The sequence below is a fragment of the Petromyzon marinus genome, chromosome 5 (assembly GCF_048934315.1).
Source record: "Petromyzon marinus isolate PM22_M1 ecotype Great Lakes invasive population chromosome 5, UKy_Petmar_22M1.pri1.0, whole genome shotgun sequence".
Classification (NCBI taxonomy): Eukaryota; Metazoa; Chordata; class Hyperoartia; order Petromyzontiformes; family Petromyzontidae; genus Petromyzon; species Petromyzon marinus.
Genome location: NC_133671.1, coordinates 280,793 through 352,881, shown reverse-complemented (window position 1 = coordinate 352,881; position 72,089 = coordinate 280,793).

Here is a 72,089-nt window from a genome sequence, read left to right as displayed (position 1 = left end):
CCTGATTAAGTGAGGAAGCAAGGTAGTTAAGAGAAAAAAGGAAACAGTAAAAAAAGTGGTAAGCAACGTATTTGTAAATGTGTGGTCACAAACTGGCCTTAACTTTACAATGATTGTTAATTCTTTGTTAAATATCAATTCAATGTGTGCGTGTGTTTGTGCATTAGTAGTGTAACGGTTAGCGCGTTGCCCTACAAACCCGGCGAACCGATTTCGTTTTTCTGAACCGTTCCTGGTCCTCCTCCCCTTGGTCGACTCAGCCTTAAATGAGTGCCCGGTGCTCTGTGTAATACATCGCCACTCGAGGTACAAAGGCGGTGCTCGTGCCGTTCCGCCCTTCATCGGTACTGCTGCTACTCGCTTCGAACAGCACTTACCCATACGGTGTAATTAAGGGTACACTGGGGAACTTTGTCTATGTATACTTCCAATTACTTTGGCTATGACTGTCGCCGTTATGATTTGATTTGTCTGGCTTGCCTTACACAAAGACAAAGATCCCCCGTACAACCTGTAATAGACTGTTGGGACAAGTGCTGTTAGTGAGCACCTATGAAGGCCGGCACTGTTGTGGTAAATGAGGGGCGGTGGGTGATCAGCAACCACCACGCCTGGCCGCTTTTGTATCCCCAGTTGTTCTTGGGAGGTTATATTGAAACGTAGCATACTTAATTGACAAGCTTCTTCTAGACATGTAGCAAGCTATACCGATTAATTGCTTTGACCCAACATATCCTGCTACGATTAAAGCTCCTTTAAAAAAAATATCTCATTATTGTATCTCATTTTAAAACTGTAACCCATTTAAACTGTATTATGTATATGTAACAACTGAATCGGTATTAAAATACACTATATAACATCACCGTACAGCAATTAATGTGCTGCTTCCATGACTTAACTATGCTTGGTCGGCATTTGAAATGTAAATGAATAGTGCTCGCTACGATGGCTAGGAGATGTTAACTACCTCGCCTAGTATACAGGAAGATCTTGGGTTCGATCCCGGCCCTGACGCCTGCTGTATATTTGGAGTTTGCGTCTTTCTTCTCGTGGTGAGATTTGAACTACCTCGCCTGGTATGCAAAAGGTCGTGGTGGGTTCGATTCCGGACTCTGACGATGCCTACTGCTGTATATTTAGAGTCTGCGTCTCTCCTCTCTCATCATCATAACAGTGGCTATGATATGTGTTCTGCCTCGCGGCAGATGTGGGGGTATGCGTACATGGAAATTTCTTGATATGATGTTGAGTTTGGTCACGTGACCAGGAAGTGATGATTTAAGATTCTCTAAGCCATGAGGCAGGGTATCAGCCATTACACAGAGTACAAAATAGAGGCACAAATAGTGTCAATGTGAAGACAGGTGCATCTATTCATTGTGGGACTTTAAGAAACATTGTAAGTTCGTTTATTTTCCTATAATACTGGGAATGCTGTTATAATGTTAGGATTGTCGTTATAATGCTGTAAATGACTTTATAATGTTGTTAAATTGTTGATAAATATGAAGTCTAGTAAACAACGAAGCCTGCCACTTGCATTATTGTGAATGTTACTTGTAATTGAATAAGTTGAGTCAGACTTGTACCCATGTAACTTTAATGCGATCTTGAGAGCAAGGATGAAGAAGTATCTCATCCACAGTTCAGTGTTATGTGCAGTGCCGTACATTTAGTAGCTTATTCTCTTGTATAGCTATTCAGTGCTAATGTAGGTGTCTGGTCCATCGAGGACCTATTTTGGAGTTTCATATTATCTAAGAATATGTTACATTGCTGCAGTGTTCATTGTGTAGTGAGTCCAACTGAGTCGCAGACATTGTCTTGGGAGTAACACAATTTATTCAATAAATCAACATAACGTAACACAATCTACACTTGGGTGTTGAATGCTCATCTAGCCATGCTACGGCAGAACTAGACACGGTTCGCTATCCCAGCCCGGACAACAAGCTGGGTCCCGGACCGCGTGGCTAGAGGCTTTTTTTACCCAACGTGGATCTTCATCACTAGCAACACTAAGAACCCCGAGCCCCTCACGGGGCCCCCATTATATTGGCCTGGGCTGGGGCTGGCTCTGCTCCTCGCCCTGCCCACCTTCTAGATCTATTTCCCGATGGCTCCCCGAGAGCTATTTTAGACCACGTGACTGCCCAGCGGCCCTCGTCCACCAGTGACCCCCCTCCAACATCATCCGGTCATGTGTCGGCATATTAAACTGGCGTATCATGCCCCAACATAACCCTGGCTGGTTGACGCTCCCTTTTGCTTCCTCACCGAGAGCCCTCACCGCACACTCTACGTGGTGCCTCAGCGCTGATCAGCACTCACCCAAGCCTCACTAGGGCTGGCACTATGCCCAGTGAGCGGGCTACACGTAATGCCAACACATCTGCCGTGGCTTCATAAGCCCGGCACCACACAGTGACAATCACTACAATTGTATTGACATTCCAAGTATTAACAGCTGCTGTATTTTGTGCTGTTTTTCCATCAGTTTTACCTCGTTCCATTCATGAAATACGTCGGAGTCGGATGTTCATCCTGGCTCTGAAAGTTTATTGAATACTAGGTTAACTACTCGGATAGTGGTGCAACGCAGCGCACAGCGAGGCTGAGACAATATGCTATCTCCCTCGCCTAGTATGCAAGAGGTCGGGGGTTCAATTCTGACTCTACCAATGCCTACTGCTGTATATTTGGAGTCTGCGTGTCTTTCCCTGTGGTCGCGTGGATTTTTCTCTGGGTCCTCTGGTTTTTCACTCCACATTTAGAACCAATGACACGGATTTAGAGTATTTGCCTGCTATACATTTCTATATGATAAGTAATTTAGTTGAGCTATCATTAGTGATGGCCAGGTCGCTTCTCAAAAAGAGCTGCATATCTCAGTTGGCCTTACCTGGTCAAATAAAATAAATGTTTTTAGTTTAATTAACCGCATGACGATGATGATCTGGAATAACCGGGACCTGCCTTCCTTCAGCAGCAGAGCCGCGTTGCAGCAACTGCGGATGGTTGATGGTCGTGTGACTGAGACATGGTGCAGTCAACAAGAAGCACGACGGCACTGTCAGTGGTGGTGGCGATGGCGCTGACGATGAGCAATGGAGAGAACGGTGAGATAAGCAAGAAAAGGATAGACCCAGAGACAGAGAGACGTCATCACTATGTCGCTCTGTGTGTGTGTACGCCCAAGTGTGTGTATGTACTCGTGGGGAGCGGTAGTGTAGTGGTTAGTGCGCTGCGCTATGAATCCGGCGACCCGAGTTTGATTCCCCCCAGGGCCTATACCAGTGACGATTATTTGAACTGGCCTCAAATGAGTACCTAGTATGGTGTGTAAACATTGCCACTGGGGAGACAAAGGCGGCCGGGCGTTTTGTTAGCCTTCATAGGTGCTCACTAACAGCACTTGCCCCGTTAAAATTATCTTCGGTCTGTTACAGGCTATACGGGTTATCTTTGTCTTTGTTGGCTTGTACTCTGAAGTGGCGCGACGGTGGCTAGGAGATATTGACTACCTCGCATGGTATACACATGCGCAACGACCTATTTAAATAGGTCGTTGGGGGGATGGTTTGTCTTTAACCCCGGATACAATGATATGCAGGACTATAACTATATTATTTTTGTTGCACCATGTATTGGGGGGTTGAGAGGAAGGATGGTCTCACAATGAGTATTAACACAAAAATTAGATTTAAAGGTAGAATTACTCAATTTATCGTACATTTTTGCTTTCATGCCGGCCCCATCAGGTTCGAGGATTTCTTCAAAGTGGGCTGATCGCGGTACCTTGTTGCTGCTCTATTGATATGGAAGCCAGATTCGCGTTAATCGGGCATAGTTCATGGTTGACCGAAAGATATATTTTTTATTAATGCATTTAAAAAAAAATATTTTCTTAACACGTTGTAACTTGTTTATCTTGTTGATTCGGTGTCACTTTTTAGCCGATGTTAACTATCTTGCCTTGTATGGAGGAGGTCGTGGGTTCGATCCCAACCCTAATGCCAGCTGTATATTTGGAGTCCGCTTCTTCTCCCCATGGTGGTCGCGTGGATTTTCTCCGGGACCTCCTCTGGGTTTTCCCTTTACATTTAGAATCAACATCACGTGAAAAGTATTTGGCTGATATACATTTCCACGCGATGATGATGATGATGATGATAGGCCACTTCTTTGAGCTATCATCTGTGATAGTGAGGTCGCTTTTGAAGCAAAAGCTATATAGCTCAGTGGGCCTTATCTGATAAAATAAAACTAGCTTTTAATTTATATTTTAGTAATAATGACAACAGTAATATTTAGTATCATTTTATCATCGGTTATGCAACTAGGCATCTCCACAATTGCCATGAAACCAGTCAGGCTGGATGGAGCACTCGTAGATAGGGTTGTGCATGTGTAGTGAGTTCAACTGAGTCACAGACGTACTCTTTGGAGGCAACACATTTATTAACACCAACACATGGGGTAACTGCCCCTTTACAGGATAACAACCTATGGTGGTGGACCACCAGGCTAACGACACTAATTTTATTGTTTTATATTTTTATTATTTTATTGTTTCCCTTCTACGTGACTCTACCGAAAGAACCAAGAATATGAATCCCTGCAGTCACGAAAGCTTTAAATCAAAATTTACACTAATTACACCGTAACTAGCTACAACGGACAAGACCACAGCTTGGGTCCAGGTCCACGTGTTGGAGACTCTGTAGGACGTAGAACGTAGGACATAGATTTAATCAGGATGAACTTATATCCTCGTGGCGTGGCTGGCTCCGCCCTTAGCCACGAACACCTTCTATAAGCCTCGAGTAGGATCTCGACACTGACACGTGACCACCCCTAGCCCCCACTTGGGACCCTGTGTGTCCTCTAGGGTCAACTAGAGTGCCATGGCGCTCTGTAACCCAATTTTCATGGATGGCACTCCCGCACCCTATCATGTAGGGGCCGGCACTGCACACAGAGCGTGGTGCCATCCAGCACTGTCAGTCAGCGCTCACCGAGCCCCTCTAGGGCCGGTACTGCACCCACAGCCAAGTGGTATCCGCGATGTCAATACATCGCACGCCATGCCTCTCTAGGGCTGGCATCACACAGTGACATCCCGCGATGTCACTACACATGTGTAAAGACAGTATGGGGCCATAGAGGGACAGCATGGCACCCCGGGACCATGGCTACTAATTGACGGGCTTATGATGATTGATGGGACAGGGGTTGGCAGGGTCACGTGAGGGGATACATGGGACCCAACGGCAGTAAAGGGTAATAAGGGCGGAGATTGACAGAGCCAGGTGCAGTGATCGAGAGTTCGGGAATAGGGGCGTGGCCGGGTCGTGTGAGGGATAAGAGCTGGCGCGAACCAGACCTGGGGGCTGTTGTTGTGGGGAATCGCCGTCGCCATCGTCGTCTTAGAACAAGTCGTCTCCATCGTCTTCGAGTAGTCTTGAGGCTAGAGTTACATTATCTAAAAATAGAGTAATCTAATTACCCAAGTGTATATAGTCACTCGCGGTTACGCGTTACGTTGTCAGCGGACTTGATTCATAATAAATATACATAAAGGAAGACGGTGTCTCTGAGAACTACATTACACATGTGTAATGACGACTTGACACACTTCTCTTGAGATGGCACTTAATTGAAGACACGTTCACTTGACATCAGGTGGAGACCCCACTGAAACAGCCCTAAGTCTCCCGCGCATCTTCCTTACATACCAACTGAGGCCATGCCCCCCTTCCCAAACCTTCTCGCTGATTATGAATGCTCGCCCCACTAGCAGACTCAACCATCCTCTTCCATCACCTGACCACGCTCCCTTCCCAATCATTCCTGTAGCTACCAGTCCCTTCGCATTCACAACTGATACCCCTGTCATTACCTCCCGTGGCCACTAGTGTATTCGCACTGTAGGCTTACTTCCCTGTGATTTTCTCCCGTGGCCACTAGTCCACTCACACCGCATGCAGGCTCTATTGTCATTACACATGTGTGGTGGCCTCAAGGGGGCCTCAAGGGGGCCACCACGGTGCAGAGACAGTGCCATGTGTGGGGTGGTACTGTAGGGGCAGAGCACGGGTGTCGCTATGAAGGGGGTCGTGAGGTGAACCCAGAGGGACACGTGACTGGACGAGAGGGGGCAGTGAGCCCCCAGTCGGGGGTGAGAGGATCACGTGATGGGGATCCAGAGTCCCCACAAGGGTTCTGGAATGGAGGCTTGGCCAGGAGCAGAGCCAGCCAGGCCAGGGGAGATATAAGCCGGGTCCCGAGAGGGACCGGGGTTCAGCCCTGGGAATGAAGTTGCCATCCTCGAACCCCGATCCTCGGTCTCCACGTGTCGACCATGCAGCCCGTTAGCTGTCTGGGTCCGGTTATAGAATAATCCACGAGTATTGGTGTAGTTAGCCATGGTGGTCACCACCCTATGTTGTTATCCTGTTAGAGTTACCCATAATGTTAAATAAACCTGTTGCCTCCAAGTGCAAGTCTGTGCACTACAGATGTGTAGAGTAATAGTGCTGGCTGCTAACGAAAAGTGGTACTGACAGCATATGGCAGTATATATGTCAGCAGGCGACCGTATATACGGGGGGAAAGACAACTAAGGGAAAGCTTAGGAAGGGGTCCATCTGGAAGCCCCGGGAACCTGCTAGTAGGTTCCAGAAGAGGGGCGTGGCCAGGGCGGAGCAAGGCCATGCCTGGAGAATAAGAGAGAGACCTGAGCGAAAGCTTGGGGCTGTTGTTGAAAGTGGATCGCCTCGCCGTGCTACTGTTCGTCACCATCGTCGCTGCCATCTTCACCATCACTAGGCACCGCTAGCTAGACAGCCTACAAACTGCACTAGCTAGATAGTGCCGCCGACAGTAGACAGTTGTGTGTAATATATATGAATAGTGTGCACCGACTTAGGGTGCTTGTAGTCCCCTTTGTGTGCAAGAATAATGGAGGTGGAAAAGGATGGCAAGTTACCATTCATGAATGTTTTAATCGAAAAGAGACCAGATGGCTCAATGGGACACTCTGTCTACAGGAAAGCCACCCATACGGATGCCTACCTAAAACATGACACCCACCACCATCCATCCCAAAAAAATTCCCTCATCAAAACTCTACACCATAGAGCTCAATATCTTTCCGACCATCACCACCTAGCCAGTGAACTGGAACACGTACACCAAGCCCTCAAGATGAATGGATATTCAGACTACACAATCCGTAAAGCTATCACCCCAACCGTTGGGAAAGAACCATCTAAGGACCCAATCAAAATCATCACCTTGCCATTCATAGCAGGGGTCACAAAAAAATATTTCCAAAATCATGAGCAAACACAAGATCCAGGTTCGATTTAACACAGTACATAAAAATCGTGATCTGATCTCATCTGTGAAGGATGTGATTCCTGACATGCAATACCCCAGCGTCTACAAACTAAGCTGTGTCTGCAGCAGTAGTTACATTGGGGAAACTAAGTGACATGTCTCGGACCGCGTTCGTGAACACAAGGTAGATCTGAAACATGGTAGGACCAATATCTCAGCCGTGGCTGATCATTGTTTTAATGTGGTGGGCTCATGCGAAATTGATTTCTCCAAGACGAAGGTACTGTGCAAACCCACTAGCTATCAGCAAAGATTCGTTCATGAAGCCATCCAGATATATAGACTGAGACACAATTTCAACCGAGAAGATGGGTACAAACTGAGCAATCATTGGAAGGACGTTATTAACCAGTTTAAGTCATAACTGGCAGTGGTTTTCGAACAGGTTAAATGTCTCGTGTCCTCGATGTGGCGGCGGTGATGCAATCCTACATTGACATGCTAATCTCTAATTTTACATTAACAGGCTAAATGTCTCATACTTACACAGCTGCCATTGGTCGTGTCCTCGATGTGACGGCGGTATTATGAGCTTATACTGACATGCTAATCACACTTACACAGCCGCCGTTTTTTACATTGACTTGCTAATCTCTCCGATCTTACATTTACATGAAAATTTCTCACTTTAACATCACTCGCCTCACTCACTTCGTTTATGACCCTTGGTCTACACCCATTTCAAACCTTTAAAACAGCCGGCCTCAGCAGCTTTCCCCCTCTTTTTTTCTCCTGATGATGATTGCTTGTGTTGTGATCGAAACGTCGTGATATATTTTTTTTCTATCTACGTGACTTTACCGAAAGACCCAAGAATATGAATAATAATATTAATAAAGAAGGTGCCTCAAATTATTCCTGTCTCCGAACTGCGATGTAAAATGGATCACTATGGCACGTAGTGCTAAGTGCTGTAAAACAAGGGAATGTGGGTGCAGAGGTGAGCACACTGTGCAGTACTATACAGTGGGTCACTAGGGGCGTGATACTGGGTGCTAGCAGAGAAAGGCAAATTAGTCCTACCGACAGAATAGGGCATAACAGCCACTCCGCCATCGCAGCGAGTAATTGCCACATACTTGGTCATGGGGGAGCGTGGTGAGGGCTGCTGGCGGAGGGGGGCATGTGAGGACGAGTCACCCCAGCATCGGGTGAAGCACGTGATGGGCCGGGGTGAGGAGTAGAGGGAAAAGATGCCCGAGGGGACACAGAAAGTGTCGCCGGGCATCTTCTGGAGTGAGCTGGGCAGGTGGCACTTGCGAGGTAGTCTGAAACCTTTGGGAATGTTCCAGAGGAAGGCGCGGCCGAGGGTGGGGCCCGGGCCACGCTGAGATGGATAAACGGGGAGCCCCGATCGAATATCGGGGCTGTCTGCAGGTGAAGTGGAACCCAGTTCTATGTCTTCGTCTCCATCTCCGACGTCATGGGTCAGACAGCACGTTGGCTGCTCAGACCTGTTTATCTTTATCCCGTATGTGCAAGAAATAGGCGTGTTATAGTCCCGCGTGTAACGAGTGTAAGAGACAGGTGTATTGTTGTTCCGTGTGTAATGGTGTTATGTAATCTAACCTATAAAAGGCATTTGTTGTCTGTCCGTCTGTGTACGCTCGCTTGCCTCGTTACGGCAATCTGTCAGGTGAGTTCTTTGTGCTATATAGTCGATATATACTGCTACTAGGGGGAAAAATATATTTTAAAACGTCTGAAAACTTAAAAACATAACATACGAATGAAAAGATAACTCATTCATTTAAATTAAAATAAAACCCGATCGCGCGAAGAATCGATTCTTTAAATTGCGCAAATGAATCGAATGTTGTAGATTACTTTAGAATCGGCCTATTCCCGTTTAATATACAGTAAGCTTTGATTTAAAGCTTTCGTGACTGCAAGGATTCATATTCTTGGTTCTTTCGGTAAAGTCACCACGTAGAAGGGAACCAATAAAATAATGAAAATAGAAAACAATACATTATAATTTTATTGTTTCCCTTCTACGTGACTTTACCGAAAGAACCAAGAATATACAGTAAGTTGGTTGCATGTCGGCAAGTATGCTAAAAATTTCGAACATACATTTCCCTTTCATATGTAAGGTAGATAGAGTCAGCATGTTCTACTGTAGTGAAAGCTGTGATCATAGCAGGATACCACCACAGTCAGCATGCAATGCTGTAGTGAAAGCAGGATACCACCACAGTCAGCATACAATGCTGTAGTCATAGCAGGACACTACCATAGCATGCAATGCTGTAGTCATAGCAGGATACCACCACAGTCAGCATGCAATGCTGTAGTGAAAGCAGGATACCACCACAGTCAGCATGCAATGCTCTAGTCATAGCAGGATAGCACCATAGTCAACATGCAATGCTGTAGTCATAGCAGGATACCACCACAGTCAGCAGGCAATGCTGTAGTCATACCAGGAAACCACCACAGTCAGCATGCAATGCTGTAGTCATAGCAGGATAGCACCACAGTCAGCATGCAATGCTGTAGTCATAGCAGGATACCACCACAGTCAGCATGCAATTCTGTAGTGATAGCAGGAACTATCACAGTCGGTATGCACTGCTGTAGTTAAAGCAGGGTCCCACCACAATCAGTGTGCACTGCTGTAGTCATTGCAGGTACCACCACAGTCAGTATGCACTGCTGTAATAATAGCAGGTCCATCCATCACAGTCAGTATGCACTGCTGCAGTGATAGCAGGTGCCACCACAGTCAGTATGCACTGCTGTCATCATATCAGGTACCACCACAGTCAATATGCATTAGTCTATGGAAAGCAGGTCCCACCAAAAGTAGGTATGCACTGCTGTAATCATAGGACGAACCACCACAGCAGTATGCACTGCTGTAGTCATAGCAGGATACCACCATAGTCAGCATGCAATGCTGTAATCATAGCAGGATACCACCATAGTCAGCATGCAATGCTGTAATCATAGCAGGAAACCACCATAGTCAGCATGCAATGCTGCAGTCATAGCAGGATACAGCCACAGTCAGCATGCAATGCGGTAGTCATAGCAGGATACCGCCACAGTCAGCATGCAATGCTGTAGTCATAGCAGGATACCACCACAGTCAGCATGCAATGCTTTAGTCATAGCAGGAGACCACCACAGTCAGCATGCAATGCTGTAGTCATAGCAGGATACCACCACAGTCAGCATGCCATGCTGTAGTGAAAGCAGGATACCACCACAGTCAGCATGCAATGCTGTAGTCATAGCAGGATACCACCACAGTCAGCATGCAATAATGTAGTCATAGGAGAATACCACCACAGTCAGTATGCACCTCTGTCGTGAAAGCAGGAACCATCAGAGTCAGTATGCACTGCTGTCGTGAAAGCAGGAACCACCAGAGTCAGTATGCACTGCTGAAATCATAGCAGGAACCACCACAGTCAGTATGCACTGCTGTAATCATAGCAGGTACCACCACAGCAGTATGCACTGCTGTAATCATAGCAGGTACCACCACAGTCAGTATGCACAGCTGTAATCATAGCAGGTACCACCACAGCAGTATGCACTGTTGTAATCATAGCAGGAACCACCACAGTCAGTATGCACTGCTGTAATCATAGCAGGTACCACCACAGTCAGTATACACTGCTGTAATCATAGCAGGTACCACCACAGTCAGTATGCACTTGCTGTAATCATAGCAGCTACCACCACAGTCAGTATATACTGCTGTAGTGATAGCAGGTACCACCACAGTCGGTATACACTGCTGCAGTTATAGCAGGTTCCACCAAAGAATGCACTGCTGTAATCATAGCAGCTACCACCACAGTCAGTATGCACTGCTGTAGTGATAGCAGGTACCACCACAGTCGGTATACACTGCTGCAGTTATAGCAGGTTCCACCAACGAATGCACTGCTGTAATCATAGCAGGTGCCACCACAGTCAGTATGAGCTGCTGTAATCATAGCAGGTACCACCACAGTCAGTATGCACTGCTGTTATAGCAGGTACCACCACAATATGCACTGCTGTCATCATAGCAGGTACCACCACAGTATGCACTGCTGTTATCATAGCAGGTTCCACCACAATATGTACTGTTATAATCATAGCAGGTACCACCACAGTCAGTTTGCACTTCTGTAATCATAGCAGGTCCCACCACAGTCGGTATGCACTGCTGTAATCATAGCAGGTGTCACCACAATATGCACTGCTGTAATCATAGCAGGTACCACCACAGCAGTATGCACTGTTGTAATCATAGCAGGTACCACCAGTCAATATGCACTACTGTATTCATAGCACGTACCACCACAGTATGCACTTTTGTAATCATAGCAGGTACCACCACAGGAGTATACACTGGTGTAATAGCAGGTACCACCACAGTATGCACAGATGTAATCATAGTAGGTACCACCACTGTCATAATGCACTGCTGTCGTGAAAGGAGGAACCACCAGAGTCTTTATGCACTGCTGTCGTGAAAGCAGGTACCACCACAGTCAGTATGCACTGTTTTAATCATAGCAGCTACCACCACAGTGAGTATACACTGTTGTAGTGATAGCAGGTACCACCACAGTATGCACTGCTGTAATCATAGCAGGTCCCACCACAGTCCTTATGTACTGCTGTTATCATAGCAGGTACCACTACAGTCAGTATGTGCTGCTGTAATCATAGCAGGTACCACCACAGTCAGAATGCACTGCTGTTATCATATCAGGTACCACCATAATATGCACTGCTGTAATCATAGCAGGTACCACCATAGCAGTATGCCCTGCTGTAATTATAGCAGGTACCACCACAGTCAGTATGCACTGCTGTTATCACAGCAGGTTCCACCACAACATGCACTGCTATAATCATAGCAGGTACCACCACAGTCAGTATGCACTGCTGTAATCATATCAGGTACCACCACAGTCAGTATACACTGCTGTAATCATAGCAGGTGCCACCACAATGTGCACTGCTGTAATCAAAGCAGGTACCACCAGTCAGTATGCACTGCTGTATTCATAGCACGTACCACCACATTATGCACTGCTGTAAAGATAGCAGGTACCACCACTCTCATAATGTACTGCTGTCGTGAAAGGAGGAACCACCACAGTCAGTATGCACTGCTGTATTCATAGCATGTACGACAACAGTCAGTATGCACTGCTGTAATCATAGCAGGTACCACCACAGTATGCACTGTAGTGAAAGCAGGTACCACCACAATATGTACTGCTGTAATCATAGAAGGTACCACCACAGTCAGTATACACTGCTGTAGTGAAAGCAGGTACCACCAAAATATGCAATGCTGTAGTCATAGCAGGATACCACCACAGTCAGCATGCAATGCTGTATTGAAAGCAGGATACCACCACAGTCAGCATGCAATGCTGTAGTCATAGCAGGATACCACCACAGTCAGCATGCAATGCTGTAGTCATAGCAGGATACCACAACAGTCAGTGTGCACCTCTGTCGTGAAAGCAGGAACCATCAGAGTCAGTATGCACTGCTGTCGTGAAAGCAGGAACCACCACAGTCAGTATGCACTGCTGTAATCATAGATACCACCACAGTCAGTATGCAATGCTGTAGTGATAGCAGGTACCACCACAGTCGGTATACACTGCTGTAGTGATAGCAGGTACCACCACAGTATGCACTGGTGTAACCATAGCAGATCCCACCACAGTCCTTATGCACTGCTATTATGATAGCAGGTACCACCATTGTCAGTATGCGCTGCTGTAATCATAGCAGGTACCACCACAGCAGTATGCACTGCTGTAATCATAGCAGGTGCCACCACAGTCAGTATGCACTGCGGTTATCATAGCAGGTTCCACCACAATATGCACTGCTATAATCATAGCAGGTACCACCACAGTCAGTATGCACTGCTGTAATCATAGCAGGTACCACCACAGTCGGTATGCACTGCTGTAATCATAGCAGGAACCACCACAGTCAGTATGCACTGCTGTAATCATAGCAAGTCCCACCACAGTCCTTATGTACTGCTGTTATCATAGCAGGTACCACTACAGTCATTATGTGCTGCTGTAATCATAGCAGGTACCACCACAGTCAGAATGCACTGCTGTTATCATATCAGGTACCACCATAATATGCACTGCTGTAATCATAGCAGGTACCACCATAGCAGTATGCCCTGCTGTAATTATAGCAGGTACCACCACAGTCAGTATGCACTGCTGTTATCACAGCAGGTTCCACCACAACATGCACTGCTATAATCATAGCAGGTACCACCACAGTCAGTATGCACTGCTGTAATCATAGCAGGTACCACCACAGTCAGTATACACTGCTGTAATCATAGCAGGTGCCACCACAATATGCACTGCTGTAATCAAAGCAGGTACCACCAGTCAGTATGCACTGCTGTATTCATAGCACGTACCACCACATTATGCACTGCTGTAAAGATAGCAGGTACCACCACTCTCATAATGCACTGCTGTCGTGAAAGGAGGAACCACCACAGTCAGTATGCACTGCTGTATTCATAGCATGTACGACAACAGTCAGTATGCACTGCTGTAATCATAGCAGGTACCAACACAGTATGCACTGTAGTGAAAGCAGGTTACACCACAATATGTACTGCTGTAATCATAGAAGGTACCACCACAGTCAGTATACACTGCTGTAGTGAAAGCAGGTACCACCAAAATATGCAATGCTGTAGTCATAGCAGGATACCACCACAGTCAGCATGCAATGCTGTATTGAAAGCAGGATACCACCACAGTCAGCATGCAATGCTGTAGTCATAGCAGGATACCACCAGTCAGCATGCAATGCTGTAGTCATAGCAGGATACCACAACAGTCAGTGTGCACCTCTGTCGTGAAAGCAGGAACCATCAGAGTCAGTATGCACTGCTGTCGTGAAAGCAGGAACCACCACAGTCAGTATGCACTGCTGTAATCATAGATACCACCACAGTCAGTATGCAATGCTGTAGTGATAGCAGGTACCACCACAGTCGGTATACACTGCTGTAGTGATAGCAGGTACCACCACAGTATGCACTGGTGTAACCATAGCAGATCCCACCACAGTCCTTATGCACTGCTATTATGATAGCAGGTACCACCATTGTCAGTATGCGCTGCTGTAATCATAGCAGGTACCACCACAGCAGTATGCACTGCTGTAATCATAGCAGGTGCCACCACAGTCAGTATGAACTGCGGTTATCATAGCAGGTTCCACCATAATATGCACTGCTATAATCATAGCAGGTACCACCACAGTCAGTATGCACTGCTGTAATCATAGCAGGTACCACCACAGTCGGTATGCACTGCTGTAATCATAGCACGTACCACCACAGTATGCACTGCTGTAATCATAGCAGGTACCACCACAGCAGTATGCACTGCTGTAATAGCAGGTACCACCACAATCTGCCCTGCTGTAATAGCAGGTACCACCACAGTATGCACTGATGTAATCATAGCAGGTTCCACCACAGTCAGTATGCACTGCTGTAGTGAAAGCAGGTACCACCACAATATGGCCTGCTGTAATCATAGCAGGTACCACCACAGTATGCACTGCTGTAGTGAAAGCAGGTACCACCACAATATGGCCTGCTGTAATCATAGCAGGTTCCACCATAGCAGTATGCAATGCTGTAGTGAAAGCAGGTACCACCTCTGTCGGTATGCACTGCTGTAGTGATAGTAGATACTGCTATCGAGTTGTTAGATACTGCTATATAGAGTTAGAAGATGCTTAAACAGTCAGTATATACCACTATAGTCAGACAATACTATTACAGTCAGTATATACTACTATACCGTCAGTACATGCTACTACTGTGAGTAGCTACTGGAGTCAGTTGATACTACTATAGAGTGAGTAGATACTGATATCGAGTTGGTAGATACTACTTTAGTCAGTCGATACTACTATAGAGTCAGCAGATACTACTATACAATTAGTCGTTACTATTATAGAGTCGGTAGATACTACTGTTTGCCCGGTAAATATAACTACGGTCAGTAGTTACTGTTACAATCAGCAAATACTACTACACAGTCAGTAGCTACAACGGCTCAGTAGTTACTACTGTACAGTCAGTAGATACAACTACAGAGTCAAGATATACTACTTACTCTGTTGTATGTAGGGTGTGTAGGTATAGATACCTACGCGGGGGTAAATATATTTTTTGAGGGGGGGGGGGGGGCGTCCACAATTTTCAGAAACCTTTGAGATCAACTATTTACCCCACACTTTCTATTACTTATTGGACTTTTGCAAGCCTCATAATTTTGTTGGTGGTGAAATGGACAAACGACCCACCGGGCTTTCATAATATCTTAGTATCTGTGTATGTATATGCAAGATATTTAAGAGTATAGGAATAGGTTTAACCCTTTTAACTGGCACAAAAAAACTGACACCTTTATTCAAGGCATCATGTTTGCAATAACCACAACACAAGCAGTCAAAATGCAAACAAAAAAGACAACTCTGATAATAATATGCACTGTCCTTGAATTTGATTGGTCCACACTCGAGACGGCTTTTCTTCGAGCCTAGTCTCCATTGGTGTTGGACCAGAAGACGCCAAAAGGCGTACAACTCAAAAACAGCGCACTATCAGAGTATTGAGGGCTCGGGGTGAGCATTTACATTATGAGACCTCCTTTGCCAGTAACAAGATATAGGAATACGTTTTACCCTTTTAACTGGCACAAAAAAACTGACACCTTTATTCAAGGCATCATGTTTGCAATAACCACAACACAAGCAGTCAAGATGCAAACAAAAAAGACAACTCTAATAATATGCACTGTCCTTGAATTTGATTGGTCCACACCCGAGACGGCTTTTCTTAGAGCCTAGTCTCCACTGGTGTTGGACCAGAAGACGCCAAAAGGCGTACAACTCATAAACAGCGCACTATCAGAGTATTGAGGGCTCTGGGTCCAACACCAATGGAGACTAGGCTCTAAGAAAAGCCGTCTCGGGTGTGCACCAATCAAATTCAAGGACAGTGCATATTATTATCAGAGTTGTCTCTTTTGTATGCATTTTGACTGCTTGTGTTGTGGTTATTGCAAACATGCCTTGAATAAAGGTGTCAGTTTTTTTGTGCCAGTTAAAAGGGTAAAACCTATTCCTATATCTTGTTACTGGCAAAGGAGGTCTCATAAAATATTTAAGAGTAGTAGATACTAAAATAATTGCGATTAATAGGATTATTGTAGCGCGGGGGGGGGGGGGGGGGGGGGTGGCCGGGCAATCTAGGCAAGGCCGGACCCTTTGCACGGGACTAGGCCTCGTCACGGCAATCTGTCAGGTGAGTACTTTGTGCTATATAGTCGATATATACTGCTACTAGCGGGGAAAAATATATTTTAAAACGTCAGAAAGCTTAAAAACATAACATACAAATGAAAAGATAACTAATTAATTTAAGCTCTTTCGGTAAAATCACGTTGAAGGGAAACAATAAAATAATAAAATATATATAAAACAATAAAAATTCTCACGACGTTTCGACCATAACACAAACGGTCGTCATCAGGTGTGTCGGTTTGCATTTATTTATTTTTAAACGGTGTATTTATTTATAAAAACGTCAGCGCCACGCGCAGCGATTTGGCAGTTTATTTAGAAGGACTAGTCCATCTATGTTCTGAAAAGAGGAGGGGGGAGACGAAAAATTAATGTATGCTGTCTGAAAGCCACTGTAAGCATGAACAATCAATTAAGACCTGAAATGGTTAATCAAATCTTTCCAATGATTGCTAAGCCAGAATCCATCTTCTCGGTTGAAATTGTCTCTATGCTTGTGTAGTGATTGTGTAGTGATTGTAGAATCACTACTGTGTACACACGCACAAGCGTGACGTCACTATGCGGGGGAGCGTCATGACCACGCGGGTCTACACACACGCATGACGTCATCCCAGCTGGAGGCGGGAATGACGTCAGGGCCGGTTCTGGGCTCCGAGAGGCCACGAGGGTGGTGTGAGGCCGTGGCACTCTCTGTGACCCCGGCTGGACACGTGACTGGACCCCAGTGGGGGGCTGGGGGCCTAGGGGGCACGTCGGAGGGCACGTGGACAGCAGGGGGGCTTCGAGAGGGTTCTCGAAGAGAGGCGTGGCCGGGGTGGGGCCCGGGCACGCCGAAGCCCATATAAGCAGCCTCCTCACGAGGTTCGAGGCTGCCCGTATCAAGAACGAAGATGCATCGTGAAGACGCCAAGAAGAGTCAAGCCTCCAGTCAGCGGACCTGGCAGTAGGCCACCTGGCTGGGTCACGCTAGAGTATTTGAGAAGTATGTGTTAGCTAGAGTAGGTTGGTGGTCACCACCTTATGTGCAGTGTTATATTACTTACCGTTCTAATAAATCAGCGTTGCCTCCCAAGGAGTCGTGTGTGCACCTAATTCGAACCCACTACACTTGTATATGTGGATAGCCTCATGAACGAATCTCTCATGGTAGCCAGATGGCTTACAAAGAACCTCTGTCTTGGAAAAGTCAATGTCATGTGAGCCTACTGAATTATAACAATGATCTGCCACGGCCGAGGTGTTGGTCCTACCGTGTTTAAGGTCTGCTTTGAGTTCACGAATGCGGTCCAAGACATGGCGTTTGGTTTCTCCAATGTAACTACTACCACAGAGGCAACTTAGTTTGTAGACACCAGGGTATTGTATGTCCGGAATCACATCTTTTACAGACGGAACCAGATCACGGATTTTATGTAATGTGTTGAAACGGACCTGGATCTTGTGTTTATTCAAGATTTTGGAGATCTTTTTTGTGATCCCCGCAATGTAGGGTAAGGTGATGGTTTTGAAAGGCTCCTCAAGAGGGTCCTTCTTAATGGTTTGAGTGATAGCTTTGCGGATTGTATAGTCGGAGTAACCATTAGCCTTAAGAGCTTGGTGTACGTGCTTGAGTTCACTGCCTAAGTGTTCCTGGTCGGATATGCATTGGGCTCTATGATACAGAGTCTTGATGAGAGAATTCTTCTGTGATGGATGGTGGTGGGAATCTGGTTTCAGATAAGCATCCGTATGGGTAGCTTTCCTGTAGACAGAGTGGCTCATTGAACCATCAGGTCTCTTTTTAATTAGGACATCCAAAAAAGGTAGCTTGCCATCTTTTTTGACTTCCATGGTAAATCTGATGGCTGGGTGTATGGAATTGATGTGGTCGAAGAATTGGTCTAGAGCAGGCCGGCCATGTGGCCAGATGACAAAAGTGTCATCCACGTACCTCTTCCATAAGGTTGGGCGCAGAGTGGCAGTCTGGATGGCGTCAGTCTCAAATTTCTCCATGAAAATGTTAGCTATAACCGGAGATGGGGGGAGCCCATTGGGGTGCCCTCAGTTTGTTTGTAGAAAGTTCCATTCCAAGTGAAGTATGTATTGGTTAAACAGTGTCTCACCAGGGGGGTACCTCATTGTTTAGTCCTTGATGAACCAAGTCTTCATTGATTGCGATGGTGTCAGGTACAGGAACCTTGGTGAATAAGGAAATGACATCAAAACTGCAAGCAGGTCGTCTGGGGACAGGGAAATACCCTTGATTGTCGATACCAGGTGAGTAGAATTTTGTACCGCAGAGGTGGTTTTTCCAGTGAAAGGACGCAGGATTTCAGACAAAAAACGAGCCAGTTTGTAGGTGGGGGAGTTGATAGTAGAGACGATGGGATGAAGGGGTGTATCTACTTTATGTATTTTTGGTAAGCCGTATAATCTTGGTGGCCTAGCAGCAGAAGGTTTCAACGAAAACTGTTTAGATTGATCAATTAATGCGGTTGAATCAGAAATTATTTTGTTGGTTTGTGTGACGAGGCTGTTGGTGGGATCTCTTTTTATTTTTGTATAACTACCATCGTCGAGTAATTCTTTAATTTTATTGTTGTATTCTATTTTATCCATGATGACAGTAGCATTGCCCTTGTCAGCTGAGAGGACTACAATATCATCCCTCTTTTTTAATTTATATAATTCAAACCGCTCATCTTTGCTGAGGTTGCTAGCTGGCATCTTCGCGTTTTTGAGGGTTGCAGTGATTTCAGATCTTGCTACGTCTGCAGCGATGTGACCCAGGCCCCTGAGAGCAACGTCTACTTGGGCAATTATATCATTAACTGGTATGTGTTTAGATGTGACTGCAAAGTTTAGACCTTTAGCTAAAACGGATTTCAGACCATGGGAAATAGAATGGAACTTTCTACAAACAAACTGAGGGCACCCCAATGGGCTCCCACCTATCTCCGGTTATAGCTAACATTTTCATGGATAAATTTGAGAATGACGCCATCCAGACTGCCACTCTGCGCCCAACCTTATGGAAGAGGTACGTGGATGACGCTTTTGTCATCTGGCCACATAGCCGGCCTGCTCTAGACCAATTCTTCGATCACATCAATTCCATACACCCAGCCATCAGATTTACCATGGAAGTCGAAAAAGATGGCAAGCTACCTTTTTTGGATCTCCTAATTAAAAAGAGACCTGATGGTTCAATGAGCCACTCTGTCTACAGGAAAGCTACCCATACGGATGCTTATCTTAAACCGGATTCCCACCACCATCCATCACAGAAGAATTATCTCATCAAGACTCTGTATCATAGAGCCCAATGCATATCCGACCAGGAACACTTAGGCAGTGAACTCAAGCACGTACACCAAGCTCTTAAGGCTAATGGTTACTCCAACTATACAATCCGCAAAGCTATCACTCAAACCATTAAGAAGGACCCTCTTGAGGAGCCTTTCAAAACCATCACTTTACCCTACATTGCAGGGATCACAAAAAAGATCTCAAAAATCTTGAATAAACACAAGATCCAGGTCCGTTTCAACACATTACATAAAATCCGTGATCTGGTTCTGTCTGTAAAAGATGTGATTCCGGACATACAGTACCCTGGTGTCTACAAACTAAGTTGCCTCTGTGGTAGTAGTTACATTGGAGAAACCAAACGCCATGTCTCGGACCGCATTCGTGAACACAAAGCAGACCTTAAACACGGTAGGACCAACACCTCGGCTGTGGCAGAGAATTGTTATAATTCAGTAGGCTCACATGACATTGACTTTTCCAAGACAGAGGTTCTTTGTAAGCCATCTGGCTACCATGAGAGCTTCGTTCATGAGAGCTTCGTTCATGAGGCTATCCACATATACAAGCATAGAGACAATTTCAACCAAGAAGATGGATTCTGGCTTAGCAATCATTGGAAATATTTGATTAACCATTTCAGGTCTTCATTAATTGTTCATGCTTACAGTGGCTTTCAGACAGCATACATTAATTTTTCGTCTCCCCCCTCTTCTTTTCAGAACATAGATGGACTAGTCCTTCTAAATAAACTGCCAAATCGCTGCACGTGGTGCTGACGTTTTTATAAATAAATACACCGTTTAAAAGTAAATAAATTAATGCAAACCGACACACCTGATGACGACCGTTTGTGTTATGGTCGAAACGTCGTGAGAATTGTTATTGTTTTATATATATTTTATTATTTTATTGTTTCCCTTCAACGTGACTTTACCGAAAGAGCTAAGAATATGAATTACTGCAGTCACGAAAGCTTTAAATCAAAATTTAACCGCCTCTACGGGGAGGGTTTCCACATAACTTGACGATCTTTCAACAAACTCCGGGATAAGAAGGCTCAGCTGATCGAGTCTCTCACCTTTCTGAAGAGATGCCGCGAATCTGGGGTAATACCAATCGCATTTACACTGATCTCTGCTGCTGTAACTTCTTCTAATGCAAAACGAATTCTTTTCAATACTAGCTTAGCTCTTATCTCAGAAAAAATCTGACTTATACGCACCGAACTAGATCAGTTAGACAAGACACTCTACAAATCACACTAATCATTGACGGCAACAATGTCCACATCGGATTGGGAACATGTAGACAATATGACTGCCTCTTCAGCTGCTACTATGTCGACCAAATGTAAGGACAACCTGATTTCCAAATTTAACCTCTTCAACAAAAGACCGGACCCACACACCAAAAAGTTAGACGTTAACAAAGTCGTAATTAATCGCAGTAACAGTTCTATTTCCCATGGTCTGAAATCCGTTTTAGCTAAAGGTCTAAACTTTGCAGTCACACCTAAACACATACCAGTTAATGATATAATTGCCCAAGTAGACGTTGCTCTCAGGGGCCTGGGTCACATCGCTGCAGACGTAGCAAGATCTGAAATCGCTGCAACCCTCAAAAACGCGAAGATGCCAGCTAGCAACCTCAGCAAAGATGAGCGTTTTGAATTAGATAAATTAAAAAAGAGGGATGATATTGTAGTCCTCTCAGCTGACAAGGGCAATGCTACTGTCATCATGGATAAAATAGAATACAACAATAAAATTAAAGAATTACTCGACGATGGTAGTTATACAAAAATAAAAAGAGATCCCACCAACAGCCTCGTCACACAAACCAACAAAATAATTTCTGATTCAACCGCATTAATTGATCAATCTAAACAGTTTTCGTTGAAACCTTCTGCTGCTAGGCCACCAAGATTATACGGCTTACCAAAAATACATAAAGTATATACACACCTTCGTCCCATCGTCTCTACTATCAACTCCCCCACCTACAAACTGGCTCGTTTTTTGTCTGAAAATCCTCTCCTAGAAGATGCGCGAACGCGCTCGTGCTGGTTCGCTAACAGCAGTTTCTCTCCACTGCTGGCTGGAAGAGTCGGTACGACGCTCGCCGTCGTCGCGCCGATGGGTGTTGAGTGCGGGCACGCTACCCTCTCCTGGTACTGCTCGAGCGCTCTCAGCGCTGGTGGCGTGCAGTGGCGCGAAGTGGCGCTGGTGGCGCGAACAGTGGCACGCTGTAGTGCGCGCTGGTAGCGCGCTCTGAAGTGGGCGCGCAGTGGTGGCTCTGGCACTCTTGCTGGTCAGCTCTTTCCGCTGCTGGATGAGCCAAGTCACACGCGCTCTCTGTGGAGATGCTGACACTTTGTTGGCAGCTGGCCAAGCTTTTCCGCTGCTGGATGGCTGGTACTTGATGTAGGAATAAAGTTTCGAGTGATACTTTGCCTTTCTTGCCCTGAAGTCACTTTCGTTGATACATCGCGACTCAGCGATCCTCGCTACTCAACGAGGCTCGCGCTCCTTGGAGCCAGCCATTCGCTGCGACTGCTCATGTCTTGTCGAACTTCTTGAACTGTTGATCTGTCTTGACTGAACTTTTGAAAAGATGGTTGGACCATTATATTAAAAAAAATATCCGCTCTGCGCAGTGAAAGGGGGGGGGGGGCGTGGCCTGTGTGTGTGTGTGTATGTGCGTGTGTGGCATTCCACAAGCCATCGGCGTTATACGATCCTGGGGGGCGGAGGGGGCGACCCTCTTTGTAACAAGCCATTCCTCACTAGGGTGTAAAAAAAATTATCGTGCTGCGGGGAGAGACAAAGGTGGCCAGGATCTCTTTCTCTCTCTCTCCAACCCTTGAGTGAGGGAAAACAGATACCCCTTTTACACCGTCCTTCCGTGGCAGTCTGGAGATTTCGCAGATAACCTCTCTGCCCTCTCTTGGAATTTATCATTCTATACATTTATGGCGATTTTACGATTTCCATCTGTGTTTGCGTGTTTTTGGGTTTGTGTGTTTTATGCATTATTTTTCTTAATTATTAAAAAAATATATATATGATATATAACGGCAAATATTATTGTTTATCTCAAATACCACCACAATCAGCATGCAATGCTGTAGTCATACCAGGAAAACCACCACAGTCAGCATGCAATGCTGTAGTCATAGCAGGATACCACCACAGTCAGCATGCAATGCTGTAGTCATAACAGGATACCACCACAGTCAGCATGCAATGCTGTAGTGATAGCAGGAACTATCACAGTCGGTATGCACTGCTGTAGTTATTGTAGGTCCCACCACAGTCAGTGTGCACTGCTGTAGTCATTGCAGGTACCACCACAGTCAGTATGCACTGCTTTAATCATAGCAGGTACCATCACAGTCAGTATGCACTGCTGTAATAGCAGGTACCACCACAGCAGTATGCACTGCTGTTATCATATCAGGGACCACCACAGTCAGTATGCACTGGTCTAGAGAAAGCAGGTTCTACCAAAAGTAGGTATGCACTGCTGTAATCATCGCAGGTACCACCACAGTTGTATGCACTGCTGTAATAGCAGGCACCACCACAGCAGTATGCACTGCTGTAGTCATAGCAGGATTACACACTATAGTCAGCATGCAATGCTGTAATCATAGCAGGTACCACCATAGTCGTATGCACTGCTATAATAGCAGGTACCACCACAGCAGTATGCACTGCTGTAATCATAGCAAGATACCACCATAGTCAGCATGCACTGCTGTAGTCGTAGCAGGATACCACCACAGTCAGCATGCAATGCTGTAGTGAAAGCAGGATACCACAACAGTCAGCATGCAATGCTGTAGTGAAAGCAGGATACCACCAGTCAGCATGCAATGCTGTAGTCATAGCAGCATACCACCACAGTTAGCATGCCATGCTGTAGTCATAGCAGGATACCACCACAGTCAGTATACACCTCTGTCGTGAAAGCAGGAACCATCAGAGTCAGTAAGCACTGCTGTAATCATAGCAGGTACCACCACAGTTAGTATACACTGCTGTAATCATAGCAGGTACCACCACAGTCAGTCTGCACTTCTGTAATCATAGCAGGTACCAACACAGTCAGTATGCACTGCTGTAGTGATAGCAGGTACCACCACAGTCGGTATACTCTGCTGTAGTGATAGCAGTTACCAACAAAGTATGCACTGCTGTAATCATAGCAGGTACCACCACAGTCGGTATGCACAGATGTAATCATAGCAGGTACCACCACAGCAGTATGCACTGCTGTAATAATAGCAGGTACCACCACAGTCAGTGTTCACTGCTGTTATCATAGCAGGTTCCACCACAATATGCACTGCTATAATCATAGCAGGTACCACCACAGTCAGTATGCACTGCTGTAATCATAGCATGTACCACCACAGTCGGTATGTACTGCTGTAATCAGCAGGTGCCACTGCAATATGCACTGCTGTAATCAAAGCAGGTACCACCACAGCAGTATGCACTGCTGTAATCATAGCAGTTACCACCACAGTATGCACTGCTGTAATCATAGCAGGTACCACCACAGCAGTATGCACTGCTGTAATAGCAGGTACCACCACAATATGCACTGCTGTAATCATAGCAGGTACCACCACAGTATGCACTGATGTAATCATAGCAGGAACCACCACAGTCAGTATGCACTGCTGTAATCATAGCAGGTACCACCACAGTCAGTATACACTGCTGTAATCATAGCAGGTACCACCACAGTCAGTATGCACTGCTGTAGTGATAGCAGGTACCACCACAGTTGGTATACACTGCTGTAGTGATAGCAGGTACCACCACAGTATGCACTGCTGTAATCATAGCAGGTCCCACCACAGTCCTTATGCACTGCTGTTATCATAGCAGGTACCACCACAGTCAGTATGCGCTGCTGTATTCATAAAAGGTACCACCAGTAAGTATGCACTGCTGTAATCATAGCACGTACCACCACAGTATGCACTGCTGTAATCATAGCAGGTACCACCACAGCAGTATGCACTGCTGTAATAGCAGGTACCACCACAATATGCACTGCTGTAATCATAGCAGGTACCACCACTGTCAGTATGCACTGCTGTCTTGAAAGCAGGAACCACCAGAGTCTTTATGCACTGCTGTCGTGAAAGCACGTACCACCACAATCAGTATGCACTGTTATCATAGCAGGTTCCACCACAGTCAGTATGCACTGCTGTAATCATAACATGTACGACCACAGTCAGTATGCACTGCTGTAATCATAGCAGGAACCACCACAGTCAGTATGCACTGCTGTAGTGAAAGCAGGTACCACCACAATATGTACTGCTGTAATCATAGCAGGTACCTCCACAGTCGGTATGCACTGCTGTAATAGCAGGTTCCACCACAGCAGTATCTAATGCTGTAGTGAAAGCAGGTCCCACCACAATATGTACTGCTGTAATCATAGCAGGTACCACCACTGTCAGCATGCACTGCTGTAGTGATAGCAGGTACCACCTCTGTCGGTATGCACTGCTGTAGTGAAAGTAGATATTGCTATCGAGTTGGTAGATACTGCTATATAGAGTTAGAAGATGCTACAACAGTATATACCACTACAGTCAGACAATACTCCTACAGTCAGTATTTACTTCTATACAGTCAGTACATGCTTCTACGGTGAGTAGCTACTGGAGTCAGTAGATACTACTATTGAGTAGATACTGCTATTGAGTTGATAGATACTACTATAGTCAGTGGATACTACTATAGAGTTAGCAGACACTACTGTACAGTTAGTCGTTACTACTATAGAGTCGGTAGATACTACTGTAGGCCCAGTAAATACCACTACGGTCAGTAGTTACTGCTACAATCAGCAAATACTACTACACAGTCAGTAGCTACTACTGGCTCAGTAGATACTACTGTACAGTCAGTAGATACAACTACAGAGTCAATAGATACTACTTACTCTGTTGTATGTAGGGTGAGTAGGTATAGATACCTACGCGGGGGTAAATATATTTTTTGAGGGGGGGTGGTGTCCACAATTTTCAGAAACCTTTTAGATCAACTATTTACCCCACACTTTCTATTACTTTTTGGACTTTTGCAAGCCTCTTATAATTTTGTTGGTGGTGAAATGGACAAATGGTCCACCGGGCTTTCACAATATCTTAGAATCTGTGTACGTATATGTAAGGTTTTTAAGAGTAGTTCTAAAATAATTCTTTGACCCGGGCAATGCCGGCTACTTACCGCTAGTCTAACCTATAAAAGGCATTTTTTGTCTGTCTGTCTGTCTGTCCGTCTGTCTGTCTGTGTACGCTCGCTTGCGAGGGATTTGGCTCTCGGACCGCGGGGTTCGTGTGGAAAAAATTTTGCCGGGCGGCACGCCCCGGGCCCCCCGCTTGGTATAGGCTATTTCGTTTTCCTGTCCGTCACCATGTAAGTGGTTAAATGTACGTTTTGGTGCGATTTATCTTTATTTATTTACTTACTTTTGCCGACCAGCTCGCTGCTGCGCATGCGCGAAACGTTGACGCGAGTTGTTGCCCCTGGCAACGCACAGACGCCGTTGCCGCAGGGGGGACGCCATTGCTCATTCAAAATGCAAAAAATTTACACGCTACGCTGAGGTAAATTCATCAAAGTGTCACGTCCTGTTCTCTCCCCCTCCACCCCAATGTGTGCACTTACTATTATAGGGTCGGTAGATACTAAAATTATAACGATTGCATAGGATTATTGTAGCGCGGAGGGGGGGGGGGGCTAGCGGCCCAGGCCCTAGCCACGGCCGTCCGGGCAATCTAGGCGAGGCCGGAGGCTCTGCACGGGACTAGGCCTCGTCACGGCAATCTGTCAGGTGAGTACTTTGTGCTATATAGTCGATATATACTGCTACTAGCGGCAAAATATATATTTTAAAATGTCTGAAAACTTAAAAACAAAACATACAAATGAAAAGATAACTCATTCATTTAATAACATATATATAAAACAATACAAATTATCACGACGTTTCGACCATAACACAAACGGTCGTCATCAGGTGTTATGGTCGAAACGTCGTGAGAATTTTTATTGTTTTATATATATTATTATTTTATTGTTTCCCTTCAACGTGACTTTACCGAAAGAGCTAAGAATATGAAATACTGCAATCACGAAAGCTTTAAATCAAAAATGCATTCATTTAAATTAAAATAAAACCCGATCGCGCCAAGAATCGATTCTTTAAATCGCGCAAAGGAATCGAAGGTTGTAGATTACTTTAGAATCGGCCTATTTTCGTTTAATATACAGTAAGTTTTGATTTAAAGCTTTCGTGACAGCAGGGATTCATATTCTTGGTTCTTTCGTAAAGTCACCACGTACAAGGGAACCAATAAAATAATAAAAATATAAAAAATACATTTTTATTATTTTACTAGCGGTTAGTACCCGGCATTGCCCGGGCAAAAAAGGCAGACACACACATGGACTTGCAAACAGACATGGACCCATACACATAGAAACCCACTGACTTACATGCACGCAAACACATATGGACTCACACACACAGACATCGACTTGAGAGACATGTAGTTACACACACAAATCGACTCAAACACACAGAGTTACACACACATATCGACTCACACATACATACATAGACTGAACAACAACAACTGCCATTCGCCACTAAGTGGCAGTGACATCACCACAACGCTTGTGGCAGGCTTTGTGCACCTTGAGGCCACATGAAGTGTCGAACACCTGCTGGCAGGAGGTCACGGGGCAGACCCAGATGGCAGGTCGACTGAGATGACTGGCAGATTCACCACCTGTGCCCTGTACCCTGGTAACTTGCTGTGCTTTAGCCACATGGTGCACCGCTCGTTCTTGTGAGAGTCGCTCCTCCGCCCTCCGTTGTTGTTGGAGGCCAACTTCCTCCAACTGGCCTGTAGCGTCCTTCACGAGGCTCCTCCACAGCTACCGACCTTGACACCACTGGTACCAGTCATCGACAAGTCCACTCAGCTGCACAACGTCCTGTAGCACATCACTCCATCTTTTCTCTAGCCTGTGCCGTGCCCGTTTAGAGACCTCGATCCGGCAGAACAATGTTTAGGCATGCGGTGGCTGGGCATGCAGGCTACATGGCCCAGCCAACGCAGCCTTGCCTGGCCATGCAGGCTACATGGGCCAGCCAACGCAGCCTTGCCTGGCGTAGGAGGTCACCAATGGGACTTTGTCCAGATCTTTCAAGTATCTGTGAGCTCATAATAGGGTTTGTCCCTTTTTTCTGGCAACAAAACTGAAACCTTTTTACGAGGATTCATGTCTGCATTAACCACAATACCTGCAGTCAAAATGCAAACAAAAAACATACTATGATAATATATGCATTGTCCTTGAAACTGATTGGTCCACACCAAGGGACGGCTTTCTTTTGAGCCTCGACCCAATTGGTGCTCGACCGGATGGCGCCAAAAGGCGTACAGCTCAAAGACAATGCACTATCAAAGTAATGAGGGCTCGGGGTGAGCATCTACATCATTAGACCTCCTTTGCCAGTACCAAATATAATAATAGGGTTCATCCCCTTTTTTCTCGCAACAAAACTGAAACCTTTTTACTAGGATTCATGTCTGCATTAACCACAATACCTGCAGTCAAAATGCAAACAAAAAACATACACAGTGTTACACAGCTGATGAAAAGATAATGCCGCTCAACTGATTCAGAGTGAGACCTCTGGTGTTAAACCAGAGCCGGTCATGAGTACCCTGGGCAGGTAAGGGAAACACTGCACTCTCCACAATTGGCCCATCACCAATTGTGAGTTATGGGGGTGGATTGTCCGATGGTACAAAATACCCAGGCAGGTGCTTAGTTTTGGTGGGGCTGATGGTAAGGCCCCACCTCTTAGTGGCCAGCTCCAGGTTGAGCAGCAGCGCGTCCAACTCCTCTTCTGAGTGAGCATTAATTACCAGATCATGGGCATACATAACGTGGTTGACCAATAGGGAGCCATCCATTTACCGCACCCGGGCATCGATGAGCCTCCCATTGTATCTGTACCAGATGTGAATTCTTCCGGTAGAGGCATTGAAGGCTTAACGAAGTACGTGGTCCAAATATATGTAAAAGAATGTGGGAGACAGTGGACATCGCTCTCGCACCCCAAGATGTACAGGGAATGGCTCTGATTCACGGTCACGTAGTTTGATGTGGGGCCACTCACCATCATGAAGGTCATTAAGGATCGTGAGCAGAGGGTCAGGGACTCGAAAAGTACGAGGAGCAACCCAGAGCCCAGGCCTAATGATGGTATCATAGGCCCGGAGCAAGTGAATAAAGCACACATGGACTAACATGCACACATGGACCTACAGGCACGCAACGAAATGGACTAACACTAACTAACATGGAGCCACGCACACACAATGATGAACACACATGCACATGGACTGACATACACACACACATATCAAGTCACACACACACACATTGACTTACACACACACATCGAGTGACACACACATGTACATAGACTTACAGACACATTGACATACACACACATATGGACTTACAGACACACAAACAGGGTCTTACACACACACATGGACCCACGCACACACATTGACTGACAGACACACATCGACTGACACATACATAGACTCACACACACAGACATGAACTTACACACATACATATCGACGCACACACACACATGGACTGTCACACATAGACACAATGGCAAACACACATCGACTGACACACATAGACTCCTACACAAACATACATGGACTGACACACGCACATAGAGGCACACAAACTTGGACTGAGACACACACATGGACGTACGCACACACATGGACGTACGCACACACACACATGTACGTACAGACACACACACATGGACTCACACGCACACATAGACCAAAAAACACACACATAGAAAGAAATCTACTTACACTGACTGACATGGAGCGACGCACACACACACATTAACTCACACACACACACATGGCCGCAGACATGCACATCGACCCACACACACATGGACTTAGACGCAGGCATTATTACTGTGAAAGAAGTAACTTAATTAAAAAAGAGTAGTTTTCTACACACACACACCACGCACACACATACATGGACTTACGCACACACACCACGACGGTATGCACTATGACTACAGCAGTGCACACGGCCAGTGGTGGTACCTGCTTGAACTAGAGCAGTGCAAACCGACTGTGGTGGTTTGTGGTATCACTACAGCAGTGCCCAGTGACTGTGGTGGAACCTGCTATCACAAAGGCAGTGTATACTGACAGTGGTGGTAGCGGCTATTACAAAAGCAGTGCATACTAACTGTGGTGGTAGCTGCTATGATAACAGTAGTGCCTACTGTGGTGGTACATGGTTTAACAACAGCAGTGCATACTGAATGTGCTGGTACCTGGTATGATTACAGCAGTGCATATTGTGGTGGTACCTACTTTCCCTGCAGCAGTGCATGCATACTGTTGTGGTAGCTGGCATGATTACAGCAGTGCATATTGTGGTGGTACCTGCTTTCCCTGCAGCAGTGCATGTATACTGTGGTGTAAGCTATGATTACAGCAAGGCAAGCGACAGTGGTGGTACCTGCTATGAGTAGAGTAGTACATGCTGACTGTATAGCAGTATTTATGGACTGTACAGTAGTACATGCTGACTCTATAGCAGTAGATATCAACTCTGCAGTAGTACATGCTGACTCTATAGCAGTATTAATCGACGGTACAGTAGTAGATGCTGACTGTATAGCAGTATTTATGGACTGTACAGTAGTACAGGCTGACTTTATAGCAGTATTTATGGACTGTACAGTAGTACATGCTGACTCTATAGCAGTATTTATGGACTCTACAGTACTACATGCTGACTCTATAGCAGTAGATATCGACTCTACAGTAGTACTTGCTGACTCTATAGCAGTATTTATGGACCCGTACAGTAGTACATGCTGACTTCATAGCAGTATTAATGGACTGTACAGTAGTACATGCTGACTCTATAGCAGTAGATATCGACTCTACATTAGTACATGCTGACTCTATAGCAGTTTTAATCGATGGTACAGTAGTAGATGCTGACTGTCTAGCAGTATTTATGGACTGTACAGTAGTACAGGCTGACTCTATAGCAGTATTTATGGACTCTACAGTAGTAGTTGCTGACTGTATAGCAGTATTTATAGACTCTAGAGGAGTAGATGCTGACTGTATATCAGTATATTTAGTGAGTCTATAGCACAAAATACTCACGTGACAGAGTGCCGTGGTGTGGCCGTGAGTTCGACTGAACGCGCATCACGTGACGAGGTCCCCCCCTCCCACGCAATTGTCGTCTGTTGGTCCGGTCGAGCTCGTGCAGTAAGTAAATAATTAAAATAAGAATGGCACAAAATCGCTAATTAAACTAATTTAAAGTTGACGGATGGGAAAACGGAATAGCCTATACCAAGCAGGGGACTTTTATATATAAGAAGATTAATTAATGTAGTGTATAATAGTGCAGTGCATAGTATTGTAGCGTATAGTGTTGTATATCAACGTTTAGTGTATAATAGTGTAGTGTACAGTAGTGTATAGTGTAGTGTATATTAGTGTAGTGTATATTAGTGTAGTGTATAGTAGTGTAGTGTATACTAGTGTAGTGTATAGTGAAGTGTAAAGGAACTCCAGTGGTCCGCGTACCACCCAGTTGAGAACCACCGCTCTATCCCGTACAGAAAAAAAACAGCTGGAGATTAATCTACATTTATACCGTAAGCCTTCCGGCAAAACCAGGGTGACGAACCTTGTGCTGTGAGAATGACAGCGCCGTGCCCACAAAAATTCCCACGACTTGATGTGATTCGCAGGCCTGGTCGTTCGCAGCCCCGATGAGGTGAATGCAACCGAAGGAGGCACGGCGCTGCTGCCCTGCACGTATTCCTGTGGCATTGAGGGAAATGTTAAAACTATGGTGGAGTGGTACCGGACCATTCAGGAAGAAGACGAGAAGGTAAACTAAAAACTATTGTATTTTACCAGGTAAGGCCCCACTGAGCTGTGTAGATCTTTTTCAGAAGCGAAGTGGCCATCACAAATGACCCAAAGAGACCCATAGAGACCAACAGAGACCATACTCATAGAAACCCATACTTATAGACATCCATACTCATAGCCACCCATACTTTTAGACACCCATACCCATAGAGACCAACAGAGACCCATACTCACAGAGACCCATACCCAAAGAGACCCATACCCAAAGAGACCCATACTCATAGAGACCCTCCGAGACCCATACAGACCCACAGAGACCCACATGAAAACTAAACTATTTATATTTTATTATGTAACGCCCACTGAGCTATGTAGCTATTTTATAAGCGACCTGGCTATCACAAATGATAGCTCAACCAAGTGGCTTATAATCACGCGGAAATTTCTAGCAGTAGCCAAATACCTCTAAACACATGATGATGTGGATTCTCAATGTGGAGGGAAAAACGTGAGGACCTGGGAAAAATCCACGCAACCATCACAGGAAGAGAGAGAGAGAGTGAGACGGAAACTCCAAATATACAGGAGTTAGCATCGGGATCGAACCCAGGACCTCCTGTACACCAGGTGAGATAGTTTATTTTAGTTTGTTTTTGTCCACTCCAGATTTACAGCAGCCACTTGAGAAAGAGAAGCCTAAGCCCGTCACAGGTGACTCGGACTGGCGACAAGTACAAGTGTGACGCCTCCATCACCATCAGTGCTGTGCGGACCGGGGATTCTGGGCAGTATCGCTGTGCGGTTTTGCTCTTCCCCTCTCTTGCGTTCATCAGCAAGCCTCTGCGGCTGAACGTTCGGCGAGAACGGACAGGTTTGTATCGCTCTAGGTTGTATAGTGTATAGTGTAATGTATAGTGTAGAGTAATGGAGTGTATAGTAGTGTAGCGTTTAGGAGTGTAGTGTATAGTAGTGTTAGTGGGTCCAAGGAGAGTGGAGACGGATCACTTGAGGCAAAACGTTTAATCAAGATAACTGCGGGATACACGGGTCCCTAACACAGAGGGGTAGCGGCCCCTCTACCCAATACCTGGGAGGTATAGCCTCCGGCTTGCGTGTCCTATCTCTGGGGCTAGTACTCTCAACCCTCCGGCTAAGGGGACCTAAGGGGAGGCTATCTGACCCGACCCAGCCAAGGTCCTCGGGTCCCGACCACTGGCCCACTCGGTCCCGGCCCTTAGATGGACGTCAGATCTGGGGGTTCCCAGGGTCTTAGCCTATCTGGTCTCCTTTCTTCAGCATGACGAAGACTGCCGGACTCGTCCCGAGGTCCGGCTTTTATACTCGTGCCAGGGTCTCTCCGCTCCTGCCCACGCCCTCCTTCTGGAACTCTCTAGGGGGCTCTGGAATATTCCCCCAACCCCTCTTGGGGCTGGGAGAACCGATACACAATGCCTTTCAACGACGCTACAGTGATATAATGTATAGTAGTGTATTATATGGTGTAATGTTTAGTAGTGAAGTGTATACTAGTGTAGTGCATAGTGTAGTATTCAGTAGTGTAGTGTATAGTAGTGTAGTGTATAGTAATGTAGTGTATAGTGTAGGGCATAGTGTAGTGTACATTGTAGTGAAGTCTATAGTGTAGTATTTAGTGTATAGTGTAGTGTATAGTGTAATTTATAGTAGTATATAGTAGTGTAGGGTGTGGTGTATAGTAGTGCAGTATATAGTAGTGTGGTGTATAGTGCCGTGTATAGTAGTGTATTGTATAGTAGTGTAGTGTTTAGAGTGTAGTGTATAGTGTTGTAATAGCTCCCCGATGTGTGTCCCGATTTTTACCGTGTAATGATGTTTAATATTTCTAAACAAAACTAAACTATTTTTTATTTTAACCATGTAAGGCCCACTGACCTATAGAGCTCTTTTCAGAAGTGTACCTGGCTATGGCAAATGATAGCTCATCAAAATGGCTTAACATCACGTTGAAATGTATAACAGTAGCCAAATACTTTAAACTGAAATATAAACTAAACTATACACAATTTTTATTTTACCGGATAAGGCCCACTAAACTCTAAAGCTCTTTTTCAAAAGCGACCTGGCTATCACAAATGAAAGCTCACCCAAGTGGCTTGTTGGGTGGATATTTATAGCAGCCAAATATTAAACTAAACTATTAACTAAAACGTATTTAAATTTTACCAGGTAAGGCCCACTCAGCTAAGTAGATATTTTTCAGAAGCAACCTGGCTATCACAAATGATAGCAGCGCAACCGAGTGGCTGATAGGATCACCATCACGTTCAAGTTCATAGCAGCAGACAAATAATTCTAAACATGCACATTTTGCTGCGTGCACTGGGAGCTTCTTTATAAACTGAAGGAATTTTGGACAGCATGTAACCAAAAAAAATAGCATGGCACAATCCAAAACATACATCGCAAGAGATAATTTATGAAGTTCAATATATATAAACGTGGGAAGAGGGCTGCTTTGTTGGTCTGACAATGTCGTAAACAGGGTAAACGCATACAAATCATTGTGTTGTTGAACCTGCCACCACCACCCGACACAGCCAACTAGTGAGGTTTGTCACATATGGTCACGTTGCCTAATCAGGAGGGCTGGTGGTTGGGGTGTATCGAGTTGGTGTTCGACCACTCAGAGCCCTGGCTGTTAGGGATGTCAGCTTTTTATTGCTCCCCAAGCTGACACCGACCACCCCAGGCAGAGTAGTAACAGCCGTGGAGCAGGCTACTACAACGAACATTAACCGAATACGAATCAATACAGATCACCCACACACATCCACTCACAGCTAAGGACCCTAACTTCGCTCTCGGCCAGTGTCAGGCTGCAGTTCGCTTGCTTCCCTGCGCCTGACACTCCTGGCATGCCTCGTGGTCTGAGACGTCCCACCGGCCCTGGTTCACTCCCCAAGTCGGTCGAGTGACGATCCCCTGGTCCTCATTCGTGTCGCTCCTTGAGGGTGGTAGCTCGCACAGCCACTCCTGCTGCTGCCACCGCTGTTGCTACTTCTGAGTTGCGCGCCCCCACTGCCAATTTGGGCTCTCCTTTTATAGGGCTGCACAGCCCGTTGTTCGGTCCCTGGGCCAATCCCGTGAGAGGTCCGTCTATAAGTAGCCTACGTTTCCCTAGACCTGGTTGGCGTGTTCTCCCCCAAAACCCGTTCCCACACTGGTCTGACCACACTCTCTCCAGCTCACGGGGTAGGCTTCATGCACTACACCACAACATAAATCAAACGTGGCCTATTAGTTGCTAGTTCAGTACTAACCGGTGTGTTGGAGAGTAAATCCACTGCAACATTTACAATTCAGGTAATCACAAATTAGCTAGGTTTTGTTTGTGACACAAACCTTACTATTTGGCTGTATCGGGTGGTGGTGCCGGGATAATGATACATTCATATTTTGCACGATCTAATGCCCCCCCAAAAAACCTCTTATGGATAATATTGGGCGTGAACATACTACTACGTGTTTAACTGAGGAGAAGGTGTGTCTGGAAGTCTAGAACATACGCCGCTAGTGAGTGGTAGCCGGGCCTGCCCTGTCCCTCCCCTCCCGTGAATTCTAAATTTAAACTAAACTATACACTTTTTATTTTACCAGGTAAGGCCAACTGAGCTATGTAGCTCTTTTTCAGAAGCAATCTCGCTATCACAAATGATAGCTCAACTTATTGGTTTATCATGTGGAAATGTATAGCAACAGCCAAATACTCTAACTGCATGTTGATTACACTGTGTAATATTTTTTTTTCCTGGGTAGTGTTATTTCCTAATTGCTTATGCCTCAAAAGTAAGAAAATGGCTATTATTCCCCACAAACTTTGTTTTTGTGACCAGGACAGTGATATTTTGAAATTTACCTATTTTCCAGAACATTCCAGAAAGATTCAGTGCTGAGTAAACTTAGAACATTCTAGAACTTTCCAGTATAAATGCAGGGGCCTTAAGCCCACCTGTTCAGTTTAGTTCCAGCTGCCTAAGTGGATACATATCTGCATTTTATGAGATGACATCAAGAGGCTGCAAGAATCTGGCAGACGAATTTTGCTATGTCTGCGGCCAATTTGTCAAGACAAGAGCGAAAAAGTACTCTGTGGAAGCATCTGCTAAGATGTGTGAGGCCTACAAGGCATATTTTGGCATGCCTGTTGGGGATGAAGACAAACCTTGGGCACCTCATTTCACCTGCGAGCAATTTGTAAGAAAAAGTAAGTTTTATCTAAAAATGTTTTACAATTTTTTCATGTTATTGAAAAATATATCATTAATGAAAAATGTTGCGAGAATCTCTTACACGTTAGTCATGGGTGAAATAAATGTATTTTTGTAGGATGGTACAGAGGGGATAAGAGAGCAATAAAGTTCGCTATCCCAAGTATTTGGCGATAACCCACTGACCACTCAAGCAATTGCTACTTCTGCATGGTGGACCCTTCCAAACGTCGGACTTGCAAGAATGTACCTGCTATCATGTAACCGGACCTTCCTTCATCCATTGCCCCAGTGCCACACTGCCATAAGCTCCCCATACCCACGCCTCCGGAGAGAGAGCAGCCGTCTTTAGAAGAGAGCAGCAAGTCAGAGAGCAAGGAAGACGTAGATCCAGATTACAATTTCAGAGGTAGAGCTGAGGAGAGAAACCCACACTACCCCGACCAAAATTACCTCAACGACTTTATCAGAGATCTTGGTCTCACCAAGTCCAATGCCGAGCTTTTGACGTCTAGCCTCATGCCGTGGAACTTGTTGGATGAAAGTATGCAAGTTGCAGATCAGAGGAAGCGTCACCAACTTTTTTGCAGCTTCTTCACCCGTCAAGATGGGTTCTGCTTCTGCCACAATGTGACCAGTCTGTTCGAGGCAATCAGAATTGCCTGTAACCAGAATGAGTGGCGCCTCTTCACTGACAGCTCATCCAGGAGCCTCAAAGCCGTGCTGCTCTATAATGGTAACAAGTACCTGTCTCTTCCCCTGGCTCACTTGGTGCATTTCAAAGATGATTACAACAGCATCAATATCTTGCTGGACGCTTTGAAGTATGATGAGTATGGCTGGGAGGTCATCGGAGACTTCAAAATGGTGGCATTCCTTATGGGTCTCCAAGGCGGTTTTACCAAGTTTCCCTGCTATCTTTGCCTTTGGGACAGCAGGGACACCAAGGCGCACTACTACAGGCAGAACTGGCCACAGCAGACCGAGTTCTCTGTAGGGAGGAACAACGTCAAGTGGGAGCCACTGGTGGACCCCCGGAAGGTGCTGATGCCACCACTGCACATCAGATTGGGCCATATGAAACAATGTGTCAGAGCTGTAGATAAAGAGTCGGCAGCCTTCAATTACCTTCAAGACTTCTTCCCTAAGCTGTCTGAGGCAAAGCTCAAAGCCAGTGTCTTCGTCGGACCACAAATAAATAAGATCCTGGAGTGCAATGAATTCCCCAAGAAGCTCACTAGTAAGGAGAAAGCGGCTTGGAACAGCTTTGTCGCAGTGGTTCGTGGCTTCCTGGGCAATTACAAGGTCAAAAACTATGTGGAGCTGTTTGAGACTGATGATGAACTACGGCACAATGGGTTGTAGGATGTTCCTCAAAGTCCATATCCTTGATGCTCATCCAGATAAATTCAAGGAGAACATGGGAGCGTACTCGGAGGAGCAAGGCGAGTGCTTCCACCAGGATATACTGGACTTTGAACGCCGCTACCAAGGACAACATAACGAGAACATGATTGGAAACTACATTTGGGGCTGATTCGTGAAAGTGGTTTACAGTATAATCATAAATCTCGACAAACTGCTCACTTCTAAATCTTTTGTAGTATTTTTTTTATTATTTTAGTATAAATACGTGTTCATTTTTATTCATATGTTTTTTTCTGACTTATGTGAACGAAAAGACACAAATTCGCCCGTTTTCTCATTGAAAATAGGTACATTTCTAAATATCACTGTTAATATTAATTTTGGAAAAAGGCGCATATCCAACATTCCGCCCTTTTAAAAATGAATCGTGGTCAAATGGCCACGGGTTATTTTTAAAAAGAAGATATGTCTTTTTCCATCTTGAACCATCGACAGTCCTCAAGCTTGGAATTATTTCCTTACAACGCGTACGTACGTGTCACAACTTAGCATGATTACATTTGGAATAAAAAAAAGAAGAAACATATTAAAAGGAAGGTAAAACAATAGGGAAAGGAGAACTTATTCTACTACTTATAGGGGATGTTGTTACCAATATTTTTTGTTGTCCTTGGGGGGAATCGTCAGGCCTTGACTCTACTTTGATTTCTGGGCTCGAATGGTATGTGGCTTGTGCCTGCGATCAGTCTTTTAAGTTCAGCATTCATTTTGGCCATATGGTATGCTAGGGTTAGGATAGCCATGGCTAGTATGATCATTCCTGTTGCCCCTGTGATTCCCAGTCCGATCTGTTGATTCCGCTGATATCCAGCCTCTTCGGTCGCCCAAGTGAGATCTGTTACGTTAATCTTTGACTCGCTGATGGCTAATTTCATCATATGAAATTCTTCACTGTTAACAGGTTAGACAGAGTGGCTTCGGAATGTGTTTACTATTTCTATCTCCGCTTGATCTAGGCTTTTGTCTAGATTATACAATACCTTGTCCCCTATGCGTACGAAAGTTCCTCTTGGTACTGTGACCAGTGCGACGTGGCTTGGAATTGGAACTTTCATGGTTACGGAGTGTTGATCAGTGGAAACGGTTGCCGTATCTAGAGGTTTACTTATTAACCACTGGGCATCAGCTATCATGGCCACTGTTTCGGTTCTTTCTTTGGGTTTACTTAGCTTGAACTTGCAAGTCTCCCTGGAGCTTAGGGTTGACAGGCCACACATTATCTCGGCTGTATCGATTAGGAATGGTTCCCCTGGGCAGAGCCAATGAACCTCTTTCATTATTTGGCACATGTCTAGGTCAGGCACTAGGTACTTAAGGGGGCCCTCTTCCTGGTAGGCCACCACTAAGGGTGTTTTCATTTTGGAGTAAATGTCGTTATTCCACATACCCACGTTTAATACAGTCCGCAACTGAAATACATTTTCAGGTTTGACCAGTGGTAAGTTTAACAAAAATGCCAACTGTCTGGTTTGGGGGTCCACATGTATGGGTGTGGCTGTACCCATGTTAAAGGCAACTTGTACTTGTGTTGGACTGATTGTTTCTGGGGATGCTGCTTGTAGCACATTTTTTATCAGTGTTGGAGTCACCAGATACGAAGGAATTTGTCCTTGGATAAGATCAATGATGCTGCCGCTGGTGCTACGCAACAAGTCTTGGATCAACCATTGGATAGGCTGTCGAGTACTCTCTTCTTCGTATAGACCCTGGATTGCGAAACCCAATTCTTGGATTGTTAAGTTAATCATGTCGGAATGCAGGTTCACGAGAACCACGGTGTCTCTAAGGGTGGATCCTATTTTGATCAGGTTCTTTTGTTGGTGTCGGATTTGCTGACTGATCTGATGCATATCGAGCTGTAAATTCTCGACGCCTTGCGTAAGGTGTCCAATTTTCACGGCGTTGGATATGGATACTCCTAGTGTGATTAAGGAGCTAAAGCCGGATATCATTCCGAAGGCTCCTCCCAGGCTGATTGATCTCTTGGGACATGTTGTGTTGACCGTGGTGGGGGGAAGTATCATGGTTCTTTGTAATAGCTTCAGGATCATTCCGACATTCTGTTCACTGTATCTTAGGAAGTCATACTACCAGTTTCGGGTTGCTCTGGTAGTTGAGGGTGGTATCTTCCCGAAGTGTTTCTCTTACCACGGCAGGTTCTAAGGAAACATAGACTTGTTGAGTTACTATTTTCGTTTCGGTCACTAGGAAGCTGGAAGAGTCTCTTAGCATCACCCCGGATTCTGGTCCTGGCTTGATCAGGTCGTGGCTTCCCTCTAGCTCGGCAAGGCGAATTAGCAGGAGCGTGAGCAGGAGGGCTGCCATTTCCTGGAAAACATTTATACATTATTTTATTGTGACATGCCCAATTTAGTTCCCCCCCCCTTTCTGTCCTCTTATTCCTTCTCTTGCTCCACCAGCACAGGGTACGGTTTGATTTTTTTAAAATATCATTTTATTGTATTTCTACATACATGACTTTACTGAAAAAACCAATGAGTAATGTGCACCCACTTGTACTGCTGCTCTCTTCCTGTCTTTGTGATTTTTATCTGATATACGACTGGGGACATTTTGTCGACAACCTCATGTGGTCCCGTCCAGGAAGGGAGGAATTTCCTGCACTTCTGCTTCCTTTTCTCGTAATTGAGGTACAACACCTGGTCTCCTAGCTGGTATTCTGCGTGGCTGGTTTTTTGGTCATAGTATGCTTTGCTCCCCTGAGCCTCTGCTTGCAACTGGTCTCTGACCATAGCGAATGTGCTCTGTAGGTGCCTTTTCAGTCCCGTTGGCGTCATTGCCATCGGGGTCTCGTCCTCTGCTGGGACGTATAGCAGGTGCACTGGGAGGGTCATTATTCTCCCTGTCATGATCTCGAAGGGTGTCCTACCTGTAGCTCGGTTGGGTGTGGCTCGCATGGCCATCAAGACTAGGGGCAGTTTCGTATCCCAGTCGCGTCCCATGGTGGGCACATATTTCTTTAGGAGGCTCACGATGGTCCGGTTGGCTCTTTCCACCTGTTCTGAAGATTGTGGATGTTATGCGACATGTAGTTGTCTTTTTACTCCCAGCATCTTCCACACTTCTGTGATAACTTCGGCTGTGAAGTGGCTTCCTTTGTCTGAATCGATTGTTGACGGTAGGCCCCACCTACTGAATATTTGGTTAATCAGTAGGACTGCTGTTGTCTTCCTCAAGGTCCTTTCCTAGTCCGTTGGTCGGTAGTAGAGTGGTCCGTATCCCTGCTGGATGCTTTGTTTCATTCTTGATAGTCTGTGACAGGTCGCTGAGTTCTTGTGCTATCATTTGAATTCACGTAGTGTCTTGTCCGACTTTTTCATCTTCTGGATCCTCATGTTGCTCCGGCATTGACTGTGTCCATATTTGTCAGGATTCAAGGTTCATAATGGGATTGAGGTGATTCAGTCGTTCGATCCCAATGATCAGCTCTTTTCCTGGGTTCTGTACGACATATAGTGGGTGGCTCATGTTGATTTCGTTGAACGTGAGCTTCATCATGACCTTACCCAATGGCCGCATGTGGGTCCCTTCGCATCCTGAGTAGGTGAGCCCACTTGGCATCATCTGTAACGTTTCATTCTTCCTCTGGAGGGCAGTCTGGAGTTCCTCAAATAGGTCTCTGGATATCATGGATATTTCTGCTCTTGTATCGCAAGGCCCTGGCTGGTCAGGGTGTCTTGCAGTATTACTTCCACGTGGACTCATCCGACCGGTCCTACGGGAATTAATTTCCCCAAATGGTACCCTCTATTCTCTGGTATCACTTCGGTGACTGCTTTGGGGTTTCTTGAGTTTCTTATGATCACTGTGGCTATCTTCGCGTTGGATGCGTCCTCTTTCTGTGTGTGTTCTGTTGGTATTCTTGCCTTCGCTGTCTGCACGGGAGTCTTCAGGCTCTCTTGGTGTTCTCTTTCCATCTGAATGTGGTGAGCGTATCGACTCCTGTTGGCTGACTGTGGTTTATGGCCTATTGCTAGTAGAGGCGTCGGTGGGAGACGATATGGTGGTTGGTTCAGTGGGCGTCGGCCTCCGCGGGGTAGGTACGACCCGTCACTCGCTCTCCCTCCATAGTTCACAGATCCGCCCTCTTCTGTATTCCCGGGCTGCGGCGGCCGTGAGTGCCAGGTTCCTCTGGCCTCGCTTCTCTCCCCACGTGGAGAGTTATTCAGCGTGTTGCTGATGAGTGTTGATTCTAGTGGATCCGGCGCCCTCCCCTGGGGGTTTTCACGTCCGTCCCATGTGATTCTGTTGTTATTCCTTGGAAATTCGCTTCCTTCCAGATCGAGGCATTCTTTGTCTTTGGTGACGATGTGTGTTTTGGCTATGCTAGTGGTTTTCCGTCCGTTAACCCAGGCCGTGTGGGCCTTGCCTTAAATCTGGCGTAAGGAGGCAATCTCGGGGTCTAGCATCATTCCTACTATTCTCATTATTTCAGGTCTTAGTGATTGGAAGAACATAACTTTTCATATTTCCCTTCTTCCTGGGCGTTGTCCACGTCCCCTGCGTAGTATACTCTCTTGAGGCATAGGAGATAATCTCGTGGGTCTTCGTCTGCACGCTGAGTCATAAATTTTGCCACGTTCAATCCTTCCGATTGTGTGGAGTATTCCCCAAATCTTTTAACTATTGCTCGGCTTAATTGCTTGAAATCACTCTTGACCCTATTTTGCAGGGAAGTTACCCATGGTCTGGCGGTTTCATGTAAGCTCCTTGATAGTAACCATGCTTTTTCTGCTAACTTACCCAGACCCCGGATCTTAGCCTCCTGTCCTACTGTAGCTATGTGAGTGTGTACATCCCTGTTCTTGTTGTGTGGATCGAAGTAGGGAATTCTCACGAGCGCTTTGTCCATTAGTTTGAGGGTTTTACTGGTAAAAGTGTGTTGTTCGTCGTCGGTGGTGTCTGTTCCTGAGGAGTGTTCACTCGAGCTGTCCCTGTCTTCACTATCACTGCTGTCATGTTTTCCTTGTCTGTGTCGTGGTCTCCCTCTGTCCAAGGATTTGTATCTGTCCCGTGACTTGTGTCCTTTGTTTTCCTTATGTGGGCCTTGTGATCCATGCTTGTGGGTTGGTGTGCATGATCTCCTTGAGCTGTGTCTGTGTGGTGAGTGTTTTTGTCCTTGACCTTCATGCCGTCTACTACGTGTGTGGTGCCTGCTAGGTGATGTGCTGTGTTTGTTTGTCTTGTGCTTCATGGTTGTCGGGATTCCTGTGTTTGTCATCTGTGGTGCGGGTGGTTTTGCGTTGATGATTTCTACGTTTTGTGCGTCTCTCTGGTGAGCTGTCTAAGCTATCTGTATCTGATTGGTCATGTTTGCGTGATATGCCTCCCTCTGGAGAGTGACCCCTGCTGTAGGTTCCACGTCGGTCATGCTTGCGTGAGGTGCGTTTTCCAAGTGAGCTGTCTCTGTCATCTGCATCGTGTCAGTCGTACTTGCGTAGCGGGTGTCTTTCTGGTGAGATGTCTAAGCTATCTGTATCTGATGGGTCATGTTTGCGTGAGGTGCGTTCTTCTGGGGAGTAATCCCTACCATAGGTTCCACGTCGGTCGTGCTTGCGTGGAATGTGTCTACCAAGTGAGCTGTCTCTGTTGCTCGTCTCGCTCCAGCTCCGCCCTTTCTCGCTCTATCCGTACAGAATATCCTAGTGACTTAGGGGTAATAGTTTGTCTCTATCTATCCTCGAGGTGGTCATCCTCCTGTTTTCCTGTTTTTATCCGTATTCCTCCTTCCCTCCCCTCGAATTGCGAGGGGGTTTCTTTATCAAAATTGTTTAGCATGGTAGCCATACTTTTTGTGGGATCTGACCCTGGGCTACGTCCGCATGGCTCGAAGTGTGGTAAACTGTTACTCCCGTATGTATTACGTATATCAACGTCTGGGGGTTCCGCTGGTGCTGCTAGCGCCGATTCTTTCCCTCTCACGAGGGCGCGCAGACGCTCTACCTCCTCTATTAGGGACAGTTTCTCCTTTCTTTCCCTTTAAAAATTTTCCTCATTCCATAATCTTTCCCTGTCTGTCTGTGTGAGGAGATATGAGTCAAACCTTGCTATTTCTGCAATTTTTACGTCACGTTTGCTTTACTACATTTCATCACGTCCTTAAGTAGTTTCCCTCTATGTGTCTTAACATCTTCTATATGTCTCCCCTCCCATATGTCTCTCTGCTCTGCTCTCTAGCAGTCCGTCCAGTACGCTTTAACACAAATTCACGATATTGTTTTTCCACAGATTCCGTCTCCTCCTCGGAGGTCCACTCTGCATCAATGTTATGCGTTAGGGTGTCAAACTCAGAATGTTGCGGGTCATGTGCCATCTATTATGTAGTGTAGTTAATAGACCTAAGAGTGTATCTTAATTCTAACCTCTCATGTGCGGCGTTAGTTACTCTGGAATTTCACCTCAGAGCACGTATATAAAAACATTTGTATCATAGGATGTGTTGGTTCAGTTCGAGAAAATAATCTTACTCCAACTATCTTTGTTATACTCTGCTACTCTGGTATTTTCCTTCAGAGTGCGTTTTTTGTTTGTTTTACACCCATTTACAGTCACAGGGCAATGTTTGTTCACAATGCCTTGGTTAATACAACAGTGATTCGTTCCTTAATTCAGCATAAACTGTCTGCGAGAGATCCCGGACGATCTGATGAGTCGAGCCGACCAGTGGTCGCAGCTCGCTCCTGAGCCGACCTGTAGGTCGAACTGAGTTTTCAATGCGGTAGCGTCCTCTTTTATGCCAAAATCCTTCCTCTTGACTCCTCCCCACAAGGTGGGGCTTCTTTTGGATTTATCGGTGTCTCGTGGTCTGGAGCGTGTGTCCGTCTGTGTGTCCTTGTGTATGTGTATCCTTGTGTGCGTCATTTACGGCCTTGTTCTATTGATTCCTCTTTCCATAGACCGTCAGAAACAGCAGGTGTTACAAATCGTCTCAAGGCGTCTTTGTCTGTGTGGCACAACCTTGAAGGAGGCGGGATTCTCCCCTGTGTGACCAACTCTCACTGCTTCCCAGACCCAGGCCCCCTCTTTTCATACCGTCAAAACAACAGGCGTTTCAAATCATCTCACAGGCGTCTTTGTCTGTGTTGCACAACCTGGAGGGAGGGGCGACGTTCCCTCATACGACCTTTACCGACGCACGGAGAAATGGTTACGTTTTTCTTAAGTTAACATTTTCATCACAGACTTACAGTTATGATTCTGCACGTGACTCGAGGTCTGCTTGTTTGCTGTGTCAGTCTTCCCTCGTGGCGCCTGACTAGCTCCATGGAAAGTGCTCTCTTAAGCATATGTATACTCTCATAATGTACGGCAGGGAGACAAAGGCGGCCGGGAGACACTCTTTTTCCCTGGCCCCCGGTCTCAAGTATCTGCAAGGCCATGCCAGCGAGACATAGCTCATGGCGCCTTTAAATGAAACTCCCTGTCCCACTCTCTCGCTGTCTGTCTCAGTCTCTGCCCCATTATCGTGCAACTGCTAGCTTTAGCACAAACACCCGATTGGGTCTCTCCCGCCCTTGCTTCAGGGCTGCGCCTTTATCCGAACTACACCGCCATGCGTCTAAAGGCTCCTCATTAATTTCGTCATTCCGTCTGGCTGCGGTGGAGAAGTGTTATCTATCGGTTCTCAGCATTGTGAGTACAGGTGGCAGCAATAATGAGTCGGCTCTGATTCTTTCCACTCTTATCTCTAGCGTGCCGAGGTCAGTTTCACACGCTGTTTTCATTGTTGCCTCTCTCTCACGCTGCGATTTAGACAAAGGTGCCTCTGCTCCTCTTCCATTGCCCTTGATTCAACAATGCCCTATTATTCGCCTATGTGCTAAGGTTAGGGAATTCGTTTTGACTTTAGTAAAATTCTGTGTTTGTCATACGCTTCGGTCAGGTTGTACAGAAATTTATTAAAGATGAATTAACATTCTGTATTGGATTAGCAAATGGGCAATAATTCATTGATGTAGCTCGTAACCTGGTCTCTAATTAGAGAGAGCACGAGGATCAATAGTTTAGCCTACTCCTGTTGTCGAATTTCGAACTTTAACGTTACTTTAAAGCAATGCAGTGTAACTGGATGATCTTTTTGACTTGCCTATGTCTGTGGCTACTGTGAACTCTCCGCGACCCCAGGCACCGCTTGCTCTCAGCCTGCAGCTTGCTTTGCTGCGCTCTGTCTGCCTCATTATTTAATTTCAAAACAACGGCCCTCTCATGGCCTCCACGTGCGGTTTGTTTAGGTTAGCACTACCTTACACACATAGCCTGTGATAATTGCCTTGCAATTTCCCCAACCCAGTTATTGCCAAGGTCTGCTGCTGAGTTCGTTAGCACGCTCTTATCTCCGCTTTCACCCGCTATGGGAGGACAAGGCACCTTTTTGGATTACGTGTTGTTTTTCAGTTACTATGCTATTATGTTTTTATTCATTATTTTTTAAAAAGTATATATGTACAAGCGAATTTCTTGTTAATATTAATTTTGGAAAAAGGCGCATATCCAACAGAGGAGCCAGGCAGGGGATGATGACGAGGTGCGGGGTTAAGTTAATCCATCTTTTGTTATGCTGAGGGTTCGAGGGATGCAGTGGTTCACTGTACGGGGGCAATGGAAAAAAGGCTGTGAACTTATAAGGCAGCTAAAGTTTTGACTTGGCTTATGACACCTTTCCAGTGGTTGCTTAATTCAAAACCATCCTCTCGGTTGACGTTGTGTCTATGTTTGTATATCTGTATGGCTTCATGGACAAATCTTTGGTAATAACCGGGAGGTTTGCATAGTACTTTTGTATCAGAGAAAACAATGTCATGAGAACCCGCTGTGTTGAGACAATGATCAGCCACGGCCGAAGAATTAATTCTGCCGTGTTTCAAATCTGATTTGTGCTCGCAAATTCGGTCAGAAATATGTCGTTTCGTCTCCCCGATATAGCAGTCACCGCAGATACAACTCAATTTGTAAACACCAGAGTACTGTAAGTCAGGAATGACATCCTTTACGGATGGGATCAGATCACGGATTTTGTGTACTGTATTGAACCAAACCTAGATCTTGTGTTTGTTTAGAATTTTGGAACTCTTTTTGGTAACGCCTGCTATGTATGGCAGTGTAATGATTTTGATCGGAGTATTATTTTATTTTTATTTTACCTTCGTGACTTTACCGAAAAAAACAGAGTAGGAATCCTTGCAGTCAGAAAAGCTTCAAATCTAGAATCGATTAAAGATGTTGAATCAGTGGTGTTGTTGGTTTTCGTAACCTGGCGGTTGGTAGGATCTCTATTAATTTTGGTATAGCTGCCACCATTACGTAGGTCCTGAATTTTGTTATTGAATGTGCTTTTGTCCATGATGACAGTGGCATTGCCCTTGTCAGCTGAGAGGATGACTGTCATCTCTCTTTTTTAGTTGAGAAAGCTCAAGAAAGCTCAAGGCGCTCATCCTTGCTAATATTGTGAATAGGTGTCTAAGCGCTTTTGAGGATTGCAGCAATTTCTGATCTTGCTACTCTGCAAACCCACTGGCTATCAGAAAAGATTCGTTCATGAAGCCATCCAGACATACTGGCTGTGATGTTCTCTTCCTTCCTACTTATGTTAGCAGTTATTTTCGACTCTCTGAGTTACATTCACTAACACAGCCACCGTTAGCTGTGTTAGTAAATGGCAGCTTGCGATCCTTTTCCACCTCCATGTGGCAATGGCTCTTTCCGAGCTCTCTCCGAGCTTACATTTACAAGCAAATTTCTTACATTGACATGCTAATCTCTCACAATGCAATAGCCACCCCCACAGCTTAGTTTCTGAGTTACATTCACTAACACAGCCACCATTAGCTGTGTCAGTAAATGGCGGCTTGCCATCCTTTTCCACCTCCATGTGGCGATGACTCTTTCTTTGCTCTTTCCGAGCTTACATTTACAAGCATCTCATCTCTAAACCTTTGTAAACAGCTCTGTTATTGGGGTAGACCTACTGCCGGAGATGGAGACCTCTCCTACATTAATATTACAGTAGCTACCCCGCCCATTTCTAAACCTTTATAAACAGCTATTTGATTAGTGTAGACCTACTGCAGGTTACAGAGACCTCTCCTACATTAATATTAGCTGGACTGCCCATCTCTAAACCTTTATAAGCAGCCTGCCTCAGCAGCTTTCCCCCTCTTTTTTCACCTGATGATGATTGCTTGTGATGCGATCGCAACGTCGTGATATTGTTATTATTTTCATTTTTTTTCTATCTACGTGGCTTTACCGTAAGACCCAAATAATATGAATTCCTGCAGTTGCGAAGTTACGAAATAACACTTACTACTCAGGAACAAAAATTGTGTTACATAGTATTGTAAATGTGGAGGTGAAAACCGGGGCGACCTGCAGAAAAAGCAACGTAACTACGGGGAGACCATGAAAACTCCTGCATACCAGGTGAGGGCGTTAACATATAGCCACCATGACGCCCCAATTTGCCAGTGATGATAGACGACAAAAAATAAAGTTCAGTAGATGATGATGATGAGTAGGTATATTCCGCGTTTTGTTCTGCTCCTCTGGGAAAGGTTTGGGATGACTCCGCAACACCTGGGCACCAGGGGGCGTTTGTGAAGATGGCAAAACTTTTTTTCAAAAGTGTTCTGCAGAAGGGCATTTGCATATAACGATCAGAACCACATCACACTCCAAGTCACAAGACCGCAGCTCAATCGATCGCTCTGTTAATGGGAATTGAGCGCCAGTGTTAATATTCCAGATCCAATGATTTTCAGTATTTTATATGAATATTAAGATCAACTTCACTATCAAAGTCTTAATCGTGCATATCTTCAGCATCACCAATCAACTCAATAAACAGTCAACTGACATTCCCGAGTTCCTATCAGTCGATTGACATTCAAGTAATATCAATTTAACCGTCATAGATATAGAGTATACATATATACTGTAAACTCTATTCACGATAATGTCAGAAAGGACGTCCGCCCATAATTCAAAAACGCAGATAATTCAACAATATCCATTTCCGCGTATCTCTATGCCAAAAATCACTACTATCGGTATATATACAAATTCACGAAATTATCGTATAATTAATTAAAAATGAAGCAAAATTGACGATTTTGATTGATACTCTTTTGATATAGAACGAATACTAACGATCGATCGAACGATGTGCATTTTCAGTTATACCAGTTTCCTGTTCCTGCGCAGAAGACCCAGCCCACTAAGTGGACAGCAGAGCCACGCGACTCAAAATCAATCAAACTCTGCCCATTGTAAAGATATGCAACTACTGTACTGTAGGGGTGATCACGTGGATTTCGGATTAACTGGAGCACATATTTGTTCATTTTAAGCTCGTGACTTACTATAACAATTTCCAAGAATAGCAATATATAACTGTTTTCATATTCTGAATGTTGGCTTAAGGAGAAATCAATGAGTTGTTGTTCATGTCAAAATTTCATGTGCGCGGTTAATCCGCAAATTGGATAACCCGCACGCAGATAATCGAGAGTCTAATGTAATTGCAGCTAATCTAATATGTAGCTCACCAGCACAGGATCCGCCCAAATCTAAATTGAGGGCATGCCTCCTACTCTGCTGTGCACGTGGAGGCTCGGGGTCAAATCCCTGATCACCATTGGCATTCACATCATAATAAAACGCACCTGGCCACCTGTAAGCAATTAGCAGAGTGCAACAATTATACGTGTGATTAATTACACGTGAGCTCATACTCAACTACATGAGCTTAGGAACTGAGTTTTGTACTTGAGCAGTGGAGCGGTAGCTCAGTAGCCCACTGCACACAGCAAAGCTGGGTTTGATTAACGGCCATGATTAACGTCGTTGGTGAATATCTGATGAGGTTTAAACTAAACTATGAACTATTTTTATTTTACTAGGTAAGACTCCGCTGATCTATGTATGTATTTTACAGAATCGACCTGACTATCACAAATGATTGTTCAACGAAAGTGGCTTATCATGTGGAACTTTATAGCAGAAGCCAATTAAATTAAAACACGTGACATTGATTCTAAATGTGGAAGGAAAAACCAGAGGACCTGGAGAAAAATCAACACGACCACGGGGAGAGAGATATGCAGACTCCAAATTTACAGCAGCAGGCGTTATGTTTGGGATCGAACCCAACCCCTCCTTTATACCAGGCGAGGTAGTTAACATCTCGCCATGATATAAGGAAGTCCTGTTTGGTCTTCAGTAAGGAATAGGGTTCCACTCCCCTGGCGTAAGTGAAGTGATTATTTTAATGGCATGGTTCTCATGTCATTGGTATATTATTGTTCTTATGTGTGTAGTGAGTTCTTATGGAGACCTGAGACGTCTTTTTAGAGGCAACACGGTTTATTATAACTTATTACAGGACTCCCTTAACTTCCCCTATCTAGGGAGGTACAGCCTCCGGGCTAGCGTACCCTCACACCCGGTAACCTGGCTCACAGCCCTCCGGCTATCTGTGCCCTAGGGGAGGCTACCTGACCCGACCCAGCCAAGGTACGGGTCCTGACCACTGGTCCAACTCGGCCCGGCCCTTACAAGGACGTCGGGCTCGAGGTCCCACGGTCCTAGCTAGGGAGACTATCCTGACCCGATCCAGCCAAGGTACAGGTCCTGACCACTGGTCCAACTCGGCCCGGCCCTTACAAGGACGTCGGGCTCGAGGTCCCAGGGTCCTAGTCGAGCTGGACTTCTGTCTTCGTAGCACTGCCCCGAGCTGTGCCTGAGGCGCCCTTTTACACACCTCCAGGGGACTCTCCGACCTTGGTACTGCCCCCTTTCTGGAACCTTCCAGAGGATCCTGGAAGGGCCCCCCCCCCAGCCCCCCACCTGGGGTAGGTGAGGGGAACCCAACCTTCCTGGGGATCCGGCCCTCTCTCTATCCCCTTTGTACAGGCTAGCACACCCTACAGACCTCTGGCTGTAACTGCAGGTAAGTGGATAAGGTAGTGTGTGCATACGCATTTCCGACGCTAGACGTGCATTGTTCTCATGTCATTGTTCTATTGGCATTGTTCTGAAGTGCATTTTTGTCATATAATTGTTCTCATGTCATTGCTTTCATACAATTGTTTGCATGTCATTGTTCTCATGTCATTATTATCGATTAGAGTTGGACTCGCCATAGGGCCACTGAAGCATCTCAATTCACCCAAGCACAGACAACTTGTGTACACATTGTACTGGGCAGTATCGTTCTTGTAAAACAAAAAAACTTCCGCCCTATTCCATTCTGCATCAAATCAAAGTGCTTCATTGAACCTTTAGGAATATTTATGAACTCTCTTATACACTGAGTCTCTCCGAATACCCACCAATAACACTTCGACAAATCTTATATATAAAAGTCTCCGCGTGCGCGTGCTTGCGGGGAATTTGGCTCTCAAACGGCGGGGTTCAAGTCCGAAAAAAATTGCCGGGTGGCACTCCCCGAGCCCCCTGCTTCGTATAGGCTATTCCGTTTTCCCAGGCGTCAACTTTAAATTAGTTTAATTAGCGATTTTGTGCCATTCTTATTTTAATTATTTACTTACTGCAAGAGCTCGACCGTACCAACTGACGACAATTGCGTGGGGGGGGGGCGGACCCTGCCAAGTGATACGCGTTCAGTCGAGCTCACGGCCACACCACGGCACTCTGTCACGTGAGTATTTTGTGCTATAGACTCACTAAATATACTGATATACAGTCAGCATGTACTCCTGTAGAGTCTATAAATACTGCTATACAGTCAGCATCTACTACTGTAGAGTCCATAAATACTGCTATAGAGTCAGCCTGTACTACTGTACAGTCCATAAATACTGCTATACAGTCAGCATCTACTACTGTACCGTCGATTAAAACTGCTATAGAGTCCGCATGTACTACTGTAGAGTCGCTATCTACTGCTATATAGTCAGCATGTACTACTGTACCGTCCATTAATACTGCTATGGAGTCAGCATGTACTACTGTAGAGTCGATATCTACCGCTATAGAGTCAGCATGTAATACTGTAGCGTCCATAAATACTGCTAGTCAGCATGTACTACTGTAGAGTCGATATATACTGCTATAGAGTCAGTATGTACTACTGTAGAGTCCATAAATACTGCTATAGAGTCAGCATGTACTACTGTACAGTCCATAAATACTGCTATAGAGTCAGCCTGTACTACTGTACAGTCCATAAATACTGCTATACAGTCAGCATCTACTATTGTACCGTTGATTATTACTGCTATAGAGTCAGCATGTACTACTGCAGAGTTGATATCTACTACTATAGAGTCAGCATGTACTACTGTAGAGTCGATATCTACTGCTATGGAGTCAGCATATACTACTCTACAGTCAATAAATACTGCTATAGAGTCAGCATGTACTACTGTACAGTCCATAAATACTGCTATACAGTCAGCATGTACTACTCTACTCATAGCAGGTACCACCACTGTTGCTTGCCCTGCTGTAATCAGCAGGGAAAGCAGGTACCACCACAATATGCACTGCTGTAATCATACCAGCTACCACAACAGTATGCATGCACTGCTGCAGGGAAAGCAGGTACCACCACAATATGCACTGCTCTAATCATACCAGGTACCAGCACATTCAGTATGCACTGCTGTTGTTAAACCATGTACCACCACAGTATGCACTGCTGTTATCATAGCAGCTACCACCACAGTATGCACTGCTTTTGTAATAGCCGCTACCACCACTGTCAGTATGCACTGCCTTTGTGATAGCAGGTTCCACCACAGTCACTAGGCACTGCTGTAGCGATACCACAAACCACCACAGTCGGTTCTAGATTTGAAGCTTTCGTGACTGCAAGGATCCATACTCTTTGGTTCTATTCGGTAAAGTCACGTAGGTAAAAATAAAATAACAAAAATCACGACGTTTCGGCCACAACACAAGTGGCCTTCATCAGGTGAAGGGACCGGACTGTCCAGAGGAGAGCGTTGGAGTGAAGACAGCCAAGCCCAGGTCGCGTCCTTTAAGCTGTGTGCGAGGAAACAAAAAACGCCTTGACAAAGGAAGTAGCATCAAATGATGTACTGGAGCGGCACAGTGGGGGGGTGGGGGGGAGTTTACGGAATGTTGGTGTGAAGGGAAATAAGCTGCTGTCGGTTTGCACTGCTCTAGTTCAAGCAGGTACCACCACAGGCCGTATGCACTGCTGTAGTGAAAGCAGGTACCACCACAGTCGGTATGCACTGCTGTAGTCATAGTGCATACCGTCGTGGTGTGTGTGTGCGTAAGTCAATGTGTGTGCGTGGTGTGTGTGTGTAGAAAACTACTCTGTTTTAATTAAGTTACTTTCACAGTAATAATGCCTGCGTCTAGTGTCCATGTGTGTGTGTGGATCGATGTGCATGTCTGCGGCCATGTGTGTGTGTGAGTCAATGTGTGTGTGTGTGTGAGTCAATGTGTGTGTGTGTGTGCATCGCTCCATGTCAGTCAGTGTAAGTAGATTTTTTTCTGTGTGTGTTTTTGGTACATGTGTGCGTGTGAGTCCATGTGTGTGTGTCTTTACGTACATGTGTGTGTGTGTGTGCGTACGTCCATGTGTGTGCGTATGTCTGTGTCTAAGTCCATGTTTGTGTGCCTGTGTGCGTGTGTCAGTCCATGTATGTTTGTGTAGGAGTCTGTGTGTCAGTCGATGTGTGTATGCCATTGTGTCTATGTGTGACAGTCCATGTGTGTGTGTGCGTCGATATGTATGTGTGTGTTTAAGTTCATGTCTGTGTGTGTGTCTATATATGTGTGAGTCGATGTGTATCTGTCAGTCGATGTGTGTGCGTGGGTCCATGTGTGTGTAAGTCCCTGTGTGTGTGTCTGTAAGTCCATATGTGTGTGTGTAGGTCAATGTGTCTGTAAGTCTATGTATGTGTGTGTGTCACTCGATGTGTGTGTGTAAGTCAATGTGTGTGTGTGACTTGATATGTGTGTGTCAGTCCATGTGCATGTGTGTTCGTCGCTGTGTGTGCGTGGCTCCATGTTAGTGTTAGTCCATTTCGTTGCGTGCCTGTAGGTCCATGTGTGCGTGGTAGTCCATGTGTGCTTTATTCACTTGCTCAGGGCCTATGAAACCATCATTAGGCCTGGGCTCTGGGTTGCTCCTCGTACTTTTCGAGTCCCTGACCCTCTGCTCACGATCCTTAGTGACCTTCATGATGGTGAGCGGCCCCACATCAAACTACGTGACCGTGAATCAGAGCCACTCCCTGTACATCTTGGGGTGCGACAGCGATGTCCACTGTCTCCCACATTCTTTTACATATATTTGGACCACGTACTTCGTTAAGCCTTCAGTGCCTCTACTGGAAGAATTCACATCTGGTACAGATACAATGGGAGGCTCATTGATACCCGGGTGCGGTCAATGGATGGCTCCCTATTGGTCAACCGCGTTATGTATGCCCATGATCTGGTAATTAATGCTCACTCAGAAGAGGAGTTGGACGCGCTGCTGCTCAACCTGGAGCTGGCCACTAAGAGGTGGGGCCTTACCATCAGCCCCACCAAAACTAAGCACCTGCCTGGGTATTTTGTACCATCGGACAATCCACCCGCATAACTCACAATTGGTGATGGGCCAGTTGTGGAGCGTGCAGAGTTTCCCATACCTGCCCAGTGTACTCATGACCGGCTCTGGTTTAACACCAGAGGGCTCACTCTGAATCAGTTGAGCGGCATTATCTTTTCATCGGCTGTGTAACACTGTGCTGAAGCTACCTGGTCTCTCGCTCCGCACGAAGCTCCACGTCGTCTCGCCCACGGTCATTCCCTCCCTTCTCTACGCTTGCCAAACTTGGACCCCCCTAATGCAACATTTTCGCCGGTTACAAACATTTAGGCTGGCCTGCCTACGATCCATCCTGGGTTTAACCAGGATGGATTGTGTGATGAGCTCACAAATATCATTAGACCTCCTTTGCCAGTACCAAATATAATAATAGGGTTTGTCCCCTTTTTTCTGGCAACAAAACTGAAACCTTTTTACGAGGATTCATGTCTGCATTAACCACAATACCTGCAGTCAAAATGAAAACAAAAAACATACTATGATAATATATGCATTGTCCTTGAAACTGATTGGTCCACACCAAGGGACGGCTTTCTTTTGAGCCTCGACCCAATTGGGGCTCGATCAGATGACGCCAAAAGGCGTACAGCTCAAAGACAATGCACTATCAAAGTAATGAGGGCTCGGGGTGAGCATCTACATCATTAGACCTCCTTTGCCAGTACCAAATATAATAGGGTTTGTCCCCTTTTTTCTGGCAACAAAACTGAAACCTTTTTACGAGGATTCATTTCTGCATTAACCAAAATACCTGCATTAACCAAAATACCTGCAGTCAAAATGCAATCAGTTTCAAGGACAATGGATATATTATCATAGTATGTTTTTTGTTTGCATTTTGACTGCAGGTATAGTGGTTAATGCAGACATGAATCCTCGTAAAAAGGTTTCAGTTTTGTTGCCAGAAAAAAGGGGACAAACCCTATTATTATATTTGGTAATGGCAAAGGAGGTCTAATGATGTAGATGCTCACCTCCGAGCCCTCATTACTTTGGTAGTGCATTGTCTTTGAGGTGTACGCCTTTTGGCGTAATCTGGTCGAGCTCCTGCCAGCAGGTGTTCGCCACTTCACGTGGCCTCAAGGTGCACATAGCCTGCCGCAAGCGTTGTGGTAATGTCACTGCCACTTAGTGGCGAATGGCGGTTGTTGTTCAGTCTATGTATGTATGTGTGAGTCGATGTTTGTGTAACTCTGTGTTTGAGTCGATTTGTGTGTGTAACTACATGTGTCTCTCAAGTCGATGTCTGTGTGTGTGAGTCCATATGTATTTGCGTGCGTGTAAGTCAGTGGGTTTCTATGTGTATGGGTCCATGTCTGTTTGTAAGTCCATGTGTGTGTCTGCCTTTTTCGCCCGAGCAACGCCTGGTAGTAACCGCTAGTATAATAATAAATAGGTAAGATTCAGGTCTCCTAGCCCTTCTTAATACTCTAAACCACTGTAAAATATCACAAAGGGCCCCCTTTGGGTAATTTGTGGCACTTTACAGGCCCCTGACTGACCATACGGGCCGATGGGTCGGTCAGTGTTTGGCGATGTTGCAAAAAATATTCATGTTTTAATATGTATTGTAAGAAATAAAATACTTTTTACGTAATTATATATGTATACTAGCGGTACGTACCCGGCGTTGCCCGGGTCAAAACAATATTTTAGAACTACTCTTAAAAACCTTACATATACATACACAGATACTAAGATAGTGTGAAAGCCCAGTAGGACATTTGTCCATTTCACCACCAACAAAATTATATGACTGCTATGACTGCACCATTGCATGCTGACTCTGGTGGTATCCTGCTATGACTGCAGCAATGCATGCTGACTGTGGTGGTATCCTGCTATGACTACAGCAGTGCATGCCGACTGTGGTGGCATCCTTCTATGACTATAGCAGTGCATGCTGACTGTGGTGGTATCCTGCTATGACTACCGCATTGCATGCTGATAGTGGTGGTATCCTGCTTTCACTACAACATTGCATGCTGACTGTGGTGGAATCCTGCTATGACTACCGCAGTGCATACCTACTTTTGGTGGGACATGCTTTCCCTAAACCAGTGCATACTCACTGTGGTGCTAGCTGCTATCACTACAGCAGTGCATATGAATTGTGTTGGTACCTGCTATGATTACAGCAGTGCATACTGACTGTGGTGGTACCTGCTTTCACTACAGCAGTAGAAACTGCTGTGGTGGTACGTGCTATTATTGCAGCAGTGCATACTGACTGGTGATACCTGCTATGATTACAGCAGTGGATACTGACTGTGGTGGAATCCTATGACTACAGCTGTGCATACTGACTGTGGTGGTACCTGCTATTACAGCAGTGCATACTGACTGTGGTGTTACCTGCTATGATTACAGCAGTGCATACTGCTGTCGGGGTACCTGCTATTATTACAGCAGTGCATACCGACTGTGGTGGAACCTGCTATGGTTACAGCAGTGCATGCTGACTGTGGTACCTGCTATGATTACAGCAGTACATATTTTGGTGGTACCTGCTATGATAACAGCAGTGCATATTGACTGTGGTGGTTACCTGCTATGACTACAGCAGTGCATCCTGTGGTGCTATCTGCTATCAATACAGTGTATAGCGACTGTGGTGGTACCTGCTATGACGAGAGCGGTGTATACCGACTGTGGTGGTACCTGCTATGATTAGAGCAGTGCATACTGCTGTGGTGGTACCTGCTATTATTACAGCAGTGCATACCGACTGTGGTGGTTCCTGCTATGATTACAGCAGTGCATACTGCTGTTTTGGTTATGTGCTATGATTACAGCAGGGCATACTGACTGTGGTGGTTCCTGCTATGATTACAGCAGTGCAAACTGCTGTTGTGGTACGTGCTATGATTACAGCAGTGCATACTGACTGTGGTGGTACCTGCTATGATTACAGCAGTGCATACTGCTGTTGTGGGTCCTGCTATGATTACAGCAGTGCATACTGCTGTGGTGGTACCTGCAATGATTACAGCAGTGCATACTGTTGTGGTGGTACCTGCTATCACTACAGCAGTGTATTCCGACTGTGGTGGTACCTGCTATCACGACAGCTGTGGATACCGACTATGGTGGTACCTGCTTTCACTACAGCAATGTATACCGACTGTGGTAGTACCTGCTTTCACTACAGCAGTGTAAGCCGACTGTGGTGGAACCTGCTATGATTACAGCAGTGCAAACTGCTATTGTGGTACGTGCTATGATTACAGCAGTGCATACTGACTGTAGTGGTACCTGCTATGATTACAGTAGTGCATACTGCTGTTGTGGGTCCTGCTTTGATTACCGCAGTGCATACTGATTGTGGTGGTACCTGCTGTGATTACAGCAGTGCATACTGACTCTGGTGGTACCTGCTATGTTTACAGTAGTGCATACTGCTGTGGTGGTACTGCTATGATTACAGCAGTGCATACTGCTGTGGTGGTACCTGCAATGATTACAGCAGTGCATACTTTTGTGGTGGTACCTGCTATCACTACAGCAGTGTATACCGACTGTGGTGGTACCTGCTATCACGACAGCAGTGGAAACCGACTGGTGGTACCTGCTTTCACTAGAGCAATGTATACCGACCGTGGTAGTACCTGCTTTCACTACAGCAGTGTAAGCCGACTGTGGTGGAACCTGCTATTACAGCAGTGCATACTGACTGTGGTGGTACCTGCTATGAATACAGCAGTGCAAACTGCTGTTGTGGTACGTGCTATGATTACAGCAGTGCATACTGACTGTGGTGGTACCTGCTATGATTACAGCAGTGCATACTGCTGTTGTGGGTCCTGCTATGATTACAGCAGTGCATACTGATTGTGGTGGTACCTGCTGTGATTACAGCAGTGCATACTGACTGGTGGTACCTGCTATGATTACAGCAGTACATATTGTGGTGGTACCTGCTTTCACTGCAGCATTGCATACTGCTGTAGTGGTACCTGCTTTGATAACAACAGTGCATATTGTGGTGGAACCTGTTATCACGACACCATTAAATGCTGACTGTGGTGGTCCCTGCTATGACTACAGCATTGCATGTTGACTGTGGTGGTATCCTGCTATGACTGAAGCATTGCATGCTGACTGTGGTGGTATCCTACTATGACTGCAGCAATGCATGCAGACTGTGGTGGTATCCTGCTATGACTACAGCAGTGCATACCTACTTTTGGTGGGACATGCTTTCCCTTAGACCAGTGCACACTCACTGTGGTGCTACCTGCTATCACTACAGCAGTGCGTATGAATTGCGGTGGTACCTGCTATGATTACAGCAGTGCATACTGAGTGTGGTGGTACCTGCTTTCACTACAGCAGTGGAAACTGCTGTGGTGGTACATGCTATCATTGCAGCAGTGCATACTGACTGGTGATACCTGCTTTGATTACAGGAGTGGATACTGTGGTGGAACCTGCTTTCACTACAGCATTGCATACTGTGGTGGTACGTGCTTTCATTACAGCAGTGCATACTGCTGTGGTGGTACCTGCTTTCACTGCAGCAGTGCAAACCGACTGTGGTGGAACCTGCTATTACAGCAGTGCGTGCTGACTTTGGTGGTACCTGCTATGATTACAGCAGTACATATTGTGTTGCTACCTGCTTTCACTACAGCATTGCATACTGCTGTGGTGGAACCTGCTTTTACAGCAGTGCATACTGACTGGTGGTACCTGCTATGATTACAGCAGTACATATTGTGGTGGTACCTGCTTTCACTACAGCATTGCATACTGCTGTGGTGGTACCTGCTTTGATAGCAGCAGTGCATATTGTGGTGGTACCTGTTATCACGACAGCATTGCATACTGACTGTGGTGGTACCTGCTATGACTACAGCATTGCATGGTGACTGTGGTGGTATCCTGCTATGACTGTACCATTGCATGCTGACTGTGGTGGTATCCTGCTATGACTGCAGCAATGCATGCTGACTGGTGGTATCCTGCTATGACTACAGCAGTGCATGCGGACTGTGGTGGTATCCTTCTATGACTATAGCAGTGCATGCTGACTGTGGTGGTATCCTGCTTTCACTACAACATTGCATGCTGACTGTGGTGGAATCCTGCTATGACTACTGCAGTGCATACCTACTTTTGGTGGGACATGCTTTCCCTAGACCAGTGCATACTCACTGTGGTGCTACCTGCTATCACTACAGCAGTGCATATGAATTGTGGTGGTACCTGCTATGATTACAGCAGTGCATACTTACCGTGGTGGTACCTGCTTTCACTAGAGCGGTGGAAACTGCTGTGGTGGTACGTGCTATCATTGCAGCAGTGCATACTGACTGGTGATACCTGCTATGATTACAGCAGTGGATACTGTTGTGGAACCTGCTTTCACTACAGCATTGCATACTGTGGTGGTATGTGCTATCATTACAGCAGTGCATACTGACTGGTGAAACCTGCTATGATTACAGCAGTGGATATTGACTGTGGTGGTATCCTATGACTACAGCTGTGCATACTGACTCTGGTGGCACCTGCTATGATTGCAGCAGTGCATACTGCTGTGGTGGTACCTGCTTTCACTACAGCAGTGCAAACCGACTGTGGTGGAACCTGCTATGATTACAGCAGTGCATTCTGACTGTAGTGGTACCTGCTATGATTACAGCAGTTCATATTTTGGTGGTAACTGCAATGATAACAGCAGTGCATTCTGACTGTGGTGGTTACCTGCTATTATCACAGCAGTGCATATTGACTGTGGTGGTACCTGCTATGATTACAGCAGTGCATACTGCTGTGGTGGTACCTGCTATCACTACAGCAGTGCATATGAATTGTGGTGGTACCTGCTATCACTACAGCAGTGTATACCGACTGTGGTGGGACCTGCTATCACGAAAGCAGTGGATACTGACTGGTTGTACCTGCTTTCACTACAGCAGTGTCTACCGACTGTGCTGGTATCCTGCTATGACTACAGCAGTGCAAACGGACTTTTGGTGGGACATGCTTTCCCTTAGACCAGTGCACACTCACTGTGGTGCTACCTGCTATCACTACAGCAGTGCATATGAATTGTGGTGGTACCTGCTATGATTACAGCAGTGCATACTGACTGTGGTGGTACCTGCTTTCACTACAGCAGTGGAAACTGCTGTGGTGGTACATGCTATGATTGCAGCAGTGCATACTGACTGGTGATACCTGCTATGATTACAGCATTGGATACTGTGGTTGAACCTGCTTTCATTACAGCATTGCATACTGTGGTGGTACGTGCTATCATTACAGCAGTGCATACTGCTGTGGTTGTACCTGCTTTCACTACAGCAGTGCAAACCGACTGTGGTGGAACCTGCTATAACAGCAGTGCGTACTGACTTTGGTGGTACCTGCTATAATTACAGCAGTACATATTGTGGTGCTTCCTGCTTTCACTACAGCATTGCATACTGCTGTGGTGGAACCTGCTATTACAGCAGTGCGTACTGACTAGTGGTACCTGCTATGATTACAGCAGTACATGTTGTGGTGGTACCTGCTTTCACTACAGAATTGCATACTGCTGTGGTGGTACCTGCTTTGATAACAGCAGTGCATATTGTGGTGGCACCTGTTATCACGACAGCATTGCATGCTGACTGTGGTGGTACCTGCTATGACTACAGCATTGCATGCTGACTGTGGTGGTATCCTACTATGACTGCAGCATTGCATGCTGACTGTCGTGGTATCCTGCTATGACTGCAGCAATTCATGCTGACTGTGGTGGTATCCTGCTATGACTACAGCAGTGCATGCCGACTGTGGTGGTATCCTTCTATGACTATAGCAGTGCATCCTGACTGTGGTGGTATCCTGCTATGACTACCGCATTGCATGCTGACAGTGGTGGTATCCTGCTTTCACTACAACATTGCATGCTGACTGTGGTGGAATCCTGCTATGACTACAGCAGTGCATACCTACTTTTGGTGGGACATGCTTTCCCTAGACCAGTGCATACTCACTGTGGTGCTACCTGCTATCACTACAGCAGTGCATATGAATTGTGGTGGTACCTGCTATGATTACAGCAGTGCATACTGACTGTGGTGGTACCTGCTTTCACTACAGCAGTGGAAACTGCTGTGGTGGTACGTACTATCATTGTTTCAGTGCATACTGACTGGTGATACCTGCTATGATTACAGCATTGGATATTGACTGTGGTGGTATCCTATGAATACAGCTGTACATACTGACTGTGGTGGTACCTGCTCTTACAGCAGTGCATACTGACTGTGGTGGTACCTGCTATGATTACAGCAGTGCATACTGCTGTGGTGGTACCTGCTTTCACTACAGCAGTGCAAACCGACTGGGGTGAAACCTGCTATGATTACAGCAGTGCATACTGACTGTAGTGGTTACCTGCTATGATTACAGCAGTGCATACTGACTGTGGTGATTCCTGCTATGATTACAGCAGTGCAAACTGCTGTTGTGGTACATGCTATGATTACAGCAGTGCATACTGACTGTGGTGGTACCTGCTATGATTACAACAGTGCATACTGCTGTTGTGGGTCCTGCTATGATTACAGCAGTGCATATTGATTGTGGTGGTACCTGCTGTGATTACCGCAGTGCATACTGACTCTGGTGGTACCTGCAATGTTTACAGTAGTGCATACTGCTGTGGTGGTACCTGCTATCACTACAGCAGTGTATACCGACTGTGGTGGTACCTGCTATCACGACAGCAGTGGATACCGACTGTGGTGGTACCTTTCACTACAGCAGTGTATACCGACTGTGGTGGTACCTGCTTTCCCTACATCAGTGGAAACTGCTGTGGTGGTATATGCTATCATTGCAGCAGTGCATACTGACTGGTGATACCTGCTATGATTACAGCAGTGGATACTGTGGTGGAACCTGCTTTCACTACAGCATTGCATACTGTGGTGGTACGTGCTTTCATTACAGCAGTGCATACTGCTGTGGTGGTACCTGCTTTCACTACAGCAGTGCAAACCACTGTGGTGGAACCTGCTATTACAGCAGTGCGTACTGACTTTGTTGGTACCTGCTATGATTACAGCAGTACATATTGTGTTGCTACGTGCTTTCACTACAGCATTGCATACTGCTGTGGTGGAACCTGCTTTTACAGCAGTGCATACTGACTGGTGGTACCTGCTATGATTACAGCAGTACATATTGTGGTGGTACCTGCTTTCACTACAGCATTGCATGCTGACTGTGGTGGTACCTGCTATGACTACAGTATGGCATGCTGACTGTGGTGGTATCCTGCTATGACTGCAGCATTGCATGCTGACTGTGGTGGTATCCTGCTATAACTACAGCAGTGCATGCCGACTGTGTTGGTATCCTGCTATGACTACAGCAGTGCATGCTGACTGTGGTGGTATCCTGCTATGACTACAGCAGTGCATGCCGACTGTTGGTATCCTGCTATGACTACAGCAGTGCATGCTGACTGTGGTGGTATCCTGCTATGACTACTGCATGGCATATTGATTGTGGTGGTGCCTGCTATCACTACAGCAGTGCATATGAATTGTGGTGGTACCTGCTATGATTACCGCAGTGCATACTGACTGTGGTGGTACCTGCTTTCACTACAGCAGTGGAAACTGCTGTGGTGTACGTGCTATCATTACAGCAGTGCATGCTCACTGGTAATACCTGCTATGATTACAGCAGTGGATACTATGGTGGAACCTGCTTTCACTACAGCAGTGCATACTGTGGTGCTACGTGCTATCATTACTGCAGTGCATACTGTGGTGGTACGTGCTATCATTACAGCAGTGCATACTGACTGGTGATACCTGCTATGATTACAGCAGTGGATACTGTGGTGGAACCTGCTTTCACTACAGCATTGCATACTGTGGTGGTACGTGCTATCATTACAGCAGTGCATACTGCTGTGGTGGTACCTGCTTTCACTACAGCAGTGCAAACCGAGTGTGGTGGAACCTGCTATTACAGCAGTGCATACTGACTTTGGTGGTACCTGCTATAATTACAGCAGTACATATTGTGGTGCTTCCTGCTTTCACTACAACATTGCATACTGCTGTGGTGGAACCTGCTATTACAGCAGTGCATACTGACTGGTGGTACGTGCTATGACTACAGCAGTACATATTGTGGAGGTACGTGCTTTCACTACAGCATTGCATACTGCTGTGGTGGTACCTGCTTTGATAACAGCAGTGCATATTGTGGTGGCACCTGTTATCACGACAGCATTGCATGCTGACTGTGGTGGTACCTGCTATGACTACAGAATTGCATGCTGACTGTAGTGGTATCCTGCTATGACGTCAACGTTGCATGCTGACTGTCGTGGTATCCTGCTATGACTGCAGCAATGCATGCTGACTGTGGTGGTATCCTGCTATGACTACAGCAGTGCATGCCGACTGTGGTGGTATCCTTCTATGACTATAGCAGTGCATGCTGACTGTGGTGGTATCCTGCTATGACTACCGCATTGCATGCTGACAGTGGTGGTATCCTGCTTTCACTACAACATTGCATGCTGACTGTGGTGGATTCCTGCTATGACTACTGCAGTGCATACCTACTTTTGGTGGGACATGCTTTCCCTAAACCAGTGCATACTCACTGTGGTGCTACCTGCTATCACTACAGCAGTGCATATGAATTGTGGTGGTACCTGCTATGATTACAGCAGTGCATACTGTCTGTGGTGGTACCTGCTTTCACTACAGCAGGGGAAACTGCTGTTGTGGTACGTGCTATCATTGCAGCAGTGCATACTGACTGGTGATACCTGCTATGATTACAGCAGTGGATACTGACTGTGGTGGAATCCTATGACTACAGCTGTGCATACTGACTGTGGTGGTACCTGCTATTACTGCATTGCATACTGAATGTGGTGTTACCTGCTATGATTACAGCAGTGCATACTGACTGTGGTACCTGCTATGATTACAGCAGTACATATTTTGGTGGTACCTGCTATGATAACAGCAGTGCATACTGACTGTGGTGGTTACCTGCTATGACTACAGCAGTGCATACTGTGGTGCTACCTCCTATCACTACAGCAGTGTATACCGACTCTGGTGGTACCTGCTATGACGACAGCAGTGTATGCCGACTGTGGTGGTAACTGCTATGAATACAGCAGTGCATACTGCTGTGGTGGTACCTGCTATGATTACAACAGTGCATACTGCTGTTGTGGGTCCTGCTATGATTACAGCAGCGCATACTGACTCTGGTGGTACCTACTATGTTTACAGTAGTGCATACTGCTGTGGTGGTACCTGCTATGATTACAGCAGTGCATACTGCTGTGGTGGTACCTGCAATGATTACAGCAGTGCATACTGTGGTGCTACCTGCTATCACTACAGCAGTGTATACCGACTGGTGGTACCTGCTATGATGACAGCAGTGTATACCGACTGTGGTGGTACCTGCTATGATTACAGCAGTGCATACTGCTGTGGTGGTACCTGCCATTATTACAGCAGTGCATACCGACTGTGGTGGTTCCTGCTATGATTACAGCAGTGCATATTGCTGTTTTGGTTATGTGCTATGATTACAGCAGTGCATACTGAATGTGGTGGTTCCTGCTATGATTACAGCATTAAAAAACTGCTATTGTGGTACGTGCTATGATTACAGCAGTGCATGCTGACTGTGGTGGTACCTGCTATCACTACAGCAGTGTATACCGACTGTGATGGTACCTGCTTTCACTGCCGCAATGTATACCGACTCTGGTAGTACCTGCTTTCACTACAGCAGTGTAAGCCGACTGTGGTGGAACCTGCTATTACAGCAGTGCATACTGACTGGTGGTACCTGCTATGATTACAGCAGGGCAAACTGCTGTTGTGGTACGTGCTATGATTACAGCAGTGCATACTGATTGTGGTGGTACCTGCTGTGATTACAGCAGTGCATACTGACTCTGGTGGTACCTGCTTTCACTACAGCATTGCATACTACTGTGGTGGAACCTGCTATTACAGCTGTGCATACCGACTGGTGGTACCTGCTATGATTACAGTACATATTGTGGTGGTACCTGCTTTCACTGCAGCATTGCATACTGCTGTGGTGGATACCTGCTTTGATAACAGCAGTGCATATTGTGGTGGTACCTGCTTTCACGACAGCATTGCATACTGACTGTGGTGGTACCTGCTATGACTACAGCATTGCATGGTGACTGTGGTGGTATCCTGCTATGACTGTACCATTGCATGCTGACTGTGGTGGTATCCTGCTATGACTGCAGCAATGCATGCTGACTGGTGGTATCCTGCTATGACTACAGCAGTGCATGCGGACTGTGGTGGTATCCTTCTATGACTATAGCAGTGCATGCTGACTGTGGTGGTATCCTGCTTTCACTACAACATTGCATGCTGACTGTGGTGGAATCCTGCAATTACTACTGCAGTGCATACCTACTTTTGGTGGGACATGCTTACCCTAGACCAGTGCATACTCACTGTGGTGCTACCTGCTATCACTACAGCAGTGCATATGAATTGTGGTGGTACCTGCTATGATTACAGCAGTGCATACTGACTGTGGTGGTACTTGCTTTCACTACAGCAGTGGAAACTGCTGTGGTGGTACGTGCTATCATTGCAGCAGTGCATACTGATTGGTGATACCTGCTATGATTACAGCAGTGGATACTGTGGTGGAACCTGCTTTCACTACAGCATTGCATACTGTGGTGGTACGTGCTATCATTACAGCAGTGCATAGTGACTGGTGATACCTGCTATGATTACAGCAGTGGATATTGACTGTGGTGGTATCCTATGACTACAGCAGTGCATACTGACTGGTGATACGTGCTTTGATTACAGGAGTGGATACTGTGGTGGAACCTGCTTTCACTACAGCATTGCATACTGTGGTGGTACGTGCTTTCATTACAGCAGTGCATACTGCTGTGGTGGTACCTGCTTTCACTACAGCAGTGCAAACCGACTGTGGTGGAACCTGCTATTACAGCAGTGCGTACTGACTTTGTTGGTACCTGCTATGATTACAGCAGTACATATTGTGTTGCTACCTGCTTTCACTACAGCATTGCATACTGCTGTGGTGGAACCTGCTTTTACAGCAGTGCATACTGACTGGTGGTACCTGCTATGATTACAGCAGTACATATTGTGGTGGTACCTGCTTTCACTACAGCATTGCATGCTGACTGTGGTGGTACCTGCTATGACTACAGTATGGCATGCTTACTGTGGTGGTATCCTGCTATGACTGCAGCATTGCATGCTGACTGTGGTGGTATCCTGCTATGACTGCACCAATGCATGCTGACTGTGGTGGTATCCTGCTATAACTACAGCAGTGCATGCCGACTGTGTTGGTATCCTGCTATGACTACAGCAGTGCATGCTGATTGTGGTGGTGCCTGCTATCACTACAGCAGTGCATATGAATTGTGGTGGTACCTGCTATGATTACAGCAGTGCATGCTGACTGTGGTGGTACCTGCTTTCACTACAGCAGTGGAAACTGTTGTGGTGTACATGCTATAATTACAGCTGTGCATGCTCACTGGTAATACCTGCTATGATTACAGCAGTGGATACTATGGTGGAACCTGCTTTCACTACAGCAGTGCATACTGTGGTGGTACGTGCTATCATTATAGCAGTGCATAATGTGGTGGTACGTGCTATCATTACAGCAGTGCATACTGACTGTTGGTACCTGCTATGATTACAGCAGTACATTTTGTGGTGGTACCTGCTTTCACTACAGCATTGCATACTGCTGTGGTGGATACCTGCTTTGATAACAGCAGTGCATATTGTGGTGGTACCTGCTTTCACGACAGCATTGCATACTGACTGTGGTGGTACCTGCTATGACTACAGCATTGCATGGTGACTGTGGTGGTATCCTGCTATGACTGTACCATTGCATGCTGACTGTGGTGGTATCCTGCTATGACTGCAGCAATGCATGCTGACTGGTGGTATCCTGCTATGACTACAGCAGTGCATGCGGACTGTGGTGGTATCCTTCTATGACTATAGCAGTGCATGCTGACTGTGGTGGTATCCTGCTTTCACTACAACATTGCATGCTGACTGTGGTGGAATCCTGCAATTACTACTGCAGTGCATACCTACTTTTGGTGGGACATGCTTTCCCTAGACCAGTGCATACTCACTGTGGTGCTACCTGCTATCACTACAGCAGTGCATATGAATTGTGGTGGTACCTGCTATGATTACAGCAGTGCATACTGACTGTGGTGGTACTTGCTTTCACTACAGCAGTGGAAACTGCTGTGGTGGTACGTGCTATCATTGCAGCAGTGCATACTGATTGGTGATACCTGCTATGATTACAGCAGTGGATACTGTGGTGGAACCTGCTTTCACTACAGCATTGCATACTGTGGTGGTACGTGCTATCATTACAGCAGTGCATAGTGACTGGTGATACCTGCTATGATTACAGCAGTGGATATTGACTGTGGTGGTATCCTATGACTACAGCAGTGCATACTGACTGGTGATACGTGCCTTGATTACAGGAGTGGATACTGTGGTGGAACCTGCTTTCACTACAGCATTGCATACTGTGGTGGTACGTGCTTTCATTACAGCAGTGCATACTGCTGTGGTGGTACCTGCTTTCACTACAGCAGTGCAAACTGACTGTGGTGGAACCTGCTATTACAGCAGTGCGTACTGACTTTGTTGGTACCTGCTATGATTACAGCAGTACATATTGTGTTGCTACCTGCTTTCACTACAGCATTGCATACTGCTGTGGTGGAACCTGCTTTTACAGCAGTGCATACTGACTGGTGGTACCTGCTATGATTACAGCAGTACATATTGTGGTGGTACCTGCTTTCACTACAGCATTGCATGCTGACTGTGGTGGTACCTGCTATGACTACAGTATGGCATGCTTACTGTGGTGGTATCCTGCTATGACTGCAGCATTGCATGCTGACTGTGGTGGTATCCTGCTATGACTGCACCAATGCATGCTGACTGTGGTGGTATCCTGCTATAACTACAGCAGTGCATGCCGACTGTGTTGGTATCCTGCTATGACTACAGCAGTGCATGCTGATTGTGGTGGTGCCTGCTATCACTACAGCAGTGCATATGAATTGTGGTGGTACCTGCTATGATTACAGCAGTGCATGCTGACTGTGGTGGTACCTGCATTCACTACAGCAGTGGAAACTGTTGTGGTGTACATGCTATCATTACAGCTGTGCATGCTCACTGGTAATACCTGCTATGATTACAGCAGTGGATACTATGGTGGAACCTGCTTTCACTACAGCAGTGTATACTGTGGTGGTACGTGCTATCATTATAGCAGTGCATAATGTGGTGGTACGTGCTATCATTACAGCAGTGCATACTGACTGGTGATACCTGCTATGATTACAGCAGTGGATACTGACTGTGGTGGAATCCTATGACTACAGCAGTGCATACTGACTGTGGTGTTACCTGCTATGATTACAGCAGTGCATACTGATGTGGTGGTACCTGCTTTCACTACAGCAGTGCAAACCGACTGTGGTGGAACCTGCTATGATTGCAGCAGTGCATACTGACTGTGGTACCTGCTATGATTACAGCAGCACATATTTTGGTGGTACCTGCTATGAATTCAGCAGTGCATACTGACTGTGGTGGTTACCTGCTATGACTACAGCAGTGAATACTGTGGTGGTACCTGCTATCACTACAGCAGTGTATACCGACTGTGGTGGTACCTGCTATATCGACAGCAGTGTATACCGACTGTGGTGGTACCTGCTATGATTACAGCAGTGCATTCTGCTGTGGTGGTACCTGCTATGATTACAACAGTGCATGCCGATTGTGCTGGTTCCTGCTATGATTACAGCAGTGCATACTGCTGTTGTGGTTACGTGCTATGATTACAGCAGTGCATACTGTTGTGGTGGTACCTGCTATCACTACAGCAGTGTATACCGACTGTGGTTTTACCTGCTATGATTACAGCAGTGCATACTGCTGTGGTGGTACCTGCTATGATTACAGCAGTGCATACTGACTGTGGTGGTACCTGCTATCACGACAGCAGTGTATACCGACTGTGTTGGTACCTGCTATGATTACAGCAGTGCATACTGCTGTGGTAGTACCTGATATGACTACAGCAGTACATACTGACTGTGGTGGTTCCTGCTATGATTACAGCAGTGCATACTGCTGTTGTGGTACGTGCTATGATTACAGCAGTGCATACTGACTGTGGTGGTACCTGCTATGATTACAGCAGTGCATACTGACTCTGGTGGTACCTGCTATGATTACAGTAGTGCATACTGCTGTGGTGGTACCTGTTATGATTACAGCAGTCCATACTGCTGTGGTGGTACCTGCTATCACTACAGCAGTGCATATGAATTGTCGTGGTACCTGCTATCACGACAGCTGTGTATACCGACTGTGGTGGTACCTGCTATCACGACAGCAGTGTATACCGACTGCGGTGGTACTTGCTATGATTACAGCAGTGCATACTGCTGTGGTGGTACCTGCTATGATTACAGCAGTGATTGTACGCTGAGTCACACATCATACACTGGCTCACTCATCATACGCTGAGTCACTCACACATTAAACACCCACTCATGTGCCGCAATTTTGTTTTTATTTAGCCGCAAGCGAAAGTGTAAAAAAAATATAAACTAATAATAAATTAACTTACGTGACCTGTAACTATGTTCAGATGCACACAAATAAACACGAATAAACATAAAATCACTGACCAACCCCCGCACAGAGGGGGAAGTATGAATAAGCTAGAACCAAAGCATTACCAGATTAATTTATTTAAATAATAACCTAGTCTAAAAGGAGCAATTTTGGTATCGTTAATAAACAGTATAACAAAAAAGTGATGATTTATTTAGTCCCTGCGTAGTAAGTGTTACTCTCTATATGCTTATGCCTCAAAAGTACCAAAAGGCTAATTCCCCTCAAACTTAGCTTTTGTGTCAAGGACATATTTTGAAATGTAGCAATTTTCAATGATAATACGTGGTGTGCATTTGTTTTATTCCTTCATATAAAGGCCTGGTTACAAAAGCAAAGTTTGTGGGCAATAATAGACATTTTCCATAAATAGTAGGCTTAAGCAAATAAAAAATAACGCTTACTACCCAGGGGGAAAAACGTGTTACATTGTGCATATGTACGATCATCAAACATTGCTCAACCTCTATCATCTGACCTAATAATTAAAAGTAATACAAATTAGTAAAGAGTAATATCTGTTTGAACGGAGCTGTTAATATGCGCGACTCACCTTGTAGCGTGTCCACGGGAATGAGAATCCCCCCTCCACCGACGCCGTGTGTGTGCGTTGCCAGGGGCAACCCTCGGTCAGCATTTCGCGCATGCGCAAAAGTGTGCTGTCGCGCGCTGAGCGGGATAAATAAATAAATAAATATGATTCGCGCTTAATCGTTAATTAAACTACCTTAAAGTTTAGGGATGGGAAAACGGAATAGCCTATGCCAAGCAGGGGGCTGAGGGCGTGCCGCCCGTAAAAAAAAATTCTACGCGAACCCCGCAGTTAGAGAGCCAAATCCCTCGCAAGCGAGCGTCGTCGCTTCAAGACGATTCTAAAGTAATCTACAACCTTTGATTCACTCATTGTTTTTTTCGGTAAAATCACGTATGTAGAAATACAATAACATGTTAAAACAAAAAACAATCCCGACGTTTCGATCACAACGCAAGCGAACTTCATCAGGTGTGACAAACAAATCACGGAGGTAAATACAACAAAAAGATGAGAGACGAGAATTCAACAAACCTGAAAAAACATGTGAAGCACATCCAGTCAGGCCAACAACACAGATAGACACTTCCTGGCGGATGACGAATTTCAGAAGAGTGTTAAATTTCTTGTTCAACCTTTGGATTGCACATACCAGCATAGATAGAATGAAAAATACGAGGTACACGGTCAGTAGAAATACATATACAAGTCCACCAAGAGGTAAGGAGGGAGGAAAGATGGACAGGGAGGCAGAGGGGGGGGGGGGGGGCTGGAGGGATGAACAGAAGCTTAAATAGGAAATATGGTTGGAGGGGGGGAGGGGCCAGAGCGAGAGCGGCAGCTCAAACACGCTCATCTTACACACCTCAACAGGATTATCCCCTTTTTTCCTCATGTATGAGAGAGAAAGTGACCCCCCCATGGAGGCTCAGTTGGGCATGGACCTGGGCAAAAAGAGAGTCGTTTTGCCCATGCCCATGCAGGTCACGATTAGGTGACTGACCTAGGTGCAAGAGGCATCTCGAGGGAATTCGGCTAAACGACAGGCCGTGAATGAAAAACTCGTAGGACAACATGTGTCTAGGACCCCATTGACCGCTGTAGACAAGTCGTGGCTGCATTGTTCCCAGTTGCCCCTGGATACATCCCCTAAATTGTACCAGCCATGGCAGGACCCTGTTGAGGTGATTGAGGTCAAGAGGCCGCACTGCGTGCGTATACAGGACGGTCGCCGTCGCTGGTTTGTGCACCCGTCATGGTTGAAACCCTATATTCCACCTTATGTTGACGGTTCATCTCCACCTCCTGAGTGCCAGGTATTTGATGTGTCCGATTAGCCAGGCGGTTGAGCCCAGAAGTTGCCTTTCAAGAGGATTCTGTTGATTCGCCCGCAGGA